The 65774-nt window shown below is 40.8% G+C and overlaps 3 protein-coding genes across 5 annotated transcripts; 1 reads left to right on the top strand and 2 right to left on the bottom strand.

Moving 5' to 3' along the window:
- The first annotated feature begins 795 nt into the window (after positions 1–795).
- Positions 796–28564, top strand: BACH1 (BTB domain and CNC homolog 1). Of its 3 annotated transcripts, none has more exons than XM_039557209.1 (5): positions 796–920; positions 12610–12907; positions 15729–17120; positions 18881–19087; positions 25253–28564. In XM_039557209.1, exons 2-5 carry the CDS (start codon positions 12668–12670, stop codon positions 25712–25714), a joined length of 2301 nt encoding a protein of 766 aa, XP_039413143.1. In that variant the 5' UTR covers positions 796–920; positions 12610–12667; the 3' UTR covers positions 25715–28564. The 3 variants fall into 3 exon arrangements, with proteins under 3 accessions (XP_039413143.1, XP_039413148.1, XP_010394099.1); XM_039557214.1 differs by having other exon boundaries at positions 796–987; XM_010395797.4 differs by lacking the exon at positions 796–920 and adding an exon at positions 1169–1412.
- A 7883-nt stretch (positions 28565–36447) lies between these two features.
- Positions 36448–60164, bottom strand: PAXBP1 (PAX3 and PAX7 binding protein 1). The gene is made up of 18 exons (XM_039557197.1): positions 59636–60164; positions 58736–58864; positions 56969–57145; positions 55661–55882; positions 54998–55101; positions 54398–54618; positions 53265–53454; positions 49110–49233; positions 46941–47040; positions 46349–46464; positions 43735–43934; positions 42168–42312; positions 41895–42016; positions 41246–41322; positions 40918–40984; positions 39273–39419; positions 38729–38883; positions 36448–37526 (listed from the first exon to the last, which is right to left on the bottom strand). Exons 1-18 carry the CDS (start codon positions 60090–60092, stop codon positions 37409–37411), a joined length of 2871 nt encoding a protein of 956 aa, XP_039413131.1. The 5' UTR covers positions 60093–60164; the 3' UTR covers positions 36448–37408.
- A 272-nt stretch (positions 60165–60436) lies between these two features.
- Positions 60437–63753, bottom strand: C1H21orf62 (chromosome 1 C21orf62 homolog). Its single transcript, XM_039557178.1, has one exon. It carries the CDS (start codon positions 63738–63740, stop codon positions 63072–63074), a length of 669 nt encoding a protein of 222 aa, XP_039413112.1. The 5' UTR covers positions 63741–63753; the 3' UTR covers positions 60437–63071.
- Positions 63754–65774: the final 2021 nt, after the last annotated feature.

The raw sequence follows: 65774 nt of genomic DNA, 5'->3' as shown, positions 1-65774 counted from the left end.
TTCTACATTCACAGATCTTTCTGCCAAGCCTACATACCTTACCAAACTTTCATCCTCCCCAACAACTAGTAACTAAAAATAATTAAATTCTGCCGTCTTAAGAAGGTGAAAGGCCACTAGCGAACAGACATTTAGGAGAATCTGTATTAGCCTCTACCAAAACTGAAAGCCTACTGTAAAAACAGCTGGAGAAAGTTATGTGACACTTAAATACAGCGTAAAACAGTGTGCGTCACTCTATGAGGCATAAAACCAATCATTCAAAGGCACACTAAATTGTTAAACTGGGTTAGAATATCTTAACAATGAAATTCCCATCAGCACTCTTGGCAGTGCATCATTTGGTGTCATTAACGTTTTACTCAGGAGCTTCTGGAGGAGGCTGCCTTCGCTGGTACCCTTGGATAAACAGGTACGTGGCCATCTGGGAGGGAGAGAAGGGAAAGGAGAGAGGGAAGGAGGAGAGGGAAAGGAGAGAATGAGAGAGGAAAGGAAGAGAGGGAAAGAAGAGAGGAAAGGAGAGCAGGAAGAAGGGAAGAAAGCAGGAAGAAGGGAAGAAAGCAGGAAGAAGGGACGAACGCAGGAAAGCAAGGCCAGGGCGCGGGCGGCCGCCAGGACGCGGCTCTGCCGGGGCGCTGCAAGCTGCCCGTGCGCCGGCGGAGCCGCGCATGCGCAGCGCGCGGCGGTGTGGGCGGCCGCGCGTCGGCGGCAAGCGCCGCGTCCAATCAGCGCGCGGGGTGTGCGCGCGGGGGGCGGGCGGCGCTGCGGGCAGTCACCTGACGGCGCGCGCCGCAGTCGGGCCGCAGCCGGAGCCGGGAGCGGCCGGGCCCGGGCGGCGCGCACGGGGGTGAGAAGGGACGGGGTGAGGCGGCGGCGCTGCTGCTGCCGCCGCCCTCCGGCCCACGGCGGTGGGCACCGAGGTAAAGCCGAGCCTCACCGGCCGCCGGCGGGAGTGTGAGCGTGCCCGGTGAAGCGTTGGCGGCGGGGGTACGGAGGCAGGACCCTTCGGGCGGAGGGCGCGGCGAGGCGGGGGTCGCGGCGCGTTCACAGGGGTGGTGTCTGGGATGCGGCCTTTTTCACCCCGCAGCGCGCATTCCGTGACGCGGCCCGGCCCGTGCAGGGTCGGGGGTCCCGCCCGCGGGGGCGCCGGGGCGGTGGCGGAGGCCCCCGTCAGCGCCGGCACCGGCGGCGGCTTTCCCTCGGCAGTGCCGTGCTGCGGGCAGTGCCCCCCTTCCGCCGAGACCGCTGCTTACTCAGTGTCTCGCCCCCGGTTTGCTCGGGTGCCCTTGTGCCCCGCTGACACAGGCGTGACTGTCCCACCTCGCGTTCCCCGGTACTGTGCGAAAGGGCCAGCTCAGCCCCGCTGGGAAGCCGGCGGGAACCCCGCTCTGCCGGAATGAGACGTGAAGCTGGTATGTTTCCCTTTGGGGGGAGCCGGGGAAGGTCTGTCTTAGACTGTAAACAACGAAATACAAATCCTGTCCGTCCTGTTCTGTGTGGTGAGATCCTTGGCATGTTTTGGGGCATGGTGAAAATTTAGTAATCACAAAAGAACAGATACCCAGTTTAGCATGACAGTAATCGCAAAATCATCTACAACTCAGTCTTCCAAATGCTTATTGAATTTAAAAAGATGAGAGAAAGTGTTCTAGCAGTGAAGATAACTGTAGATAGAGTAAATTTTGACAGACACATTAATTTGAGGCACTTGAGGAAGGCAGTTTCTCTGTGTGAAAAACATCTGGCTGCAGTAATGGAATAATTGCAATCCAGAAGCACTGTAAATTAAGGTGATGTGGCACTCAGAATGCTATAGCATATAGAATCAGTTCTTTAATCTGGCGTAAATCACACAGCAAAGAAAAGGAAGGACTATAGTCTTGTCAACATGATGAGTCTGAATTAAACTGTCTAAGGTAAACCACGAAATACGATTTGTAATATGAGTTTAACTTTAAAGGTTACTTAAATAGCATAATTACTCTTGGATGCCCTAACACTTGTGAGTAAGCCTTTGTGTATGTTAGCAAGCAGTAAGGCCCAAAATAGGTGGATTTGCAGAGAAAAACAGTTGTCACTGAAAACTGAATACCCACTGTGTTTTTCAGAAGGTCTTCCTTTGACCTGGCTTAGTAAATCTGAAAAAAAGCGAAATTCCTTAGTATTTGAAATTCTTGAGAACTTCTAGAGTGTGTTTTCCAATTTACTCTAAAAAAGAACCTACTCTTGTTGGCTGGTGCATCTTGTGAAGTGAACAAAAGCATACTAAGTGGGGTGTTAGAGAAGTTTGCTTCACTAGCACACTCCTGATTTTAACCAAAATGCTAAAGTGGAGCTTTTAACTTTCATTAGCTGTATCTTTGAGTTGATAAGCTAAAACGTGGAAGATCTTAGTGTGTTAAATGTTGACTTTTTTAATAGGTTCTAAAATTCTTATGCAAAAGATATTTTGAGCACTAATAAACTTGTTATGGTAAAAATGGTCTAGTATTAAAACCCATACCCTTTACCTGATCATTTGGATCAGGTGGGCACTCTTGTTAGGTGTAGAATAGACAGGTCTTTGCACATGAGTTCTCTAAGTCCCAAATAACTCTGCCCTGTGGTTTAGGGAAACATAACTCAACAAGCCTCCTTGTCATGTCATCCCCACCTTGCAAGTTTGATAATCAAAGTGTTCCTATAAACACTTTATGGGTTTTCTTTTAATCATAGTCCTGTCTCCCTCCCTGCACTGGGCATGCTGGTGTGGGGGCAGGGAAGAGTGGTGGATCAGTCAGAGGGTTCACATTTGTGTCTGAATGCTGGCATTTTAATTGTCCTGTAGAATTCAACCTCTGAAAGTTTCATGGGGGAGGTTTTGGGAGTAGGAACTGTGGTATTCATAATGTGAATGCTGTTTATATGTAGTCCTTAGTTAAACCAGAGGAAGCGCGTTAGTTGATGCAAGTGTGGGTAGGAGCAAAACCTTGAGTGAGCCAAAATTAGGTGCTGAACCAATCATTAAGTTGTGTAGATTCAGCCTAGTGTGACCACAGTGGGGATAATGTGTGAGGATCCACCTGCAGCCTTCCCTGCGCCCACCTCTAGTTCAGAGGTAAGCAATCTGGAGAGGGGACTAAAAGTAATGGAAAGGATTACTTTGCTGTATTGAATCATAGGGTGCATCACAAGTCACTCTGTTTCCAGCAGTATGCAGTGTTTTTCAGTTAAGGCCCTCTTAAGGGTGAAAGAAAGTTTTGTTCTTGTTAAGTATGAAGGGAAAGTGTAGTATTTTGTATAAATGTGAGTTAGAAAGTCAGAATAAGGCTCAACTGACCAAACAGGTACTGAAACTTTAAAAAGGGGAAAGTGCTGTGAAGGGTAAATTGACTTTAGAAGCATTGGTGAAATACAAATAAATTGAGTTTAATCATTAAGCATACATGGGAGAGGTGTAACCTAGGATATCAGTAACTCAATGTCTTTAAATGAGAGCCTGTGTCTTAAAGAATATTCAATTAATCTTTAGAGTTGTGTTGAGATATTTTGTTTGTGAATGACTTTATTTGAGCTGTCAACATAATGGTTGTAGGTGTTTGGATTCCAGTCTTGGCACATTGACAAGTACTTTGATAAGTAAATATATGGCACTTGCTCTTCCTCCTCATGCTACTTCTAAGGTCATCAAATCACAGAATCCTAGAGTGGTTTGGATTGGAAGGGACCTTAACGATCATCCAGATCCCACCCACTGCCATGGGCAGGGACACCTTCCACTAGACCAGGTTGATCCAAGCCCCATCCAGCCTGGCTTTGAACACTTCCAGGGATAGGACAGCCACAGCTCTGGGCAACCTGTGCCAGGGCCTCACCACCCTCACAGGGAAGAATTTTTCTAATAGCTAATCCTGTCCTCTGCCAATTTGAAGCCATTCCCCCTTGTCCTGTCCCTCCAGGCCCTTGTCCAAAGTCCCTCTCCAGCTCTCTTAGAGCCCCTTTAGGCACTGGCAGGGCTCTAAGGTCTCCCTGGAGCCTTCTCTTCTCCAGGCTGAACACCCCCAACTCTCCCAGCCTGTCTCCAGAGCAGGGGGCTCCAGCCCTCAGAGCATCTTTGTGTTCTTCTCTGGACTCATTCCAGAAGATCCATGTCCTTGTGATGTTGGGGTCCCCAGAGCTGGAGATCAGCACTTTATTTGGTACCATCCCAAAAATGTTTATTTACAGGTCAGCTAGTAAGATCACTTCTTTTGACATCATATGTCAGATAGGAAATCGTCTTCAGTTTCAGGATGGGAAAACTGAGACAGCTTGATGTGATTTGATGGAGACCTTTGCTAGTGCTGCTATCTGAAGCCTGGTCTAATGCATTTTTAAATTTAGTTTATTTTTATATAGGTATTGTTAGTTCTGATAAACCTGTGCTGTTCGGTTTTCACAGAAATGTTTCTGAAGTTCTTTCTGATTTATGTCTAAAATATTTGCAGATTTCTTTCTGTTTCACATACTGTGAAGAACAGTTGTGGACTCAAATCCAAGTTAAACAGATAATACCAGAAATGAGATTCTAAATATAATTTCCAACAAGTATTTTCTTTGACTTGGCAGTATAGCTGCTTCACAGTTATTTCAGGTTGTTTCTTGTGTCCTTCTAAGTTAAAGTACATTAAATGGTTAATTTAGTATTTATCATAAATGTTTTGACATATATACATGTAAATGGATTGTGATAGTCATTCAGCCAAGTTATTCATGTGGTTTGTTTAACTGTAGCAGTGAGTAGAATATGTAGCTCTAAGTACAAAGGTGTTTGTCCTTTTAGCAAAGGCAGGCATTGACAGTAGATTTTAGTTGTGCATGCTTTACTTATCCTAAGTGAGTATTTTATTATCTAACCTAGTTCTTATTTAAGAAAAATATAAAACCAGTTTTTACTTCTATTTTTGGGGTGTTGTGTTTGTGGTTATTTTTGTTGTTGTTAGGTGCGTTGAGGTTTTGGGGTTTTTTTAAGATCTTTAGAAAGTCTGTGCACTGTTGTCTTTCCAGAGTAATTCTCTTTGAATACCAGCACAACTGAAGGGCTGTAAGTGATGGAATTTTTCAGGGAAGTCTCTGAAATCCCTTCAGACCTATTTCATTTTTTAGCAGTGAAACATACCAAATCCCACAACATGATTTTTATCCCTGATCCAAAAATTAAACAATTAGTGTAATCTAAAATAATGGTAAACTGCAGAGTAATTTGGGGTTTTTTTGGCTTTGATATGGACTTTGTGTCATCCTCTGAGGGAAACTTTTCAAACTTCTGTTCTGTGGAAAATTTCTATGGTTACATGGTATCAATCTCTTTTTTCCTTTTAAAATCATGGCTTCTGGAGGGTTGTGACTACTAACGTTCTCAGTAATCCCCCATGCTCTCCTTCCCATGTCCCAAGTTCTCATATAGTTTGCAAATACTGAGAAAAAAGTGTGTATTCAGTCTTAAAAACTGGAAAACAAATTAAGACTCTTAGCAGAGACTTAAGACTTGCCAGACTTCCCATGATTCTTTTTTATACTCACTTGTGACTTGACAAGAGTCCAAATGCAGTGTTAAGAATTATGCTACAAAAATACAAACTAGTAATTTTTAAAATTTTCATTTCTGTAATTTTGAAGAATATCATCCAGGTGTTGGACTGATAAAAAATACAATTTAGAATTATGACTCTGCTAATAACTGAAGATTGAATGTACTTTTTTCTAATGGAAAAAGCATTGTTCTTCAGCAGCAAAGCTTGCTTTTTTGCTTTTTTATCACTTTTTTCTTTTGCAGTCTTTTTCAAGGTGAAGCAATGAACATGCACACTAAAATGCTTGTTCATTCTTTGTCAGCATAATGTGAATCAGCAGCTATTAACCACCGTAGGCATTCATCTGTAATATAACTATTTCCTTAAAAGGAGAGATAGCTGGGGGCAAGGACAGAGAGAGAAAACTGTAGGAAAAAAGCCTTTGCAGTGTGTTTTGAATGAACTGTGTCTTATCTAAACTGTCTTGTTTTAGCAGTGGTAGATGATAGTTGTCCCTTTGGACTTCACATCTGTGGATGACAGAAATTTTTTTATAGGCTAAAGTAAATGTAAATGTGAACCCTAAGAGAACTGATGGAGATGACTGGCCTGTTAGAACTTACTCAACAGATCAGCATAATAGTCAGGAGTAGCACCAAGAGTTTGTTTTCTCCAGGCTATATTTTTGAGAGTCTACAATTTTATTTTTTCCAACTGTTGAGAATTTGAAGTGTTCCAAGAATATGTTAGAAGCATGGTGCTAACTGAACAGACCCTTATTGTGTGCTAGATGATAAATTAATCTTGCTAGTTTTATGATTTTGGTGATCACAACTGAATTTACCTGTGAGTGCCCAAGTTCAAGCAGCTTAGAGAGCAGTGTCAAGGTGTGTCCTGCCTGGGTTCTGCAGCTACCAAGGGGAGTTTTGCTCTCTCCTCTCTTATTTCAGAACTCCACCAGTGTACAAGTGACACTGTGATTGCTAGAGAGGATTGATAGCCAGAGTGGTATTGCTGGATGCTTGTTCAATAAGGAAAGATTAAGGAACAGGGTTTTGTTTACATTTTTAGCAATTCAAGTAACTTCTAGGTGGATCATGTACAAGAATTATATGGTAGGTGCAGATCAGAAAAAAGCCAAACACGTGTAAACTGCGTTGATTTGGATGGTAGGGCTGCATAATTTATATCTGAGTCTAGGAGTAAAAGGTTAGCTCTTCTTTATGGGAATATCTGAATTGGATTTATTCACCGATGGAAAATAAGAGGCTTTTGCTCTTTAAAAGAAAGCACTGAGCTCATAGGATTGTTAACTCCTGTAGCTCAAGTGTTTTTGCTTGGCTCTTGCTAGAACTGTGGCTTAGTGGAGCTTAAAACAGAAGGACCGCAGGTCAATTTTTGCTAGTTTATTGCCCCAGTTCCTCTTAGGTGTGTTACAATGGATGGTAACAAGGTAGATTCCTGTGTTTTATTTGGCACTGAGTCTTTGAGACATTTGTTAGTTTTGGACCCTAGATTGGATTGAATCTGGGTGCCTTTGGATGAGTCCTTTCTTCTTCCATGTTCAGCTGGTGATAAGGAAATTCCTGGTCACAGAGGCACAGTGAGGTCCTGCTGGACAAGAGTAGCTGCTCTGAAAGGCTTACTGGAGGGCCTGGTCCTCAGCTCCTGTCCAGGAGGAGAGGGAGAGCATCAAATGATTTACGTATCAAAACCTTCTCCATTCTACTCTGCTCTTCAGTCTGTTTTTTCCTGGATTTGAAAAACCTGTAGTTTGGAGGGGGGAAAAGGATTTGGAAGACAAACTTTGATATGTAGGGATGGATGCTGCCTCTGGATTTGGTGTTCCAGTTGTATCTTGGTGACCATTAGATACTGGAATTTCATTGTCCAGGTCCTTGGATTTAGCACCAAGAGTTAAGATTGTAAAATGTTATCAGCTATGTTTTTCCTGAAAATACAAGTCTTCAAAGTAGTAAAGGTATGGCTGTCATTGATTTCCATGGGTTTTTGTGCTCTGATTTAATATTTTTAATGACACTTGAAACATTCAGACTCAGAATGTTCAAAAAGCATTTTGGTAAACATGTACACAAATGTGTGTGCTTTTGTCAGCTTCAGTGACAACCTGATGCTTTTTAGCTTCCTTCAACTCTTATGGACACGTTTGTCCACAGAGGTTGAGCGCACTTTTCATGTGCTGGTGCTGAGCTTGGGTGAAAGTTTGTCTACCTTGTGTGAGATTTTTGTGTGGATGAGGAATACATCACACTATTGTGAGTTCTACTCTGGAACTCTGTTCCTGCTCTTGTACTCTACCTGCACTGGGTATATTCTTCAACAGTATTACCTGTTTTACTACTGTTTTTCTTCTGTAACTTAGCAACAAGAGTTCCTTATGGCTTTACCTGGTTTCAGCCATCATGATTCTCATCTTTGGAATACTTCTTTTTTTAGGTATCAGTGGGGAGACTTTATGGTTTACCTGAGGATATGCACTAAGTGACTCTTTAAAGCAGAGATTGTGGTGGGAGGAAGTAAAGGATTTTATATCTACCTTTATTCTCCAGTCAGCTAGTAAAGAGCAGTAATTGTTACCAGTTGTAAGCAATCAGATGAGCAAACCTGCAGCCTAATTTTAAACTACCTCACACTCACTATACCTCACAATTACCTTCCTGTAATAATGTAATGAATGACTTTGAATGCATGAGAAAAATGAGCCTTGGATGAGATATGGATTTTACAATGAGTCCTGATAGGCATCTTGCTTTGGTCTCTATACTGTGTACCTAAACATGTATTTTTTTTTTTAATGTGGTTGCAGTACTGATTTTCATTAAGATAGGTATTTATATGTTTTTTGGAAATAAATATGTATATGTATAGTCATTTGGATGTAAAGATGTCTAAATTTACTGAAGATATGGTAATTTTGCAGGTAACTGTTGGGCACAGTTTTCATAATTGTATGGTAGTAAGGAGAAAAAAATTGAGTTACTTTTCTTTGATAAGGCAGAATAAAGTTTTATAGCTGGTACTTAGGAGGAAATGCTTTTGTCGTTATGCAAAAAATTGTTTATCTCAAGATCACTGATAAAGAATGAAAACTTCATAGTCGCAGGCTTGGTTGTGTTCTTAAAGCAGAATTTGATTGATTGTGCTTCAAGTGTTCACATAGGTTTTATACTAGCATGTGTGTATGCTTATGTTCACTTCTTTTAATTTTCAATCTCAAGAGTATGAGGTTACTAGGTGTGCAGGGTTTCAGGTGAGAGGAATTTGAGGAATGCTCACAGTACTGGTTTTCTTCCACTAACTGAGGGTTTGTAGTAAGTGAGCTTTCACGTTGTTATTTCTTTCACCCTTCCAACCTGTATTGTAAAACTATCTTAAGTTTTGGAAGATCTTTCTGGACTCTCCATATTTTTGATGGTAATGTCTGTAACAAATATCTTAAAGAATATTCTTGCATGGTTTTTTTTCTTAGTATCTTTTGCGTTCAGTCACATGGTTGTTGACACCTCCTTTGTGAGCAGTGATTTCGACATACAGTCATCTGCTGACTTGTGGAATACTTTTCCGAGTTATCTGTGCTTACTTTCAGTTTTCCTTGATTGAAGGTTACTTTAAAAATACAAATAGCATGATAGGAGTTTTACGCTGCTTTCCAAGGATATGATTTGTTATTGTTGTTTGTAGTGTCACTTTTCCTTTTTAATACCTGGTTGTTGATGTTAATAATGTTTCTGAGAGTGGAAAAAAAACCCTGATAAATTATATTTGTAGAAAATTGAATTATGTAAAATGGACAGAAAAGCCTAGAAGGCCTATTCTTGACAGTTGCAGCACAAACTTGTAAGTTTTATAAAACTTCTTTAAAAAGCATCATTGAATTGTTTTCTCTGCTTCATACCTTTTCCCCTTTTTGTCTACCATTCATAAATAAAACTAATTTTTAAATTCTGTGTGCTCTAGAAGAACAGTTACAGTAGAAGAGAAATTAAACAGTTTACAGAAGAGATGTACTTTTTCTCTTTGCTATGACAGTAAGTGTTCTTGTTGTGGATGTGTGTATAACAAATCTAGTTATAGAGAAGTTATGTTGTACTCACACTGCTGTGGAAAATCTGGTTGGCTGTTGTGACAGGTACTATCATAAATGTGGTACTGTGCTTTTATTACACAACTGGAAAACAGAATTTAGACCTTCACAAGTGTGACCTCTGTTAGTTCTTAAGTGTAACAGCTTTTTACAGTGGTTACATTTTCTCTTTCCCATTTGATGCTTTTGTTTTCACCAGCATTTTCAGTTTTCTGGTGCTTTACCTTTGGATTTCTTTTTATTGTATTTGATAGTACCTAGATTTTACAAAGACTGAGAGGAATTTAGTGTAGGGGTGGCGTTTTTTTGGTTTTGTAGGGGTTTTTTAAAGGTTCTCTTAAAGCATGAAATGCTTATAAAATGCAGCATTTTATATTATGGATACCTCAAAAAACCTGTCATCCTGTTTAAATATAGCAAGGGCATAACTTGGCTGATGAAGTTCTCACAGTTAGGAAGCACAACATTCTGTCAGAGTAAAGTGTTAAATTGAGTTATGCTCAAACTAAGTATTTAATTCACTTCTCAAGAAACAGGAGGTAGTGTTTCAGTGTTGAAAACTGTTTTATTTTTTTTGGCAGCTGCAACATTGGGAGCTTGCTCTCAATACTTCAAGTAGTCCGCAAGCTGTTTTGAAAGCATGGTGTGGCCTCACAGAGATAAGTGAGAAGGAGCGTTAACTCTTCTCTGCATTCATGTCCGTATCTATAAAAGTAGAAATAAACTAGTGTTCGTTTTAGCCTTCTGTGCTATGGAAGTGTAATGAACTGGACATTGGAGTTGATTATTTTATCAGGAAAAACCCAAAAGCAGCATATATGATACGTGTGTTGTCTATCTGAGGGTTCTTTCTTCAAAGAAGATAGAAAAAAGAGCACTGTAAGGCTTGTCTTAAAACCCTCATGAGTTTTGTCTAAGTGTTCACCCAGAATATGTCCTCGCCTATAATACTTCCTTGTGCTTCCCCACCACTGTGGATTCAGTCTTCAGTTTTTCCATTTTGTCCTCTGTTCCTTTTTGGTGTTTTGGGTTTTTTTTACCTTGTAACAAATATAGAGTTATACTTTATTAAACTCTGTGTGCTGTAAGATATGAGCAATATAAGTTAGGCTATAGAGCAGTCCAGTTAGGAATATACAATTTATATTGCACTGGTTGCTTCTCTTAAGCTCTTATAATAAAAATAGAATTTCATGAATAGCAGTTCCATGAGGAATTTTTTTATTCCCATGTAAATTCATTGGAAATTAAATATTTCCTAAGTTAATGAATCTATAGTTTCATTATTAGGTATGTGAAAACATTTGAACTGTTTCCTTCCAAAAATAGGCCCTTTAGAGTTAATAGTGCATGGTATATAGCACTTTTCTTTACCACTTCTTAGAGGGGAAAACTCACGTTTGTGGAACTTTTGGGATTTTCCCCTCAAAACTTTTACTTTCACCATACATTCGTACATTTTGTTGGTGAAGTTAAGCATACAGTGTTCCATAAGGGAGTGGGAAGGGCAGGTAATGCTGATGTGCTCTGCACTTTACTGGGGTCCAGACTGGTACTGTGCTGCTGTTGCCACTGGAAATGGGGATCTTTTTCTTCCCTCTTTCTATTCAAAAGTTCACTCAAAATGCCTGTGTGCTATGCAGATAGCTTGAGCAGTGAGTAACCAGGAGCACAGCTGGCAGCGTGGTTGCTTTTTCCACAGTGTGTTTAAATATGGCCATGCCCTCTGCCCTCCCCATGTTGTGAAAGTTTCCCCACATCTGAAACCTGAGGATTTGCACTGGCTACAGTTTTGTTATTGTTGGGAGCTGGCAGATGGTAACCACCTCTGTTGAGCAATAGAACGATGAGGTAGTCCCATGTCAGCTGAAGTGAGTCTCCACAGCTGTGCTCAGTTACAGGAATTCTGGGGTAACTAGTCAAGTGTAATCTGAATGCTTGGTTTGTTACCATATTTTCTTTGCAGGATAGTTCCAAATCTGACTTAAGTGGTTTCTTGATTAAGCAAGGGCACTTCTTAGTAATCTCTTTTCTTCCTTTTAATTGGAAGAAGGGCTCAATTGAAAGTGAAATAAAGTGTAAAGATCAGACTTGGAAATACTTCGAAACTTTGCACTCTCTACCAGAGCTGCCTTCTCCCTAGCCCTTCCTTTTTTTTGCAAATTTAGGAATCTTCAGAACTGTTTGATATGAGTTACATATTTCAAGGTTTTAAATATTGTATAACTTTTACTGTTGTTAATTATCCAATGGATACTGTCATTTGAGAACTTTGTCAGAAAAGAGATGGTATTCCATTGCTGGGTGATCTGAATCATAGTGATCCATTGGGAAAGCAAACTTGTAACAAGTATGACAAAACAAATAGTCGTGAACAGAAAAGGGGGGGGGAAAAAGGTTGCACTAAGGTGGGAAGAGAATTCAAATTTAAAAACAAAACACCAACCTACTAGAGAGAAAATCAGGGTATTTTACCAATGCCTGATTCAGTTAGCAGACAAAATACTTTTGAAAGAAGACAGAACATATATATTTTAGTCTGCACTAGGTGAATCAGTAAACAGAAGTAGCTCACATAGTATTTCGGTGAATTTTAGTTTAATGCATCTGTTTTATTTCTCTTCACATTTTCATAGTGTTGGAGTTAGACTATACCAATTACTAAGATTGAAAGTTTAGATAATTTCTAGATGTTACAGTAAATTTATGACTCTGAATCACTTGCTGAGGAAAGAACTGTTCTTTATTGCTGAAGTCACTTTTTTGGTCTGTGAGACTACAAAAGCAGTGTTAAGATGTACATATCAAGGTCTGGGTACTTTAAATGGTCACAAGCATGTTTTTATTTGAAGTACCAATTTGAAGAAGAATTAGACCAGGGCAGTGCATGTTTGACATGCTCATGTTTTAGTACCGATAGGTTCCTGTTGGACATGACTTTCAGGTGTACAACTTGTTTCTTTGCTCCCCCAGGTCTGAAGCACAGAAGCATGCTTTCCACTGAGCCTCACACTACCACCTGTGATACAGAATGTCTCTAAGTGAGAACAACAGTGTGGTGTTTGCCTATGAATCGTCAGTACACAGTACCAATGTACTCCTCAGCCTAGATGATCAGCGAAAGCAAGATATCCTTTGTGATGTTACAATTTTAGTGGAAGATCAGCGATTTCGGGCTCACAAAGCTGTGCTTGCAGCTTGCAGCAGTTACTTCCTTTCAAGAATTGTGGGCCAGGTGGACGCTGATCTTATCATCACTTTACCGGAAGAGGTGAGTGTCACTCCCTTCTGCATTTTACCTGCCAGTGCTTCTAATCTGCTTTGTTCAATTCTCTTTTATGGTAGGTTGGGGTTTAACTGATGAGTTAAAGTAGGGCGTTTAAGGGCTGAAGGGAAGGAATTTCCAAGTTGTAAAACTGCTGTTGGTTGAGGTAAAGGCTAGACAGATCAGAGTGTTTATCACAGGCTGCAAATAAGTGAGTGCTGTCATGGGAAATATATAGGGGAGATCTTTTCAATTAAATACATATTTTTAAATTATGCACCTATTTTAAAGGATATTTTTGTCAAAAACAGGTCTTCAGTGGTAAAGAGATACTGCACATCTGGTTCTTTTATATGACAAGAACATTTTTCAAGTAATAAATAAAGCTTAAAATGGTAATACCTTTGAATTAGTTTCATTAAGATTTGGATTTGTATGTTTGAGTAATACAACTGTGCATATTTTCCTTGCTGCTTACTGTTATTTACAATTTCCTTTGGCTCAGTTTTCCATCCTTTTTACACACTAATCATTAGCAGCTTGAGGTTTTTTTTACTGTGTTTTATTACTGTTAGGACTGAGAAAATGTATTGCAATCACTTGTTGTCTTTTTATACCCCTAAAATACATATTCTTAGCTTTCATTTAAAGGCATTCAGTGGGAACGAGCCAGAACCTGACATGTATTGGAAAAAAAATATATTATTACATATCTGGAGCATCCAATACGTTTAATTATACTAGTTAATATTTAGTTAAGTTATAAGAGGTATGAGGCATGAATCCATTAAATAAACCAGAGTTGGAAGGAACCAGAGTTTGTACAGAAAATGGAAGAACATAATGGTGGTATTTACTACAAGGTAGACTTAAGAGGACACAATGTATTTAAGTATTACTGATGTAAGAACTGAATCTGCTAAAGCAACTAGCAAAAATGCTGACAGTGAATCTCATCTTCTAATTATTTGATCTGATCACTTACCTGGTAAAAGCATTTTACGACAGCAACTTGAGCTTCTCTTCTGGGAAATGCTGAAGATTTTGAAACAAGTCAGTTTGTGTAGCTGTATATCTAAGATTAGAGACAAACACTGATCACATGGTTTGATGTGTGATTTTTTTTTTTTTTTAAACCTTTTTAATCATCCAAAATACTTGAAGTGTAAATTGAAAGACACCAGCCCACAATCTGGGATACCAAAAATATTTTTTAAATTGAAGTACTTCATATATTTCATATTGTACAGATTGTCATCTTGGTGTAGGGTTTGTTGTTTTTTCTGCCACTGTTTTTATTCTTTGACTTTCATCCCAAATAAAAATAAAATAAATTACTACTACAAGAGTTGCTTTTCTAGGTCAGTCAGACTAAGCGTCTAGGGTTCTCTTTTGTTTGAGCATAGCTAGCTAGGAATGGGTAAGAGAAAGTGAAAGAGGTAGAGTGTTTGTCCCCTCTTGATCCTTGCAGTTTTTGCAGTCTTTCTCCCTTAAATAGAAGGACGGTAGAGTTTTAAAATACCGTTATATTTTTTTCTTTCAGTGTCATTTATGAATGCTACTTATTTGTAAATCCACTTTAACGTTTTATTAACTACACTAAGTCTGAAGACTTCTTAACATCTTATGGATAAACTGTCTTTTACATTCTACTTCCCCACATTATAAAGGATGACTTAATGTGGTGGTGTAATCATTAGTCTCTCCAGAGCATATTTCAAATGCTATTTTAAGAAATCTTTAGGTAGGTCGTAAGAGTTTACCAACAGTTTTGAAGAATGGTCTCTGTGCAAATCTCATCAACTTCCTTTCCTGTGTTGTGATCTTTAAAAAGAATGCACCAAGCAACTACTAAAAAACCAAAGTAAACAAACCCTTAGCTGATTCTTAAATTGAATTGCATGAATAGTTTATTATTTTGCTGGCAGAAGGATTCAGTGTAGTTAATGCATTGATACAGTGCTTTATTTAGCATAAAATACTGTTCATTTTAGTAAAGGCAGGAAGCAGAGTGTGGACTTTAGTTTGAGTACTAGTAGTGGACATACTGCTTTATTCTTCATTTGCCAAGAAAAGGCTAAAGAAAGTGTCATGTAGTTGGTAATATGGGGATCTGTTCGTGCCTTTGTACTTGATTCCCTAGACACTTTTTCATGTGTAGAAGATCTTGTGCAGTTTCTAATGATACAGTTTTGATTTATCTCTGGATTCCATGAGAGGCAACTGTTTTGAAGACATACATGTTCAGTTAAAATTACTTACTCTAAAGGGCCTTTAAACTGAGCATTCTGTTTGGTGTACAGTTTCTGGGTGCATTTCTTCTGATCTATGGGAGGAAGAAGGGTGGCTATAGTAGTAAGCAAGCTTATGTGGTCAAACTCCATTTTTTCAAGCATTTTTTACATCAGTGGTGCATAAGACTAAGTGATTAACGCTAATTGCTCTTCAAAAACTACAATTAAATACCAGCAGCATACTCTAGAGTAATTCGTATACAACTTGCTTTGAGAGATATCTTTGTGAGGATGGAATCCCGTTACTGGTTTTCAGCATACAGCAGTATTTTTTGCTTTTAGTACTGCATTGCCAGAACATTTTATTAGGAGTTTGATCACAGTAAAGAAAACTGTCACAAAAAATGTAGGATAAAATTCTATCAGAAGAATTGTTTCAGAATGAGTTTGACCAGGTTTTCGCTATAGAACAAATCTGCTGCTTTTGTCCTGTACTCTGTCCTGCTGGCAGGACAGGTAAATTTGTGTGTTTCTCTACATAAACCCAAGTTGACTGTACTAATGGTTGGTTTGCTTGTTTGTTTTTGTAATAGGTAACACTTAAAGGATTTAGTCCTTTGCTTCAGTTTGCATATACAGCAAAACTTGTTTTAAATAAAGACAATGTGTCCGAAGTTTGCAAATGTGCAGAATTTTTGGGAGTACGCAACATTGAAGAGTCCTGCTTTCAGTTTCTCAAATTCAGATTTTTGGACTTTAAGTTGGATCAGCAGGAATGTCCTCGGAAGAAATGTTGCACACAGCATTGTCAGAAAACAAACCCTAAAACTGGCAATGCGGATGATGGAGACCTAGAAATAAATGATGAAGTAGAAGCACTTCTAGAAAAGGAATATAGTCAAATTCCTGACACAAAGCCCTGTAAAGATGAAGAAAATGCTAAATCATCGCCTGCTCTCCAAGATAATGCCAATCAAAACTGCGATCCTGTACATTTAGAAAGGGGTAGTATTTCCAGCTTATCTTCCCAATGCCCAAAGTATAGAAAATTCCAGAAGGCTTTTGGAAATGACAAAGTTCATACTTCAGAGTCCAATTCCAGTATTAAAGACATTCAGGTACCACCATTTGCAGCTTCTCTTGAGAAGGAAATACCTGATAATGATGGCATACAAAAAGCTCAGGAGTGTGTGCCTATGCAGCTGGTCTCAAACTGTGAAGAGACTCAGGTAGAAATGGAAGAAGGGGAAGAAGGCATTCAGAAAAAAGAAGAGTCGAAGAGAGATTCTGTAGCTCCGAGTGTGTCGTGTCCTGTGGAGAAAATGGATCTTGCTGCTTTTCCCCAAAATTCTGCTGCACCTCATGGACTCAATTCTGTGTCTATTTTACATAGTTGTGAGCAATATGGTAACTTGAATTTCAATAGTATGCAAAACAACACGGTCTTAGCTGGAAAAACTGTGTCAGGTACTGGAGGTGGAAATGACAAAACTGAAAGCCAAGGTAACCCATCTTCAAAGGTGGATTTGTGCATTAGGGAAGCCGCTAACATCACCTCAGCTGGAGATCGAAGCAGTGTGGAGAGAGAGATAGCAGAACAGCTAGCACAGGGGTTCTGGAGTGATATTCACAGCACAGATGCCTGTCAAATACATTTACCACCTGCAGTTTCTAAAGAGTACTTGGAGCCGGTGTATTCGGGGAAAAAATCAGAGTGTCCATGGCTGGGGATCAGGATCAGTGAAAGCCCTGAACCTGGTTCTCAGCGAACTTTTACAATGCTGAATTCTGTCAACTGCCCCTTTATAAGCAACCTTAGTACTGAAGGATGCTCCAACACCTCTGAAATAAGCAGTGGAGATTATGTTCAGGGTCAGCAACAAGAACCGTGTCCCTATAACTATGTGATAAGTTTGGGAGAGGATTCGGAGACTGACACTGAGGGAGACAGTGAATCCTGTTCAGCAAGAGAGCAAGAATGTGAGGTAAGAACATGCTGATGTATCCTTTGCTTCCTGGTCTCTTAAGGCCATCTTAAAAAATCTAATTGAGTCTTGCGTGTTTTGTTGTTTTGGGGGTTTATTTTCTGCGGCTGCTTGTTTTAAAAAGTCTGGAACTGAAACTTTAAATAACCATTCAGAGGTTTATATGGAAGGTCACTGTTAATTCAGGGAGACTGAATTGAAGTATAAAAGCATTTTTGGTCAGACGTTGAAGTGTTAGATGCTTACATATTAGATCTTTTAAGATTTTGTCTGGACCAACTTTATCAGAAAAGGTTGTGAGTGTTAAGGCATGAAGGTTCTTTCTTAGGTATTTTTTTTCTTTCATCTGCTTCAGTTAGCTTTAAGAAAACTCTAAACTCCTTGGAACTTTTGTTTAATAGAAACTTACAAATTTTCTTGTTTTTATTCTGAGCTGTGGGGTGAAGATGGGAGAGAAATGATGCTTCAGATTTAATGTGAAGTGAAAATTAAGTTTTCAAGCTGGTTTCAGTAGCTGTGTATTTAAGACTTTAACAATATCACCTTCTCCAACACTAAGGTTATTTTTGTTTCTCCAACTTCAGCAATTATTTGACACTTCCTTTCTTTGGTAGTGGTTTAGGCAGATACCATACAAGTGTAGTCTAATCCTAAAAGATTTTGTGATATACCTGGAACAATTTCTGTCTCAGTTCTTAAAATCATAGAATTGCAGTTGTAACTCTGCATGATGGATCATTCAATGTTACAAAAATTCGATTATTCTTACAGCGCTAGGGTTTTTTTCTTTTCAAGATGCAGGGCCTTACTGAGACTGAACATAAGTGGAACCGGCCATCAATACAAAAAGCTGGAATGCCGAACAAAAGGCCAGGATTGGTTAAATACATTCCTCATATTTGTGACAGAGAAGTAGATGTTATCATTGCTGAGGACAGTACTCTGATTTTTTTATTATTATTTTTTGCCTGTTTGTCACCAGTAGTTGCCAATCAGAGAAAAGATGTCTCTATGTGCTTTTTAACCTAAATTCAGATCTTTAACCACAGCAAGGTAACATATTCTGGTACTTAATATACTCAAATGTAAGGATTAAAATAAAGTATCTTTAGTTGGATACTCAAAAAACATGGTGATTATTTTATAAAGGTAAATATGTTTTTCAGTATTAGCCAATACTTCGTGATCTCAAATGCTTTTGTAGCTCAGGTATACAACAGTAGCAAGAGCCTGGTCCCCTCTTTTCTCCAAAACGAAGAAATACAAGACAAATATTGTAACTTCTGTATTTTAAGGAATTGCCTGTTTCAGATGAACTTTTCCTGCAGGAAAAAAAAATCATAGGTGTAAAAATGTATGCAGGATGCAGTCTTAATTGCAGCTTTGGGAGAACTTCAGACTGTGTTAATGAGTCTTGACACCTGTTTTGTGCCTCACCGAACTGTAACTTACTTTCTTGGAGTGTATCACCTGAATATTTTCCGCATGCACGAGTAGCTTTCATCCTACTCTGAATATGGTTGTGAGGGTCTAGTGTAAATATGCAAATACTCTATTGCACCTGTGCTTGAACCTCCTGTAGTTGAAACCCCCTGGATTTTATCCCATCATCTGATGGCTATGTTAGTTTTCTCTTGTCTCTGAGATGTAGGAAGAAGGATGGGTTGTATGGTAAAGAATCCTTAAAATGGAAACTTGACTTGTTGGTGTTTGTGTATATCAGTTCCACCTTGGATTTACAACTGTATCTCACATTCTAGGTAAAACTGCCCTTTAATGCACAAAGGATTATCTCACTTTCCAGAAATGACTTCCAGTCATTTCTGAAAATGCATAAATTAACTCCTGAACAATTGGACTGTATTCATGATATCCGAAGACGAAGTAAAAATAGAATTGCAGCACAGCGATGTCGCAAGAGAAAACTTGACTGCATACAAAATCTTGAATCTGAAATTGAAAAACTGGTATGTATAAATATTCATTGCTGTTGTAATGTCTTTCTCTAAACACCTTGACTGGCTATCTGGCAGTAGTTTGAGACTGAGGTGATTTACTACTTTTTTCACTCAAGCTTAGAAAACTTTATCAGTATTGTATAACTTCTTGATAGCAGTTCTAGATTTTTCTGAGCCTTGCTCTAAGTACACACACCTTTCCTTCAGTGGACTTGTTTCCATTCAAATAAAACATGCATCACAGCATAATTTTTGGTGAATGATGTTTCTGAAACCCATAAGCTCTGAATTGAATTGTACAGAATGATTCGCAGACTGTTATCATACACTGTTTTCTGCCTCTTCCCCTTTCCTGCTTTGAGATTTTGTTCTTCAGCTCATGGTATTGCTCATGATCAAGTTTGCAGTTACGCAATTGTTAGTTGTGTAAGTACTGTTCTTGGAATGTGTCAACATGGGCTGGCAAACTGTTTCCTGAGTCTTGAGTGTTAAAAGTGAGACCCTTGCAGAAAGGCGGAACATACAGAAGAACTTGCGAAGTTGCTTGCCTTTTTAGCAGTTGTATCAAGATTGTAGCTGAGGAATTGATGCATCCAGATTGCTCTGCAGCCATCTGTTAATATATTTTCTCCTCCTTAAGAAGGCAATAAAAAGATGAATATGTAACTTAGAGAAATGTAGGAAATCTGAGGTTAGGATTATCCAAAAATAGCAATGGCAAGGAGATAATTGAGTGACTTTTCAGAAAAACAAGTCTTTGTTTGACACTCTCATCTCAGTTTCATAGTCAGTCATACCATGTGCATGAAATAGTTCAGTCGCTTAGGATTACTGTACTCTTATTCTTGTTTGTGGAGCATTTTAGGCTTGGTGTACCTGAATTTGGTATCTGCATCAGCTGGAACATAGCAGTCATGTTCCATTTTTTTTACTTCAAAGTGCAAAAGGAAAATAAAATTAGAGCCAAGTGCCATGAACTGGAAACTTATTTTCCTGTGATCATCATCTTTCACTGCATCTACTCCTGCTTCTGCAATGAGGAGGTAGGCTTTGAAGGAGGGCTTGCAGTGCTATACAGCTCTGATGAGCTGACAGAGCAGGTTGTGCTCAATGAAGAAGGTGCCCTTTGAGGGAGGGTAATCAGGTGATTGTATTAATAATATCCTTACTGAAGAGAGAAGTTGCATTTCTGCCATTTCAGAACTTTTTGCCTGGTTTTGTCATCATGTTGTCATTTCTCTTATGTAACTGTCAATATTTTGCAATACTTGGGCAGGGAATTAAAGGCTGATCTGCAAGATTAGACATGTGGTTGTTTAAGAGACTAATAATTATAATATTCTTTCTTCTGTGGACCTGTACTGGAACAGACTGAAGGTCTGCTGTTTGACAGGTAACACTCAGCAAGATCTAGATAATGAGTGTTGAGTCTTGAGACTTGTGAGGTGAGGTCTGTGTTATATGAATCATCTCCTAGGCACACACACGTTCCAGTCGCATATTTTTTTTCAACTGTGCTGATAAATTTCTTCAGAAATTCCTGAAAAGACCCTGTTTGGAGCTGTTGAGCATGTCTGACAGCCAGGGATCATCAGATTTGTGTAAGTTGTACACAAATATAGAAACATTAAGATCTGTCTAGGCATGATTTCCAGGTGGGTGGAAGAAGAAAGATGTCTGTGAAGGGCTGTGTGTGGTACATCCAGGTTGCTTCATGCATGATGGTTCCTGCCTTGTTCCTGTTACTCTGGGTCAGTTGTGTCTCAGACCTGTAAGTCATTGATCTTCTCATGGTATCATCTGTAACACGGTTTTGAGAGGGAATAGAACGGTGTAGCTATAGTTGGACAACTCTTGACAAGTAGATAATACTCTGTACTACCTGTCAGGTGATACTTTCTGGTGGAATTCCTCATCCAGTTTCCAGTATGTGCAGCATGTTGTCTTGTATTAGTTTCTATTTGGTGTTGCTTCAATTTTTTTCTCTCTCAGAAGATACTTGTGGTGTGTTTCTTGGAAAAGTCCTATATTTGGAACAGACTCACCCCTGCCTGACTAGAGGCTGGAAACTGGCAGCTGGCAAATAGCTTTGCAGATGAGGACCTTGGGGTCTGGGCAGACAGCAGGCTGAGCATGGGTCAGCAACATGTCCAGGCTGAAAAAAAGGCCATCAGATGTGTCCTGGACAGTGTTAACAGGAGCACAGCCAGTTGTTGGAGGGCAGTGGTTGTTACCCAATTTTGGCACATGTAACACTGAATCTTTTGCTGAGTTTTTACCTCTCCCAGTTCCAGGAGCACATTGATAGAAAGGAGGAAGGTTGGATGAAGGCCATTGGGATGGTCAGGCCTGAAGTACTTCTGTGGTGACAGGCAGAAGAAACAGGGCTTCTACCTGGAAAAGGGATGGGGAAACCTAATGGCTACCTGCCCATATCTGTGGGGCAGTCCTTGAGGTTATATAGCCCTTGGTAGTGGAAGATCTTCAACTTCCTGGGGGGAGTACTTGACAGCAAGAGAACAAGAGACATTGTCATTACAAGGAGGGATTTCATCTGAGTATAAGGAAACTTTTTCTTCTAGTGGGGACAGGCAGGCAGTGGAGCAGTTCATCCAAAAAGGCTGTGCATGCCCTGTCTTTGAGGGGTTTGTGGCATGACTGAGCAAAGCCCTGAGTGGCCTGATCGTACCTGATTTCTGACTTTGTATTGAGCAGGAGGTCAGACTACAGACCTGCTGAGGTACCTCCCCTCCCAAGTGATTCTGTAAAATTGGAAATAGTATGTTAAGTTCTACTTCTGTTAAAGAAAGATACTGTTCAGTGCTGAATCTGTTACCTGAGAGAGTTACCTTTGATCATATCTCTTGATCTTTGGTACTGATAAAGTAATATTTTTACCCCCACATATAGCCTTTGCTTATTGACCTTTTAGGCGAATCTGGGTGTTCTTGTTGGTCACTAATGTTCTGGATTTGAGAATACACAAGGGCTACTTAGAGATGCTGACTTATTAGAAACAGCTCTTTCAGAGAACAAGGAATGTGTATATTCACATTCCTTGTACTTTCTCCTGTACAATGGGATCACTGTGCCTGAGCAGGAAGGTGGAACCAGGTGACCCACTGTGGTCCCTTCCAACCCGACCCATCCTGTGATTCTCCTTTCGAAACTTTTAAAATGAGAGTACTTGTGCGGGGGAGCAGAGTAGAGGACAACTGGTCTCAAGAAGCACTGCTTTGCGGAAGATTCTGTAGCTGAGGAGGAGGATGTGTCCGTGATCCAAGAAAAATGTAATTGAGATCTTGTTATATATATTATAGCAGGGTGAGGTGTGTGAACTAAGTACATACATTACCAGAAGATTCTAAAGAGCTCTCAGTTTATTATGACCTCAAAACTAACTGACATTACTTTGTAGTATTAGTATAATGCTGCTAAAATAAAATAATAATATTTAAATATATTAACCTGTCAACAACTTCAGAAGGGGGGGTGAGGAATTTACACTGGAGTAACTATTTCTGAATGTTCATTTTTGTTTTAAACAGCAGTCCAGATAATTTCATCAGTCCACAATACACACCTGAGTGCCTCTACATACACAAAAGGTACTTAAAGTGATTTTAGATTAGGTGATTTGCCTAACAGAATGGAAAAGATTATTCTGATAAGTATTGAAAAACACCTGGATAACAATGCAGGCATCAGTAACAGCCAGCAAGGCTTCATGAGGGGAAAGTCCTGCTTGTCAAACCTGATTTCCTTGTATAACAGGGTAACCCACCCAGCTCGTCTAGGAAAGCCAGTATGTGTACTCCTCTTGGACTTCACCAAAGCTTTTGACAGGCTCTCCCAGGATCCTTCTGAGCACAGCTGGATAAACACATCACGTGGAGGGAGAGCAACTGGCTCATGGGTCAGGAACAAATGGCGACAAGTGCCTGGGGTGACATCAGGCTGGCACTGGCCCCTGGTGGGGTTCTGCAGGGCTCCATCCTTGGCCCTGCGCTCCTCACTGTCTTCATTAAAAACCTGGGCACAGGACTCAATGGAATGCTCCATAAGTTTGCCAATGACACTAAATTGGGAGGAGTTGTCAACTCCCTCGAGGGCAGAGAGGCCCTGCAGAGAGACCTGGACAAATTGGAGTCTTGGACAATCATCAACCGTGTGAAGTTTAACAGGGGCAAGTGCCAGATCCTGCACTGGGATGGGGCAACCCTGGCTGTGTGTATGGACTGGGGAATGAGAGGCTGGAGAGCAGCTGTAGAAAAGGACCTGGGGCTCCTGGTCCATGGCCAGTTGAACGTAGTCAGCAGTGCCCTGGCAGCCAGGAGGGACATCCATGTCGTGGTGGGCATCAGGCACAGCATCGCCAGCTGGGCAAGGGAGGGGATTGTCCTGCTCTGCTCTGCACTGGGGCAGCCTCATCTTGAATATTGTGTGTGGTTTCGGACACCACAATTTAAAAATGACATTAAGCCATTGGAGAGCATCCAAAGAAGGGTCATGAGGATGGGGAAGGGTCTGAAGGGAAAGCCGTATGAGGGGTGACTGTGAGCATTTGGTCTGTTCAGCCTGGAGTAAAGGAAACTGAGGGGAGACTTCACTGAGGTCTTCAACATCCTCAGGAGGGGCAGGTGCCTATTTCTTCTCTCTGTGATCAGTGACAGGACTTGAGGAAACAGCATGAAGTCGAGTCATGGGAGGTTTAGGTTTGATATTAGGAAAAGCCTCTTCCCCCAGAGAGTGGTTGGACGCTAGAACAGGCTCCCCAGAGCAGTGGTCACAGCCCTGACAGAGCTCAAGAAGCATTTGGACAATGTTCTCAGGCACAGGGTGTGACTCTTGAGGTGTCCTGTGCAGGCCCAGGAGTTGGACTCAGTGACCCTGATGAGTCCTTTCCGGTGTGATATATTTTATGATTAACAGCTGCTCCCAGTATGCTGACAAGTAGAAATCTATTCGCAAAGTCCTCTTTCTACTAATTTTAGACAAAAAGAACTGGCAACAACTGCTCTTCTTGCCAAATCCTGCCTAAACATAATCAGTTCTTCCAAAAAGAAGTTGTAGAGGTGCAAGTACGTATGAGGTTTCTCTGCAGAAGGGGATGTGAGGAGGAGTGAAAATAATAAAACTTTCCAGGAGTGAATTGACATAACAGTAGTTGTAACAATGGTCCCTGTGATTGAAACTTGAAAACTATTTAAAGCTTTTTGTGTCTTCAAAACTGTATCCTCTTTTAATTGATTACAGAATTTAAAATGTATGTGTTGCAACATGTTTGGGTTCTTTGTCCTTTTCATTCAACTTCTTCATGATGGTCTTGCTTGTTCCCTGTCCTTCTTTGCCATTTCCTCATTTTTCTTTATTCAAAAAGTTGCTGGTTTCCATGATTAGACTTCTCAGTTATCAGTGTCTTTTGATCTTCAGCCAGTTGTATCAGAAGCCTCAGAAAAATTCACAATTTGAAGCAAAAAAAAAAAAAAGCTTGATTTAATAAAGGCTATATTTCTCTATGTGATGTTCATTAGTGAGTTGCCATCCTGTTTGTTGCCATGTGCTTGGACAATCCTGCTACAGTGTCTCTAGGTTGTCAGTTCTTCTGCACATCTTTATTTACCTTTCTTAGATTTTCTATCTAATTTAGAAACTATACTTAACTCCATTGTTTGTCCTACAGTGGACTTGGCACTTCTTGCCAATGGAAGTTATTTTCACTTAGCGGAATAGTATCAAGAATTAAAATGTGATGTTCGATTTTCAGCATTTCAGCTTTAAAATACAGATCTCTGCGAAGACTGCTTAATGTTTTGTTGACTCATTGATAATAGTTTGTGTGTTACCCTGTAGAACTAGTGTTTCAGGAATATTTACAGTAAGTGCAACTATGTTCCATTTGTTCAACTACAAATTACTCCTTTGCCAGCATGAGTTTGGAAAAAGCTGTATATCTGAAAAACCATATCAAATAGTTGAGTTGATGATGCTTCCAGAGAGATTAGGATTGGCCTTTTGATATGTTTGATTGTGTTGCTGTGTGCTTTCTTCATGCCAAATTACTTCTGTTTCAGCAGACCAGAGTATTTAAAGTCCTGTTTTAGCTTTGATAGGAGCTGAAACCATAGTTTTTAAGTTAAAATATAGACTAAAATACTGGTTTTGTTTTTGCAGCAAAATGAGAAAGAAAACTTGCTGAAGGAAAGAAACCACATTTTATCAACTCTGGGTGAGACAAAGCAGAATCTGACTGGACTTTGCCAGCAGGTGTGTAAGGAAGCAGCCTTGAGTCAAGAGCAAATACAAATACTTGCAAAATATTCTTCTTCAGATTGCCCACTCTCATTTTTGTTCCCGAAAAGAGAACAAACAGCTGCATCTGATAGTGAGCTTGTGTTACCAGCATCTGTAGAATCAGCAAATGGTCTTTCAGGTGTAACACCTACAGCTGAGCAGAGTTCCTGTTATCAGTGTGTCAAAAGTGTGTGTGAGGCCACGTATGATCAAGTACAAGAATTGCATCCAGTTTCTGCCAGAACATTGGAGCAAACGTCGCTTGTGGAGCAGTGCGGACAGAGCAGTGGCATCACAGACTTCTGCCAGCAAATGACTGACAAATGCACTACAGATGAGTGAATCTCTCCTTCCCATTGCCAGCCTCTCAAACATTGCAGCTAGAAGTGGGATTGAGCATTATTGGAAAGTAACTTACTAAGTGAGAGAAAAGATAGAAGTTTAATCTTTTGAAACTACATTGACAATTACGTGGTCACTGTTATTACTTGGCAACCTTTGGGTTTGCTCTGTGTAGTTCCAGAACATAATTTGTATGTATCATCCTTGGAGCTTTTTCTGTGTGGTGATGCCAAGGAGGGTTCAGGAAAGCTGTTGGAAAGTATAAACTGAATGCACAGGTGCTTATTTGTGAGGAAGTTTTGTTCATGTATAGAGCAGCCTGTACTCTGATTTATGCCGCAGTACTTAATGCCACTCTGCATTTTAAGGAAAGCCTCCTGACAGTTGTTTATACATAATGACTTCTATACCTGGAATTCTTCTAAGACTTCTTTTTTCCTGGTAGACAAACCTTAAGAAGCAAATACAGCTCTGTAAATGTTCATTTTGTAGATGGGCTAAATAACATGACAGGATGAGGAGATTCTGGCAAGTGCACTCTGGAATAGCTCCTTGCTTCCTGCTGTTCCCCTCCCTGTCCCAGAGAAGACTTTTACTGAATTAAAGTAGTAGGCTACTACTAGTAGTAGCAGAATTGATTAGTAGTATGCTTTTATTAAATAAGGGCTTTTGTCTTGTCTCTCTAGTACAGAATTAAAAGAACTGGAGCAGCAGAGATGCTGCCACATACTGCTCTCTTCTCTAAATTTAGTAGGAGGAATAACAACATACTGTGGAAGGCAGACATCTGAAACTGGTGCAGTTCTTGGATGAGTGTGCATTGGATCCTCTGGTATCTGAATCCCATGGGCTTATTAAAATTCACTGCTGTATTGTGACTTACTGTCCTAGCACCTTCAAGCTTGCTGCTTGTTCGTGGCAAGTTGGAATCAAAGTATTGTGAAAGTCAAAGGACAGATTTTTTTTTTTTTTTTTTTTAAGGTATTCAGGCACCACATTTTTTTCTTTCAGTGCCTAACTGCCTAAAGTAAGTTACGAGTATATTTGTTCTCTGATGACTGGGACCAGTAAAGTTCTATTTCAGAATCTTAGTCTTCAGGATACTTTATGGCTAAACCTGTAGTACATTTTCAATGGCTTGTGCTATTAGCATAGATACATAAAAAGTTTGTTGAAGAAATGAGCTGGAGATATTTCCTTTATTACTTTGCAAAGGAGAAATTCAGCTACTGAATTTCTAGATTTTTACATAGCAGTGGATGCATATTGTATACCAATGATGCTTTGTTATTTAGATGTTATTCTCACACCAGAACTAAGTATCGAACCTCACCACAGAAAACTTCGGGTTTGCTGGTTTACAAAACATGAAGAATCTTGTACAAGCCAGTGGAATTCTTCATTTCCTACCTCAGAATGTATATTAGCTTTTTGTGTCTTTGTGTGCATGTACAGTAGGCAGCAACTAAGCAAAGGCCCTTGTAAATATTGCTTTGCAGTTTTATCTTGCAGTGAGACTAAACTTGTTCTTGGCAAGGCTCTTTTTTTTTTTTTCCTCTCCCCACCATCCATAGGTAACATAGCATTAATAAATACAGTAAGCCACATATTCAAAACAAAAATTTAAAAATTGACAGATTTCAACAGGACTTCTCATAACCAGCATGTAATACAAATGACTACACTACCTCACCTCTATGGGATTGAAAGTTGATTCAAATCTCTAGTGAATCCTTGGATTTTCATCATATATCATTACTTTTTTAAGGGAAAAAATATGCTGATGGAGCATAGCTTGTATAAATCACAATGCTTGCAGTAATTGAAATACAGAAATAAATACTACATGGCAGACATCATGATAATTGAATTGAACTTCTTTTAAATTACTGTCATTGAGATATGTTGATCCTGTATAGGTATTACTTTATGAAGCTCTCCGGGCTTTTTCTCCAGTTTCTGTAGATTCCTGGTTAATTTAATCCTGTCTCCCTCCCAGGCTGCCACCCTGAGCAGCATTTTGCTCTTATGTCTCCATTTTATTTAAAAAGCAAACCATCAAGAAACAATCAAAAACAAAATTGAAAGCCCCAAACCTCTACTGTTCCTAACTACCATCACTTTAAAAGCTGGTGATATTCTGAAATGACATGGACAGTGGCATTAAAGCATTGTCCTAATAGTGCACATACTTGGAAATGGAATTCCTTGGGTTAAATCCTCGTTATAATGAGGTGGAGCATCTTTGTAGGGAATGGCTGTCTGGGAGCTTATCCAGTGGCCCAAAGCCCTGACACACTTGGCTGCAGATGTTGGAAAACAAGGTCAGTGATGACCAAGTGTGAGGTTGGAATATCCCTAAAAAGTTGTGCTCCACTGCTGCAGTCTGGGCATCAGCCACAACCTGAATTCCACGTAGCTGATGGTGGAGGGATTCCAGGGTGGGAATCATGGCAGTTATTGACCTATGATAAATGTAATCATGTTTTTAAACCTGATATGAACTTGATGAAGTTTGAGGGTAGGTTTTTGCCTGACCAGCTGCATCTAAATAATTTTTAAAATATTTATTTAATACCATAGACCTACAAGTTGCATGTTGACTTCTGTAGCCTATATCATCAACTTGCAAATGTTAAGAATGAATGACAATTTTATGATACAGAATTCTCAGGAAAATGTTTTTGGAGTTTGGTTTTATTTTTTTTCTTCCAGTAAAGAAATACTCGATTTTGAAATTGTAAAATACTTTGTTAAAGCATGTTTTAAAATACTTTGGACAGACTATCCTAAAGCCATAAGGGTATGATGGCATACAGATTGTAAAATAAACAGATAATTACAACAGTTGATTTTGTATTTTTCATAATTCAGTATTTTCTAAGACAACAATAAAAACCACTATCCTTTCTACAAAGGCTTTTCTATTTTGTGTAAGTCTTCTACTGGTGCATTATTCATTTACGTAGTACTGCTCAAACAGTTCTGAAAGCAGCAGCAAAGTAGTCTCTATATAGTTTATAAGCTTAATAGGCCCAAACCACTAGCTTAGCATTCTTCAGACAAAGCTGCAATCTCCTAATAAGCCAGAGAGGTAATTGTACCGAAGTTGGTTATCTGCTAAACTACTCATGATATTTCCTCAGTAGTGTGTATTTTGTTCTATTTATTTTCTTTTTTAATTGCATATTCTTAAATATATTAATATTCTTCTCAACCTACTGAAGATTAAATTTGCCATGTGGAAGACCTGCTGTTTCACATAAATGGCAGAGTCAAGATAGTCAGAATTTAAAATAAAAACCCTAAAAATGGTTAACAAATAAGTAATGAGTAAGAATAATATTGCAATACAAGTAAATTGAGTATATTTTGTTAACTTGAGAAATAACATTTAAGTCTTTCTTGATACATTATATGATAGTCTAGTAAGAATTCAGTATGATATTTTAACAAGGTTTCCTAATCTTTTACAATCTACTATTTCATATTTACTGTGAAAGAGGAGGAGATGGATGGGAGAGACTTGGGAAGAAACAAGACACTAGTAGTCAAAATAGCACCCCAGAATGTGTATATATTCAACTTCATTAACTTGCTGAAGGCCATAAGTCTCAAGCTTTCAGGTGAACTGGCATGATTTTGTTTAAAAGTATTTGGTAATGAGAGATACTCAGAAATTCTAAGTCCTATTGCAATTTTATTTCACAGCCCACTGCTAATAAATCAGAAGATACATTTCATGTCCACCTGGCAACATTTGGGACTTTTTCAGGTAATGATCTAGGAAATAAGAAAGATTTTCAGTGAACAGCCTATTGGTTCTGAGTTTTCAACCTTCAAATCTGAGTAGGTCCCAAAATTGAGGCTATACAGGAGGCCCCATGAGAACAAATTGTTACTGGCTTCTAGCTCTCCTGAGCAGCCTGTTGACTTCAACCAGCACAGGGGCTATGTGCTTTCCTTCACAAGGAAAGATACTACCATTCACTTTTTGGAGGGCATATGCAAAATTTAAATTCAATCTTCAAAACTAAATAGGGCACAGGATTACTGCCACAAAAAAGTCCCAGGAAAGAAAGGTTTTGTTGCTGCTTACCTTGCCTGGGCAGCCTACCATCTAAACAAAAAAACACTGGGGCAAGGTGCTCTCCTTTCCCAGGAAGGCTGTTTCACCCTGTTTCTCTCTCCTACAAATTTGGATACCACTGCTCAATCAAATGCATCCAGGGAATGATCCCACACAAGAGGTTCCAGGACAGAAGCAGTTGCTGGGCTTTATCTCTGTGAGGCAGCCTGTCATCTGCAACTGCCACACTGGGACACAGTGCCTTCCTTCCTGGGTTAAAGCACTGTCATCTCTTTCCAGGAGCTTACAGCCAAAATTTGCCTATGACTCCAGTATTGAATTTGTCCTAGGACTGATCTAAGAGAGAAAGGGGCCAGGACAGAATGGTCTTCACTGGGTAGACAACCATTTGCAGGGTGAGCTTGTTTATATTTCCAAGGAAAGGTAATGTGATTCACATTCAGGACACTAGCTCTGCCAAATGGATCCACGCTGCAAAGGCAAGAAAGGTGTTGCTGGTCTTTACCTCCCCTGGCTAAGTTACTGTCTCCTACTGAAACACATGGTATCTGTGCATTCCTTCCCATGTAAAAGAACTGTTGTTCTCTTTCAGGATACCTCCTGCAATTTTGAATACAAATTTTGCTTGCACAAAAAACCTTTTAGGACAGAAGGTACTTGCTGGCCTTTACCTCCCCTTGGAAGCTTGTGATCTGCACCAGCGACACTGGCAGTATGTTCTTTATTTCCAAAGGAATGGTACTGTCACTCACGTCCTGGACCCCACTTGGGAAACTTCAGGCTAAGCTCAAAAATTGAGTATGTCCAAAGATTGCTCCAACACAACAGGTGCCAGGCTGGAAAGCTGTTGCTGGCCTTCACGTCCAGTGGGCAGCCTGTGATCAGCACTTAAAAACACTGGATCTCCAGGTTTTCCTTCCCATGCAACAGTAGGTTTACCAGCCATAAGAGGAAGGTAAATGCTGCTAGAGCGTGATGTGAACTAAAGGTTGCAAATGGAATCTGACAGCTAGACAAACTTTTCTGTCCTGGCACATTGCTTTTTGCCACAACTGACAATTTCAGCTTGGGATCTGCACACGGTGTTTGCTTACGGAGAATCAGAACACAGTTACCACTTTTGCAACTACACTGCCGCCATCGTGTGGAGCTGAGCAACCGTGACGGGGGAAGGTAAAAGACACCACGAGCTTTTTGCTGTTGCACTGTTAGTGCAGGAGCAGTCAGTAAACTGGTCAGGATCTTGGCTCTGTAAGAGGGAGAGAATGGGAAGGTACATAGAGAAGGAAACTGAATAGCACCAGGGTGTGCACAGGCTGCAAGTGGAAGGTGATGCCCAGCCCTGTCTTTTTTTCTAGGGCCTTATTTTGGGGGATTTTGGAGATTTCAAATTGGCAGGTGGACTCACCAGACTGTAGGAGTATGTGACCCTGCATACAGCTGGCAAGAACAGTGCAAAGCCCCAGTGTTTGTGGTGCACTGACAGGCAGTGAGGAGAAGGGGCAGTCCAATAATTGCTTCTTTGCTGGTACACTATTCTGTGTGAGCTGTAGCTGTTTAATTTCCTGTGTCCACAGCAGCTATCCCAAAAGCCCAATTATGTCCTTTTGTGTCCTTCAAATACCCTCTCCTGAGGTAATCTATGCCCAGGATGTCCAGGGCCTCTGGGCCAGTCACAATGGGGTTTTTCTGCCATTTGTTCCCAGTCAGGCTCTCTTCAGCTTCCAGCACAGTCATTTTTGGGAGCCCCCTGTCACCCCAGAAATACAGATGGATTCTGCCCCTACATATCTTGATGACATCAGGGTACATTGTGCACCAGTGTCAATTAAAGCCTTATATCTGTGCCAGGCCATCAGATCCACACAGTCCAACTGATCCAATTGTCCCTTTCCTCCACCTGGCAGGAGACAGGGTCCCTTTAGTTCTGGTCATGGTACTCACTGCTCACTTCTTGTAAACATGAACTGGAAGTCCCTTCAAGAGGATCAGAAGTAACATCAGCCCTCCTATTCTGTCTGAGGATTTGCCCACAGGAAACCAGAAAGGCATTTATGCTTGAGGCATTTCCTGCAGTGGTTGTTCTTCCCAGCAGCTCATATACCTGTGCTGCCAGGTCAAATGTGGGTTTTCCATCCCACTTCTTCATGTCCTCTCCATAGTCATGCAGTTAAAATGACATGTTACTTGTGGTGTGCACCCTCTCTCTCAAGCAGGAGGTTCCTCTGCTCCCAATAGCAGAGACTCTACTGGTGGGGTGTGGGACACCTCTTCTTTTAATTACTGGTAGTCCTCTTTAAATCGCTGCAGGTCCCTGGGCAGTCTTTCCATGGACAAGACACAGGCCCAGGGGGAGGGGGGTGGAAAAAGTACTTCATATAGCTGAAGTCTGATAACTATTCTTTGTTCTTCTTCTTTCCATGACATCACTGCCAGTGACTTGGCATATGACACTGGCACATTCCGTGGGAACTTGTCTTGGGGTGACTTTATGATGTGTATCCCATATTGCTGCCCTATGCCCAGAAATTAATTTTTGTGCCTTTCTATGCCTCTAAACTGAGCCCAAGAGGGGGAAGGAAAAAACTGAGCAAAACTTTTTCAAAGCAGTTTGCAGCTTGTTCAAGGTCACACAGAGATAGTTTTTTTTTTCCAGCTGCGGCAGGGGAGGGAGGAGGCACCCGGCTTGCGGCTTTCCAGTCAGCTTTTGGCCAGTGGTTCAGCTTCTTTTTCTCCGGAGAGAGACTGAGAGTTGAATTTTTTTTTTTTTCTTCCCTGGAATTTCGGATTTTCTCCCTTTTCCACTGGACTGCTACAATATTAGAACACATCAGGAGGACTTTCCACCAAGCGCAGAGGGCCTGGCCCTGGCCCAAGCCCCAGCTCCGAGGAGACCAAAGGGAGGACTCTAACACTTTCCCAGGTTTTTCTCCACAGCGAGAGATTTTATTATTTAGCATTATTTTACTTTTCCCGTGTGTTTGTTAAATAAATAGTTTTTATCTCCTTCACTTTCCTTCGAGGAAATTTTTTTTTTTTTCCCTGAACCTGGTGGGGGAGGGGTGGTTGTGCCTTCCCTCAGAGGATATATTTCTAAATTTGGCCAAACTGGAACAGAACTTCTGCCACACGGTTTGTACCTGGCTTTACAGGGAATTGCTCATCATTCAAATCCTTATAGATTATCTCCAACACAGCTCATTCTCTCCAAGATACTGGGTACCTTGCTCCATGGTGTTCCACTTGTCTCAGTGCACTACTCGATCACCCTTGAGAGAATGCCTTTCCCTCGTGCTTGACCTGAGAGTTTCTGTCCTCTTCCCAATCCCCTTGTCAATATTCACATCCCAGCACAGGAATCCCAGCTGCTTGGCTTCACTACCATCCAGTTCCATATCAAGGGCTGGGATATCCCAGCACTGGAGCAGCCAGGTCACCAGGGGCTCATCTAACTGGCAGCTGAAACCTTTTCACACATCTTACAGCTCACCTGGAGACATGGATCAGGTGATTTTCTCTGGCCCTGCCTCCTCCTCCTGTTCTGAGGGTGCTGATTTTTCATCGCTCACTAACTGAACTGATCTTGTCTTGCTAATGTTCTTTTATCCCATACCCATTTTCGGTTTTGTTTTTGTTTTGTGTCCGGGGTGGTCGCTGCTCCCCCTGCCAGCTCTGGGAGTATCAGGATGGGTGAGAGCCAGCCTGGAATTTCCTGCCAGAGTCGGGAGTGTTGGGGGACTGTTGTTTCCTTTTGGTGGGGCGATTCGTCTCCACAGCTGCGCAGCGGGACCCCTCTGAGGAGAGATACAGTTGCCATGTGGCTTTTGCCCGTTTTTTTTTCTTTTTCCTTTGGCATTGGGACTGGAGCTTGCTGGCTTGCTTCTCTGCTTCTCGGGAGCCCAGAGCCAGTGCGTGCTGGAACCTGGGAGGACCGTGTCCCCTGCCAGGGGCCACCCCCTCTGCGCAGCCCGAACCTGAGACCAGCCATCGCGGGTGAGCCACCCAGGAGAGCGACTGCCCACCCAGCCCCGCTGTTCTCTGCCGCTGCTTCAGGCCTTCCTGCTGTACTGTAACCCAACATCTGGACACCCCGCACCTTCAGGCAGCGTCCTGGAGTTGCTGTTACATTTTACTTGCCAGTTCTGGGTGTGCCCGCCTCTGCCGTTTTCAGCTGGCTGCTTCCAAGGATTCCTACTGTAGTCCACTCCGCTTCCCGAGTGGCCCTGAGACCGGCTGCCCCCCGTGAGTTTGCAAAGGGAGCCCCTTCTCTCTCTCTCCTGCCGCCATTAACCGTGTGGAGAGAGGCGGCTGGGCTCGCGCCACAGCGCCCCCTGCAGGCGCGGGGAACCAGCGCACCAGCGCCCCCTGCCGGCTGTGAGGGGAACTGCACCGAGGGGGAAAGGGCCCGACAGCCGAGAGAGGCTGGCACTGGGCTCCTGGTTCTGTTTGTGGTTGCTGCTGGTGTTGATTGTTTGCCTTGTTATATTTATACCTATATATATTCTAGTAAAGAACTGTTATTGCTTTTCTCATATCTTTGCCTAAAATCCCCTTAATTTCAAAGTTATAATAAGTCAGAGGGAAGGGGATCATATTTTCCATTCCAAGGGAGGTTCCCGCCTTCCTCAGCAGACACCTGTCTTTCAAACCAAGACAACAGGGGTGACTGCTTCCAGCGTGGGTTGTTCACCAGATTCAGCTGCAGGTGGTGTGGCCACGGTGCCTGTTGCTCTGTTTCCTCCTCCTCCCCGAGGGTGCTCTCTACTGACCACCAATGTCCAATAAAGACTAGCCAGGGCCCAACACACTGCAGTAAGCTACTCACCTCTGGAGTTGCCATAGCATACTCCTTGCAAATATTCTGTCACTTTATCAGGGTCCTGGAGTTGTTCAGGGGTGAACTCCCAAACCACTGGAGCAGAGAATTTCTCAAAAAATTGGCCAATTTTCTTGTACATTCCATGCCGCTCATGACTATTCCCCCTCACGACACGTCTCTGAATGGCCGCCTTGGAAATCTCTGCTCTGCCTCCAAACATGACTCTAAACAGTGTGGAGCGCACTGAGACATAGCAGACATCGCAACAAGAACGTGCTTTCCTTAACATCCAAAGGCAATTCAAAATTCTGAAAAGCTGTTGCAACAGGCCCAAAGGAGGAAAAGGGGGGAAAAAGGGGGAAAATCATCCTTCCCCCATTCCCCCCACAGACTGGGTACAAGTATTAATGGACTCCCAAAGGTAGTGCTGAAGTAAGGGCAGCAGGAGAGCAGCACAGAATACACATCCCAAAGTACCCTCATTGCCCTTGATGTTATCATGTCATAAACTCATATCCACAGTACAGCAACAGAGCAATGCCGATCCCTGTCCCTGCTCTGTAAAAGGTCACCCTGAGGAGCACATACAGGAATACATCCAGGGTTAGGCACCATACCCACGTGAACGGACCAAGCAACATTGTGACCAGTGGCTCTGGACCTAATACAGCAAATGCTGAAATCAAGTTTGTTTCCAACCCATTCTTTTGTGGGTTGTGCCCTCATTGTGCCTCACATAACTGGGAACCAAGTATGGCTCTCCTGGTTTAGGAATTGGTAAGGAATTGGTCATTAGTACCTTGGTTTAGGTAGTTCCAGATTTACTGCTCCCACTGAAACCACTCTGAACTGTGAGCCACTTGCTCACTTCTCCCCCTTCCTCTTCCTCCTCCTCCCCAAGGCAGGAGAACTGGGAGCACAAAAGATAAAGATCATGGGCTGAGATAGGAACAATTTACTGGAAAACAGCATTGAGAGAAAAAAAAATAATAGTCACAGCAGCAGTATCAATAACAGAGAACTGTGACCGCTCCCTCAGCTCCACTTGACACTTACCTGTCACTCCCAGCCCTTGTCCAACTTCCCTCTCCAGCTCTCTCACAGGCTCCCTTCAGGTCCTCTGCAAGATACTGAAATCAGTAACATTTTTAGCACTGAAAGATCAAATCTGTCACTATTAAATCATACAGCTACAACAGTATTTCAAATATCTAAACTATGATTTATGTATATGAATTCCAGTGTTTATCATACTGTGTTCACTCCAGAAATCCAGCTTTGAAAGATGATTTCTGACATATTGGAATAGTCAACCAGAGCCAGCACCCACATAATTTCCTTCACTCCCTTCCTAAAGGAACAAAGCTTACCAAGTTGTACTGCAACAACTCCTTGACAGATGAGTTTATTAAGCAATTTTTAAAAGCAGGTATTTCTGAGTGTGCTCTATCAATCCCAACTGTTCAAAAAAAACAACTATCCAGTGTCCCAAGGAAGTGTGCATGTTACAAATGGTATGTTTTTAATATAGTCATTTATACCACATGACATAAGCATCAATATTATTCAGTATGCAAATTAATTGCTACAGTTCCCCTAAAAAAAGTTGGGCACACATGGAGAGTAGCTCTTAACCCAAGGCTATGACAGCTGTCCACCTGCCTTGAACCCCAAGATCAAGTCACTAGTGTTCTGATGTATATCAACAGATTTTGGAAGTGGTTTTTCACTTACACTTAAATTAAATGCCTTGGGTTTTTTAAGACTAGACTCAGTTGATATTTAGTGGGAAGTGTAACATTTGAATATTTACCACAATATAAATACTTCAAAGGTTTTTTTCACCTTCATTTTGCTCCATATCTTTAGCAACACTAACCTGAAGAAACAGGTTCCATGAATGACATTACAAAACAAAATCAAAAAAACAAAGCAAACAAAAAAACCAAACTCAAACTCCCCCAACCCTGACACAACTTAAGCAACTTAGAAAAGGAAGGAGGGTCCAGAATTCAGAGGTAAACCATTACTCCTACAAAATGAAAGGTGTTTGGAGCTTAGGAAGTGCCACCATCTACACATGCACAATAATAACAAATTCTCAGTGTTTGCCTGTATCAAAAAAAAAAAAACCTTCAGCATTGATTCAGATCTTCCTTTTGAAGAACAGTCTTAAGAGTTCCATATTCTGAATGCAAATCTCTTTTTAGCTACTCCACTTGGAGTGCAGCACAGCTGCTTTTAAAAGGTCAGGATCCACTTCAGTGTGTCCCTACTCTTCAACTCATGTGACTTTTCACATATTTGAATGTTTTACCAGCTCTTTTGACCAATAATACGATCATTTTATTGTCAAAATAAGTATTTTTTAGCAAATGAAAAGCTCATTGCAACAGTACAACATCTCTATATCCAGTGTGAAAGCAACATGGTGGTATAAATATATGCATACATTGTATTACACAGAATATATTATACACATTCCAGTTAACCATGGAACAATTAACAGGAGTAGATGATAACTGATCATGGGCACAGAGTATTTTTATAAACAAGATTTTGAGAAACATGAGGGAAAATCTGGTTTCTGGAAAGATGACAACCTTGGGATTCCATTTTTGTTTTTAATGAAGTTAATGATTTTTATTTTTAAGGATGCTGTATATAAGAATGCACTTTGTATTAAAACAAAGATCAATACTTTACAGCTTAAGAAACTTTACATATGTACATAAATTACACATCAGGAATGGTTTTAAAGCTCAAAATGAGTTGTGGGAAAAGTCTATTTTCCTTCTATTAGAATCTTGAACTCTTTTACATTGTGATCATTTGCGACAGTAATGGCATGATCCAGGGCTCGGATACTTGCTAGAAGCTTTATGATCTGCTTGATGTGCTCCCTAAAAAAGAGGCAGGAGAAGTCAATACAGAAACAGAACCATCAATTACATTGATTAATTTTCCAACAGAAGACTACATTATGGAGCCATATATTTCATATTCCTGCTACAGATTTATTATATTTGCTTAAAGAGGGTAATGGTAGATTTGTTAAATGCTGGGAAAAAGCAGGACAGAAGACAGAAATCAAATCAGAACCTGTTATGAAAACAAGGATAACTGGATGTTTTTCTTCCAATAAAAACTTTTACCAAGTTATCATTTCATCTGGTAATTTAGAAACACACCACCAAAAGAAAACAGTTCTTAAGAAACTTAAATAAACTTAAATCCCGAACTATTACACTGAAACACAGGACTGTGCCAAGACTGGAAGACTGTTCATTCCTGTGCTGTTGCTGTTCCCATAGCACGTCAGTTACTTGGCCAGCAGTAACATATCTAATCCAAACTTTTAATTAAGCTGACCGTTGGATTCAAGTAAAATGACTGGGATCTCAGTTAAAACAGGTTCATCTAGTTGGTTGTGTAAATAGTCAGAACTTTTGAACTGTATACAAAATAGAGTTTGCAATTTAGAAGCCACTATACAGGAATCAGCAACAGACTCACAAGATGAAACAGTCCAAACATGGTAGCTACAAAATTTGGCAGAATCATAGAATGCTTTGGGTTGGGAGGTACCTTAAAGCTTATCTCATTTCAACCCCCTGCCATGCACAGGGACACTTTCCAGTAGACCAGGTTGCTCAGAGCTCCATCCAACCTGGCCCTGAGCATTTCTAGGGATGGGAAGCTTCTCTGGGCAACCTGTGCCAAGGCCTCACCACCTTCACAGCCAGAACTCCTCCCCAGTATCTAACCTAAATATCTTCTCTTTCAGGTTTAAAGCCGCTCTCCCTTGTCCTGACAGTATCTTCTCATATAAAAAGTCCTTCTCCCTGCTTTTTATAAACCTCCTTAAGAATCCAGGACACATCGGAGTAGTGCAAAAAAATCAATGTTTCAGTATTTCCAGCAGTTACTGTTTTCAGACACCTTAAAAATATCCCCATCTACCACAATGTAACATTTCTAACGTGAATTCAAAGAAGTTTCCAAAGACACACAGCAGAATGGAGAGAGTTACCCATGTTTGCATGCATTGCCAAAATAAAACAAATCACAAGAACTGCAACTGCTTTAACTCAAAGTAAGTTACCTTGCATTTCTCTTCTCTACATCAGAGCAACCAATGCTGTTTCTGTAAATTGTATCAGCCAGGTGAACAAGGTATCTACAGAAGTTTTCTAGCTGAGAAATAGTCTTGTCTCCTGTTAGATTAGCAAACCACTGTTTAGGGAAGCAAGTAATTACCTAGGAAAAGCAGGAAAAAGGAAGTTAAACACAACATAACAAAAATTTTAAAAGCTATGTAACATGACTTGTGAAGTCTGCCTAGTAAGACTGCAGTCCCAAGACCGAACTGAGTGAAAAAATGAGAAAACTACAAAAAAACGCACACCAAAATCCAAGCAACAAAGCACTGAAACCCACAGTATACCTAATCAATCTACAGGCATGAGCCAGACAAGGTTCTTTCTTCAGTCTGTATACTAAAAAAAAAAAAAAAAAAAATCTACTTTTCACTGACAGTACAACTTTTGAGGTATCAAAGCCAAGATTTCATAGGCAACATCAAGTTTTAACTATATTTTCCTTTCGGCTGAAATCCATTACTTTAAACATTGTTTGATTTTACTTACACTTTGAGCTTTCTTAATGCTGTCCTCTCCATACTCTGAGTTTTGAAAAGCCATAAGAATATATCTATTTAGCAACCCATCTATGGACAGCTCCTGGAGAGTTTTGTTTGACAGGATTCCATACCACTGGAGAAAGTTTCCCAATAACTGAAAATACAACACAGGGAAAATAACTGTTCCAAAATGTACTGAAAACAGAGTTGATCAAACACATCGAACATTTAAAAATATTTACTACTTTAAAATGCTTTGCAAATCTATTCAGAATACAGCCTCCCTTGCTGCTGCAATTTAAACAGAAAATTCCAGAGAAGAGCTCTGTTTGTGTGATCATGGAGAGCAGTTGTTCGATCAACATCAGTCTCTACTTTTCTGTTTAGCTGGGAGTTAATTTTCTTCACAGTCTTTTATTGGAAATAAACTATGATAGCCATGGCTTTGAGCTCCTGCATTCCCCAAAGTAGTATATTTTATTCTGACAAGCACCAGGACAAAAAACCCAGGGTGAGTAAGCTACGTGACCCCATAACATTCCAGTTGAAATGATGGTGCTTCCACTTGACAACCTTTTCATCTACAAAACCAAAGACCCCTGACATCGAGCCCACTCTTTGACCAAACACCACCTTGCCAACTAGACCAGAATATGGAATGCCATGTCCATCTTTTCTTAAATGCCTCCAGGGATGTGACTCCACCACTTCTCTAGGCAGTCCATTCCCATGGTTCATTATCCTGTGAAAAAATTCTTCCTGATGTCCATCCCAAAGCTCTCCTGGCACAGCTTCAGGACATTTCCCCTCATCCTGTCGCTGGTTGCCTCGGAGCAGAGCCCATGTGGCCACACCCCACTGTTAGGCAGTGACAAGGTGTCCCCCCGCACCGCCTCCTCTTCTCCAGGCTAAACAACCCCAACTCCCTCAGCTGCTCCTCATAGGACTTACCCTCTAGACCCTTCCCCAGCTCCATTCCCATCTTTGGACATGCTCCAGCCTCTCAACATCCTTCCTGAATTGAGGGGCCCAGAGCTGGACACAACATTTGAGGTGTGGCCTCACCAGCACAGAGGGACAGTCACTGCCCTGGTCCTGCTGGACACACCATTGCTGGTACAGGCCAGGTGTCCTTGCCCTTCTTGCCCACCTGGCTTGCACTGACCTGCACCCCCAGGGCCCTTCCTGCCTAGAAGCTTTCCAGCCACTCAGCCCCCAGCCTGCAGCTCTGGGGCTACTGTCGACGAAGTATAGGGACCCAGCACTTGGCCTTGTTGACCCTCATCTCACTGGCCTCATCAATCCCAAGGTCCCTCTGCAGAGCCTTCTTGCCCTCCAGCAGATCAACACTCCTGCCCAACTTGGTGTCATCCACAAATTCACTGACGGTACACTTGATCCCCTCATGCAGATCATCAATAAGGATATAAAACAGGACTGGGCCCAAAACTGAGCCCTGGGGGACACCACTAGTGACCAAACACACCGTGAAGAGGGCACAGTATGTTATCAAAGACTAAGAATCGGGAATTAAGAGTTTTTGCAAATGAAGTTGAAGCAGATTCCATCTACCATTTTCCACAAATTTGAGGAGGATTTTATTGCTACACTGTCTTAGACCAAAGGTTTACCGGACGTATTTATTGACTTACCTTAACAGAAGACCAAAACTGACGTTGGAAAAACAAATATGGACCAGAGTTCTTGTTTTCTAAGATGCTGGAAAGTAAGAAATTTCTTTAATGAGCAACCAAGACCACACCTCTGTCTTGAATTTGCTGGCTTTTTCCTTCCAACACACAGTTCATTTCCATAAATATTCCCTTCCATCCTTCTTGCCTTTGCTAAATGCTCCTAGCAGGATAACAAAAGATCTGTATCCAGGCACTGAATCACACTGGGAAAAACCCCTGTTAACTATGGACAGAAGACAGTGACTTGCGAAGAAAGGTCTAACACCATAGCTGAAAGTAAACTTACTTTTTTGGATACAAGGGCATGAATACGTCATCATCTAGTGTTCTCCTCATTCTTAGCAACAATGCCTTTAAAAGCATCTGAAACAGATAATTTTTTTTAAATGTCCAATGTACTGCATAGTAGTTAAACACTCAGATACTGATTTTTAAAGCAACAAAGAACACTTGTGACCATAACTGTAAACATAGATTCAGATTTGAGCACACAAATAGTCTTAAAGAAGTCTGTAATAATTGACAGAGCTGAAATTTGACACTTTCAATTAAAACCTGAACTCCCAATACCAGTTCCTGCATTCAAAGAAGGCAAGTAAAACAATCCAATTTCCAGGCAAAACATTTGAAAAGGCTGCAAAGATCTAAAAAAGAAAAGCCTGAGTATTTGTAGCCAATCCTTACAATGAAACTGGAGACCAACAAGTCTTAATACATCTGGTGTACTTTTTACCTCTAGTATCTATTTTGGGGAGGCTCCATTGAGTTTCTTCTTCTAATTTATCACCATACTTTACTCCCCACAATCAGGCTGCAGAGCATCAAATAATTTAAAAATACTTTTTCTTGCTGTATTTCCCAACATAAGGTATTAAAAATATATTCAAATTCCTTAACTTATGCAACATATGCATGGAAAAAACCCAACAACTTACTTGTGTATTTTTGTTTTCTGCATTCACCACTGAGGGATATCCATCTATTAGTTTCTGTACAATTGCTACCATTCTAGATGTCTGTGTGGTCGAAAAGGGATCCCAGATATTTTCAGAAATTACTGTAAGAGATTGAAGAATTACTCCACTTTACAAATACTCAAATACAGGTACTGAGACATTCATGCAATTATTTACGAAACAGTAAAATCTGAAAGCACAAACAAGCATCAAACTCCACAACCCCTTTCCTCCCATTTTCTAAGCCTATACCTGTTAATTTAGGAAGAACAACTCTCTCTACAATGGTAGGCAATAGTGAAATATCAGCATCATCTTTCACCTGCTCCTGCTCTTCACAGCCATAAAACAGCAGCGACTCAAACCACAACATTGTTTCAAAATCTCGACACTTGCCCTAATAAAAAAAGCATTGGAGTTAGATTCCTAAACAAAGATTTGAAGTCAATACATAGAAGTATTATGTATGCAAGTACGATATACTCAGAAAAACAGCTTTAAAACATTCTGCCAAATGAACCAATTCATTCTACCAGCACAGTCAGTAGATGTAATGAAAAGCGACGATGGCTGAAGTAAGATTATTTTTTAGCAGTTGCCACAGATTTTAACTTCTACTTACACCTGAGCCAAACAAAAGCCTACAGATTAGGGTACCAAGTCAGAAGTACACCTCAATTGTGCTGCATTATAAAACCACGCCTTCTGGATTTAAAACCTCTCTTTAAGAGCACCTTGTAATTTTTCTAACTTAACAAAATGCTTACCAGCACCAGTAACAGAGAGTAGTGAATACAGTTAGACTTGACAATTATGTACCATGTCTCCAACTAACATGAGCTTTGTTTTGTCAACCTGAAAACTCAGAGAAATAGCATGGGGGAAGGGAGAATGCACAAAAACTGCTTTAAATTTAATGAGGGCATCTTTCTTAGATTTTTCCTGGTTTGATTAATGAAGTCAAACATCAAATTAATAAAATTACTTTAATACTCTGAACTTTCTCTGAAGAGGAGTCATGCACTCCTCTGCACTCAGAGAAGAGCTGACAGAAAATCCCCTCTGCAGATATTCTCTTAGTAGATAAGAAAAAAAAAAAAAAACACTTCTGAAAAAAGGAGGAAGAGAGGGAGTCAAAAGCCACCTGAACTGTTTGTCCTGGTGGCATCTCATGAAAGCATACGTACGCAGGCTGGACAACGAATGTGTGCCAGGGATACTGGGCTGCCACAGTGCTGTCCTGCTTTTCCCATGTTCTCTACCTAATAACTGGGCAATGAGTACTGTGAGGAAGACTTGGAAATGGCCAGCCAGAATTCTACAGGGTATGAAGGTGTAGGTGAGAAAAAGATACATAACCTAGAGACACAAGTTTAATTCCACATAAGAACAAGCTTCTAAGTTCCACTTCTGATGAAACAGCGTATCTAGAGTCACAATTTTCTCTGAAGTATTTTAAAGACTAAATGTATTTTCATAGAACCATACAATGGTTTGGCTTGGAAGGGACCTTAAAGATCACCTAGTTCCAACCCACTACCATGGGCAGCTGCAGACATGGTGTACACCACTCCCTGAGAAGGAACTGGCAATGTGCCAAATTGAACTACAGTCTGCTGGGAACACAGAGGATCAACCAGTCCAGGGCAGCCCCCAGAAAAGCTTTGCCTCAAGACAGATGCCCATGTGAAACTTCATCCCTAGAACACACCTTTAAGAGAAGCACACATCAAAGGTGCAATTTACTTTGCTCTGCGCAAGTGTGAAAGAACCACCATGTAGCAGCTAATGTAGAGGAGCTGCTTGCAGAGGAGCTTACCTCCAAAGGAGTCCAGGTAAGCAGCTGAAGTCTGATTAAAGGGTTAAACAACTTTGGTAAACAGAGGCCAATATAAGCATCCTTATAAGAAGCAAAGTACTTGGAGCGCCAAGCTTCAAACTGTGACTTAATGCAATCAATCGAGTAAAAGCTTTCCAAAACATCTTCAAAAACTTTGCCGGATTCTTTCAATATACGATCTGGCAGGGGAGAAAAGGAACAAGAAGTTAATCACCTACTCCCTGTAATGCCTCTTTCAAGACATTCTTTGATGCTCACTGCCATAAGCTGACTCCCACAAACAAAACCAAAAAAAACCCCATCACCTTTAAAAGTTCAGTTACTCCTGCCTCAAACACACAAAGCTATAAGAACAGGAGCACGTGAGTACTCTCCAATAGACTGTTTTATCACAGGTCTTACTTTAAACATTTCATGGAAGGATTTTAAGTAACCAGACATAGTTAGGATTGGTGATGTACTGGGCTGTATTCAGAGTGGATCTAACTTCAAAGCTGGCCTTGCTTTGCCTCGGAGTTTCAAACAGCTGATCTCCAGGCCCCTTCCAACCCAGATTATTCTACATCTTTGATTATCCAAGGGCAAAAACAGGAGGGCATCTCAAATAAACCGACTGAATTGGCAGTTTAGACAGGGTGGGTCCTGGCAGACACCATGCTACAGTGTTGCCCAGAACATGCCTCTTAGCCCTGGTCAGTGATTACAGTCCTCTAGCACCTTCTTTTCTATTTTTTTTTTTGTATTTACAGTACCAGTATTCTATGCAGTCCAGACCTTTTTCTCTCTATATAATTTTCCCTTCATCTTTTCTACTTCTCAGGGTTAGTTTCATTTTAATCAGTCATTATTTGCTGCAGCCATGGTTGTCAATATTTGGTTACACGAGTAACCCATACACAATGAACACAACTAGTACACACAGCAGGCAGGGACAGGTTGAGGGAACAGGGGATTACGTCATACAACCACACTTTTCATACTGGGATTAAGAAAAGACACTACATATAAAGTTAGTAGGTCCAAAGTGGAGTCCTCTGTTTCACTGCTGTTTCTGGACTAACATGAGAGCTACGAAGAATAGCAAAAAAGCTTTATAAATACTATACTTATTCAGAAACTGAACAAATTTCTACAAAATGCTTTTCCACACATAAACCGCCAAGTTACTAAGTGCAATTCAGCCCCATTGAGGTTTGAATCTATATAATTTAATTTAGCAAAGTTAATTATAGCACCTAACAACCCTGAACAGTTGCTCTGTTTATCCACAAGCTCTCCCTGTATGCAGTAAATCAGTGCAATCATAAAATTGCAGTAAATCAGACAGCAACTAAAGGTGTGGAAACTGTCTGCACTTCCAAAAGACCTAACAGCTAGACAGTTCATCTAATTCCTTTTCCAATCTGTTCATACTTCAGGTCTCCACAACCACCTACAGCAATGACTTTGCCATTACCTTGACTGTGAGAAGTGACCTCTTTATTTTAAACCTATCCTATCACTTAATTTCATGGTCCCTAGCTCTCATACTGTGAAAAGTCGATAGTTTTCCTACTTGAAGAGACCAAAACCATTCAATTCCTCCTCAAATACAACACAAGCAATTCTGTGTATGTGATCCTTGCTGCTCTCCTCTTCCTCACTTCTTCTAACTCGATTCTCTTTAATCAGAGCAAATGCTAATTGTACCACAAGATTTTTCCACAATATTTGCATTCAACATTGTTTTCTATCATTTGCAAACTTTGCCAGGCTGCAACAAGACTCTACAAAGTTTTTGTCATTGCACTTCTAGAAGCTTATTCACAACTCTACTAAATACTTGCCATGAGCCAAAAAAAGATTTTTAAAGCACTGAGGTTTTCAAAATTTCACAAGTAAGACAAACAGGTATTTCAAGAATGACAAACTATTTTACAAATTGGAAGGAAGACTTTCTGGCAGTCCAAAAGCTTACTGCTTGCCAGCACAAGCATGTTTGAATTAAATAAAAAGAACCTCACTAAGGATGGGCTATTCAGTCAGCTACAAGAAACACAACAGGTTGGTGATAGAGACTATTCTGGTCACAGTGATGATCCTGGAATCAAAAGTTCCTAAACTTCTCCCAAAATATGGTGAAATATATAAATAGGGCTGCATTTGGATCTTTTTTTTTTTTCCTGTTGAATATTTGGTATTTTGTTACATAAGAGAACTGGGATTATTCAACTGGGAGAAGAGGCTTCAGGGTAACTTAATTGTGGCCTTAGAGTACCTGAAGGGAATCTACAAGATGGAGAGGGACTATTTACAAGGGCTTGGAGTGAGAGGACAAGGGGGAATGGCTTCCCACTGACAGAGAACAGGGTTAGATCAGATACTGGGAAGAAGTTCTTCCCTGTGAAGGTGGTGAGGCCCTGGCACAGGTTACCCAGAGAAGCTGTGGCTGCCCCATCCCTGGAAGTGTTCAAGGCCAGGTTGGATGGGGTTTGGAGCAACCAGGTTTAGTGGAAGGTGTCCCTGCCCATGGCAGAGGGTTGGAACTGGGTGGTCCCTTCCAATCCAGACCATGCTGTGAGTCTCTGATAAAAGCTTGGGTAGCTTTTCTAACCTCGCTCCAAGTTAAAGTTTGTGATATCTGTTGAAGTTTCCTCGTCATCGCTGGAAAGGCCTTCAAGGTGATCTGCCATCTTCCCAGTTTGCTCTCTCGCTTGTCTACGGCGAGCTCTGGAAAGGAGCAGCAATATAAGCCAGCTGTCACCTGTAAAACCAGCTATACTAACGCAATAGAAACCAGCTGTTTTCCCCATCTATACAATGAATACACCCACTTAGGCTTGTCCTTTTAGTTCTAGGAAAGTCAAGCAGAAAAGAACTTTTGCTGTGCCACCACCTCAAGCATTCCACTATGCTGCTGCCTCAAACAATGAAAAGAAACAAAACCAGCAGAGACCATATAGATATGTAATGTATTTACTAAGCTTTCTTCTAGCGATTTTAAATCAGTATCATGGAATATTTTTTACACTTGCATGATAAGCTGGGATAAATAAGAACACCTCTGCCCACTACCAGCTGTAGTGTTTTCTTCCCTTTGCAGGGAAGAATCAAACATTGCCACTCATGTTAGCATGTCACACAGGAAAGTTTTATCTTGCAAGCAGACAAAGACTCCTAAAGGGACCAGATATCTCATTCTCTACCTTCTAGCCTCTCTTTCTGCAGTTCGACGCTTGACTTGTTCTTGATAGATCACTCTGTCTCGCCCAAAAGAATCAAGATTTGGTGCCATCAGTGCTTTATCTGTAAAATTACATCAATGAAAATTAAAATGCTTATTTATGGTTTATAAATGTGATGTAGGCAGTTTCGTAAGAGCCTTTTACCCACTTTTAAAACTAAGAGTACTTTGAAATAGAAAGTCAAAGTTTAAAGAAACAAAACAAAACAACAAAAAACCCCCCAAAACAAACCAAGCAAAAAAAACCCCCCATCAACATCCCCCAGAAGCTTGAATTCACCAAGTGTAGAGGTTAAAACAGAAAGCAGTGGAGTTTGGAAAAATTTCCACTTAAATGTCAAATAGTTGTCACCATACTTCACTCTTATCCCTCTCACAACAGTGCCAAACTACATAAAAGTCAACAGTTTTAACAGAAATAGCTTAAATGGAATGTCCAAGAAAAGAGTGCTCCTTACATAAACACATTCACCACATAATTTTTGAGAAGAAAACTAACAAAAAAGAAAGCAGACAAGAGTGACTGGAGCAAGAATATATAATATTTCAGAGTTCTAGTCACAGTGCTTCTAGGTTTATATGCTTTAGATTGCTTAAAGTTTAAAACATATCAAAATCTACAGAAAGATAAGCCATCTTCCCTCCTCTTTTCAAGCTCTGATTATCTTTGTTCCTGGCTATAGAAAACAACACAGCTAAAATAACAGATAGCAGACAGGAGTGTTTCCAGTTCCTCCTTTCCAGGTAAATTTTAAACAGTAGACTGAATGCTAGCCACTGCTCAAGTCCACCCATTAAAGTATAAACATAAACACTTAAACAACAGCCTATCCAAACTTCAGGAATAAATTTACATGTTCTGACAAAATCTATTTACAAATTCATCATTTAAACTATTAATTATGATCTATGTCAGTATTCCAGCTCAATACCTGAACTACTGAGAGCCATCTCTAAATTTCCAGATACTAAATAAGATCTTTCTGTAAAACCCAACCTCAGCAATGAGAACTACTGCCATCCCATCATTAAATTTCAGTATAAAAGAATCCATTCTAAGCTTCTTTCAGGAAAGAGGTTTCTAATATATTAGGTTTCTAGTTCTCACAACAGCATTTTCCTGATAAAACTGCAAGGCCATGTGATGCCTAGAACTCCAAACACAGTCCTAAAAAGACTATGTATGCTAACCACTCTATAAAGGAACGACCAACACTGACACTCTGACATCCTAACACTTTATCATCTTCAGTGAGTTCTAGCTAATGGTATTTAACAAGATTTCATCTCTGGCAACCGTGGCAGAACAGGGAAATGGCACTGATTATAGGATTTTACATCAGCAACAGGACAGAAAGCCATTTTTAAAAATGGGAAGCTCTCTGAAGCATAAAGAGGATTCCTATTAATAGGGTATTTCATCCATTCATTTAATACACTGAATAAAACCTCCTCCAAGAAACATGTATTTCCATCCAAGTCAACATTTATGCTTTTGTGGAGTTTTACATACTGAAGAGTAGCCACCACAAGAAACCTCCTCAGTGAGAATCCCCCCATCCACAAATTCAAAGTAAGCAGGAATTTTAACTGGCTATTCTTAAACTGTACTTCATATAGGATCACTGTACTAGTCTGATTAGCCTTCCAGTTCTTTAATTTACCAGTTAAGCATCTGAAATTAAATACTTGTGCTGGCTACAAAACAGAACATTAGACGGAAGTCTAGCCCAGTGCTTTGTGGCTTTATACAGTTAACTGTACATGTTAAATGATGTTTATATAGATTCAGGAAGGTTAAAATAAATTTTTAAGAAGTCCTGATGTAAGAAGAAAATGGGGAGTCACATGCTACCACTACTCCCACTGCCACCATGCATACATTTTTAGTGCTAGGAAAGAGAAAATACAGTTAAGAGAAACAGAAAGGAAAGATGAAGTCAGAGTTAGAGCGGTTTGGAGTTTAAAACAAAACAGATTAGAGAACTTCCATCTAAGCTTGCTTCTACTCATCTCAAGAGTAAGAATAAACTTTAAGACAGTCATACATTAAACATTTACATTTCAATTAAGTCATACTAAGTAAACAAGGTTGTTTAATGAATAATAAAAACCTTCAAGATGGACTGACTTGAATGGCTTGAAAACTCCGAAGATTCATCTTTAATATCATCTTGTCGTCTTTGGACAAGGCGGGAAGCTCGCTGTTTGTACAGCTGGTGCATTGCAGATTCAAGTTCGTTAATCAGAGGCACCTGTAAAAATACAACACACCACGTAATACCCGGATCCTGAGCTGCTCAGCTTCTGGGGTCCCAGCCTATTCCGGAGCAAAACGCTGCCACTGTGCTCCCAGCAGCATGAACTCCTGCCTTTTACTTGTTTGTATCATTTGCACCAGGAGATAGTTCAAGGTGTGGGGAAAATGCATACATTTAATGTTGGCAACTTCCAATCAGAGCACGAGCACTCTGAAAGCAGCTTCCGTGGCTTGAATGAGTCTACACAGCCAGACATCCATTTCAGAGTGCGAAATAGTCTTTCCAGTACTCTTGCTTTCCCTACCAAGTGTGTTACATGTGTGTAAAAGTCTGCAATTCTCCGACATCAATTATTTCTTCTCTATCTTTAAATAAGAATGTAGAAGAATTCTATACTTCAGTGAGAAAATAACCTGACTGTACTCAGAGAAAAAACCACCCATCAATCTAACCTACTGAAGCCAGTAGCTATTGTTTTGCTCTAACTCTGATTAGCACATGCTGAAATATTATTACTGAAATGAAATCAAACCCTGCATAAGGGTGTTATGCCAACAGGTAATTCAAATCAAATACTCCTCTAGATTATCACTAAAATTAAAACAGTATCATTCGTGCAAGTTATGCATTAAGTATAACCTTGAATAATTCAGGTAGGTCAAGTCAGACCTGTCACTTTTTTTTCTTTAATGAACTATTTTAGTAGCATCTCTAACAAAAATAGATATTATGACAGCTGGGAATTTCCTGACATTAAATAGCATTAAACTGTTCACTTTTTTATTTTGTCATTTCCTGGGACAAGTTAAAATTAGATCATTATAAATATTCAAAGGCAAACCAGAAGTTTTCACAATCTCTTAATTTGGAAAGGCAAGTCCTTTTGGTATGAACACTTAAGCCATGTCCTCCTTACCTCTGAGACGTATGCTTACTCCACAGTCTTCCAGCCTTTTATATTTCATTGCTGCCTACCATCCAGGATTACATTTTTTTCAAAACAAAAGATAAAATCAGAAACTGTTTCCTGATGTGTTTTAGAAGGTGACTCAGCAGCTATTAAAGAACCTCCTTCAGTAAAATCTGACTCTAGTTTACAGCTACAGGGCCATTTCAGCTCACTGAGACTGACACACACATCAGAGGAGAAAAAGGTGTTAGCTTTGTGGGATAAACTGGGCTCCAGGGATTAAAATGAAAGCAGCTCTGCACCAACTCAAAATACGCACACCTTTCTTTTGGAGAAAAGAGTAGAGAGAAAGACAAGGAGGGAATAAACTTCCAAGTGCCAGAAGTTTATATTTGGAATTGAAGACAGTTTTGAAAACAGAAATAATAAAAAATACTAATTTTACTACAGTTTACCATAGAAAATATAGCTTCTTCTCTTAAACATGTAGAGGAAATTCTAACATTGAACGGTCAAATGAAAATTTTTCAAAGCATTCCTAGCAGTTTTTTCTGTAATTTTCTCAGGATTAAAAAAGAAACCTAGTGATATATTCAGACATATGAATCCACTCAAAATACTTCCCATTTAGAATACAAGAGACTTAGAAGCCCTTATTCTTCTATAATCAGTACTGTGGTTAATGAGTGGCTGACAATTTCACTGACTACTACAAAGTTACAGACCTCATTCCCTGTTTTGTTTAGTGAGTACCTTAAATTCAGCATTTTCAAGGGGATTTTTTGTTCACTTTCCCTGTACACAGTGGAAAAGCAGAAAGGTCTCTAAACATTTAGATCACAAGGATAATTCTGACACACAGAGCATGTTTTGGTAATTCGTTTTTGCAGGTAAAGTAACAGTTCATCTATTTGTGCTGTCGAACGTATGCCCAGAACAATTCAATATTTCTGTATCCACTGTACGTTGCAATATTCAAAATGTAAAAATGCCATTGCGACGAGCCAGCCTTCTCAGAAAGCATGATTTTGACAGTAATTACTTCTGAAGGAAGTCATGCAATCATCTTCCATTCTATTGGTTTTCTTATTTATGGGGGAAAAAAAGGTATCATACAGGATTTGACTTTTCTAGTGCTGTTTTCTAACATCTGCATAATAGCTGTCTTCTTATACTCTCTGCTGACCCTTAAGAATGGGCAAAGTGATATTAACATTCAGAATCTCTTCAAAATATTGTATTTAAAGATACGTTTTCATATATGTATGTATAGATATACGTATATACACATACGGTATTATTATTACGCACATATATATGCACATATCCTTAAGTATATTATAATAACTACATATATTATTATAAATAATAATAACAACACTTTAAATATGAAGCAGTCAGGGCCACAGGTTGTACAAAAAAGCTGAAGGTAATTTATCTCTACACTCAAAAGATTGGAACAATCTACTGTCCTATTGCATTTAATTTAAATAAAAACTGATACTGATTTTCTCACTTGATTTTGTCCCCTTCCAATATCTCCTCTTTAGAAAACTTTTCAGTGTCCTGTGGGCTACTGGTTCTGAATTTGATGGTACTTTTGTCATGCTGCAAGCACTGAATTCCAAACCACATTATCTGGCCAAACAGTATCAAAATACATGAAATGCTCCTGTTAGATTGACCACGTCACCTGCTGCTTTCGCAATGCATTTTACATACAAGTACAGCAGCAGCCTCCACCTGAAACCAGCAAAACTTGTGAATGCCCCTAAGAAGCCTGAGATGATAAAAGTCACATCTTAAAAATATTTGAGTAAGACACCTTATGCTATCAAGGAGAACCTCCAGACATGGATTATAGTTATCACAAAAGTAATTTAACAAAAGGTCTTCAGAAAGCAAACACTGAATAGAGACACAGATATTTAACCTGACTTCTGAAATACATATTTATCTCAAAGTAGTAATATAAAAACTTATCTTTAGTAGGAATTCAGCCATCTGGGTAATGACCACTGCCAGAGCTGCCTAGGAAAGTTATTAACCTTCAACAGCTAATGCTAATACAGACTCAGGAATATGGCTTCTTAAGTGAACAATCAGTTGCAACTAATTAGTTACTAATCAGTCAGCTGGGTGAATTAACTGTCCCACACTTCCTGGGTTTGCTTATGACAGTTACTCTTTGCTTTTACAGGACGAAGACTGGACTCTCCCAATACCACTAATAGTGGACAATTAATGTCTAACCCATCAGCACCCAGAATGCTTTTCTATTCCTCTCCCACACCTAATGGGCTAGGCAAGCAGTAGTTTAAACTACTCAATTATTCTGACAAGATATTAAGAAATTACTACACTACTACTGTATTCAAGTCAGAAGACAATGAAGAAATAGCCTATATACTGCTCACTGAATTCTACAGCTCCTGTGTGTGCCTAATATGTATATGTACATATACATGTATAGATATATATATATTCAGGAGCTCCTATTATATTTACAACAAAGTAAGTAATCAAAGCATAGTGCATAATGTAAGAAAAAAGACTAAGTTTTTGACTTAGAGGTACATAAAAGTATCACACTACATGAAATAAATAATATTTTTAAGTGTGGGTGTCTTCAAACAGCTTTGCTAGTTTTAAAACTTCTCTCCTTCAGACTCCAGAGCAGTACCAAGAAACATCTGGCAGGAGGAAGTTTATAATAACACAGAAAATACAAGTCTCTGTTATTGTGTACAGAAAGCACTCCAGGAAGTAGCAATGTCATAATTCAGCCCTTATTTTTGCTAACCTGATATCCAACCCACGTAAAAAGGAGTATCTGAGTGAAGCTGAAATGCCAGAGTATCTATCAAATCCTGAAGAAACAAAATCTGCAAGTTTTTAGGCAATCTAAAGTCAGTGAGCTGGGAAGAGAGATTGCTGATAATCAGCTTAGCATGATAAAAAGTTCTTTTCAATCCTCAAATAACCAAACCTTTTGAAGAATATGCTCTCAAATGACTTTTTTCGAAAACAGAGGGAGATGTGGTGTTTGGCATGTAATAAGAGACCTTTTTTTTTTTTTTTTTTTTTAAAGAGATGAATGTTTTTGCATCCTTACCTTTTCACTGAAACACTCAAGCAAGTCTTGGACATACCCTCGCATTTCTTGCAAAAACTTATACCGTTCACCAATACCCCCAGAAGACCCTTCTAATCTTTCAATTGCCTTGGTAGAGTCCTCTTGGCTTTGCTGATGTTTCTCATATTGCTGCCGATTAGCTTTGTGCATTTCTTTCATAGAATCCAACCTGAAGGGCAATGGATAAATAGTAAATTTACATCCAAAAGTCTGTCTATTTCAGACCATTGAGACATCAAACAGACAGTACAGTGCAAGTACTGAGCTTATATATGGGAAATTCTGCAAAGACATTCTCAACCTTTTATTTGTCACCTTCTCCCCTCTCTTCATGAACAGCAAGGCTAATGATTGAAACTCATTTACTAGACTGTGCTGTAGTGCATTGCATTGGCCACTCCTACAAACTTTTACAGGAGCTGATAGCACAGAATGGTGTGAGGCTGTCCCTAAGGAAAAGCTGGCTGGACAGATTGGGGGTGGATGGGAACTACAGCTTACACAAAGCATTCTTCTTCCTCTACTAACTTGAGTCACTGTCAAAGGCTGCAACACTACAAGGGGAATACAAACCAATTTCGAAGACATGTAAAGTGCAAGCTGTTCATTATATATGATTTCTCACTGCAATTGCATTGTTCATTCCATACCTTTTGCATACCTGACAAGCAGATTACAGTGTTTACGCAAAAAAAAAAAAAACCCTGTATACGTTAAAAATTAAATTCTTTATCTACTGAAGGGGAAATCTCTCATTCACAGTTTAAAGGAATGCAGCTTGATAAGCTAAACACCTCACTGGCCTTTCATTTCTTCACTATAAGACTGTGCAGTGTCCAGAAGATGCAACTCAGACCTGTCTTCAACAAGATCAATGGCCTCATTTTTAAAGTTTCATTTCCAGAGAAGCAATCCAAGGAGATTTTCGAACAAAGTGTCAATGTCATCTTCACTTTGAGCTTTTTTGTTTGCCTTTTTTTTTTTTAATGGATGTGCCAGTCAGTACTTTTCCAGCGATGAAACTCTGTGTTTGCTCACCGAGACTAAAAGACACCTGAGGAACAGAAACCTAGGGGACAGATCTTTAAGTCTAAAAAGATGGTCTGTCCTACCTGTCTTTAAGCTGTTTCTTTACCAAATCAATAGTAACAGGAGTCATCTCATTACTGGGAGTTTTGAAAGGAACTGTATTATCTGTTTTTTGAGACTTGGTTTCCGATGATCCATACGCAGCATAGGTGTATGGAATGCCATACGATGAACCATAAGACAGTGTCTGGTAAGTGTTCTGGTAGTACACATTATTCACTTCCGCAGGCTGACTTGGCTGAACCTAGGGGCAGACAAAATACAATTGTACTATATTAGGCTTTAAAGAAAGGAGAAACTTATTTTTCTTACGTGTGAAAAATGTAAGCAGATACAGTTACAAAGTGCAATTACCAAGTGGGTTTAAGCATCCAACATCTAAGGTAGAAGAAACAAATGCCCTCAAGAAGGTAAATGGAAAAATCCTCTTAAATGGACAAGTGGACAAATTCTTAGTATCATTATCATTCTGAATACTTACACTATATCTCTTTAAAGAGCATCAGAATGTACAGACTTAATTTCTCAGATGAAACAGCCTTCTGTAAACTACTCAAGTTTGTAAAGGATTTAGCCAATACTTGCAGAAACAAATCAAAAAGAGTGCACGATTATGTACATGCCTGGGGTATGTTGATTCCTTTTCGTATCTGCTCTTGCTCCCACCTACTGAGTTCTTCATCTTGTTCCCCCGCCACTAGAGCTTCATCATCGCTTCCCTCAATACCTTCATACAAGTAAGAAAAAGAAGATAATGCATTCATAAGGGCCATGAATACAAAAACCTGAAGCCATGCCTCAGTGAGAACATCTCAGAGCATCTTCCTTTCCTCTTCATGAGGAATTAAGGACACTGGCCTGTGAATTATTAGCACAGGTGTTCCACTTGAAAGATCCAATGGGTAAATTTGCAATTCACTGCTGGTAAAACCCTCTAATGTTAAAAATCTATGTGTCTTACTAATTCTCCTTTTCCAAAAGGTTATTTTACCTGCTTGCCAGCAAGAAGAGTTCTATATCAAATGTTTTACTTTTCACAACTATATGCTTCCTAAAAACAGAGTACAGGAAAAACAAGAACTGATCCTTAGCGTAAGTTTCTATCACAGCCAGCAGTGTGCACAGGAATATAGTTTTGTGCTCAAAATTTTACAAGCACATTCCTCAGAAACACAATACACCTCCAGATTGTTTGAAAAAGTGTTGTTTAAAAATGCTGAATGGCAGCACCTGCAGTGAAAACAGTGTGAATATTTATCAGATGACATTCCAAAAAAAGGGTTTACCTATTTCCTCAGCAATCTTTTGCCTTTGGGATTTTTCCTTCACTGTAAAAACTATCCTCCTCTTCTCGTCATCATCATCATCATCACTGGCATCATTTTCATCTTCTCGAACAAGGCGGCTTTTACCTGGTTCACTGTCAACAGGGGTAAAGTCTCCAAGCTCACGAGCCATTTGACGTTTTTTCCTAGCGGCATGAATAAAAGCAGCATCTGGAATTTCTCCTAGAGACAGATGTGTGCACTGTTAAACGACCACTGCAACAAAAGAGGTGTTACAATTTCTTATTGCTCAACTCTGTCACCCTACCAAATCATCTCTGCACACAGGAAAAAAAAAAAACATGAGAGGAAACAAATCCATACTCAGAAAACTTTTGCAAGCACCTTAGACGCTAAACATGTCAACTTTCTGAACAGAAACCCTCAAATTTGGGATCATCACAGAAAGTCTGGCTCTGCTTCCAGCAGCTCATGTCATAGGAGCAGAAGCCTGATGTTCCTATGGGAAATATTCCTAAAGAAGAGGAAGCCCTTTACAGGAGCTGACTATTGCAAAGGGAGGAAGAAAATGAGGTGCATGACTGCGTCACTTCCTATCCCAATACTGCTCCCAGCTCTTCTTATTTTGGGGGAATAAAAAGCATCAACCACTTCAACAGACGATTACTGCTCTGAGATCAAGAGGACACCAAATCAGACACAATTAATATACAGAAGATTGTACAATCAAGGGGAAACATGAAAAGCAGACCTAATTAAAAACTCTAAAATCTACAGCACAAAACTAACTCAACTTACCTAAGTCATATAAATCAATGTGTGGACCCAGGACAGCCATCTGGTATTTGGGGAGCAGACTACTACAGTTAGCAAACTAGTTTCAAAAATATTTCTCAGAGTGATTTCCTTGGCCTCAGGGCCTGACTAGAACCTCAGTATACAAAACAGGATAGGAAAATATTTCAGATACCTTGCAGACCATAACTGAAACATTTGAATTAAAGAATAGATTTTAACTGAAAGCAGTTAAATCTCATGTGAAGTCACCTATTCCAAATCTAGATTTTCTTATAGTTTGTCATCTACTTGAGAGATAAATTCCTGCTTCTGACATCAGGATGAAGCACTCTGTAGCAAAACATTTTCTCTCACAAGGCTAGTAAAACTCAACAACTTTAGAAAATAGTTTCTTGAATTCTCAGATGCTAAATCGTTGGAAACTATTTCCTAATCTCTCACACACATTAGTCTGCTGTAAACATTGGCTAAATAATTTGGTAACTTATCAGATATATTATAAAAACCAACCTGGGCGAAGAACATTCAGTGATGACAGAGCACTTGAAAAAGCACCACCAGCTTTTGGTTTTTCTTCTTCCTTCTCACTTTCAACTTCCATTTCTTCTTCACCATGCTCACTGTTTGCAGTCCCATCTTCTTGGCCTATATCCTTATTCTGTCCTGTCTTTTCTAGTGGTGCTTCAACTGGCAAGACAGCAAAGTCCATGTTTTACTCCTTTTATAAAGATCACTCAGATGTATTTTTTTTTTAAGATATAAGAACCAAAAGTGAAAATCAAATGAAAATGTTAAATAATAATTTTATTGTTTGAGATCTAGGAAAATACACTTTCTTAACTGTGATTAAGTCATAGACATCCTCTCAAAATAAAATGTGACAAGGCAAGCCCCGCCAACCACTAAACATTCTCCACATTGTTAAGCATTAAGAAAGTGGAGGAACTCAACCTTGTGCAACCTTGTCAAAGTCTCTTACATAGGCAACGAGAAAGCAGTGCCTGTGTTACACCAAATCTTTCCACAAGAACCGACTGATTTCAAAAAAACATTTCATTTTCCTCTTGGGCTACACCCTGCATTAGGTGGGCAACATACATTTTATTACATATTATTTGTACTTGCTGCCTGTGTCTGTATGTTAAACCCAGCTAGCCAAGCCAAGCTGCACATATCTGAGGTTCTAGACTCAAGCACTTGTTCAGAGAATCCAGGCTACTCTCTCAGTAGTAGCCTTGAAGTCTTTGTACTATAGCCATATCAATTAGGGAGAGCAAAACAAACTGAAAATAAGCCCACACAGCCATGTGCAAAATGCAATGTTTTAAGGATCTTTGTGACAGAAGCAAGAATCCAGGTTTTCACAGAGGACCTGAACATTAGCGACAGAAATGGTAATTTCTGGTTTTGCTCGTGCCCCACACCACTGCATAGGCAATTTAAGGATTCTCATATGGAAGAATCTGTGGGTTTTCTAAATGCAGACAAAACCTTTAAAAATAATTTATTTAAATTTTAAAAGGGTATTTCCTGCATGGCACCATGTTCAACCCCCATTTGCCTCTCTAGATCATTGCAATCATAGATCATAAGTCTCCCAACTCGTGCTCATAGCATTACATAATCTATGTAAAAACGTAAGTGGAAAAGGAGTCACTGCACTTTACCAACGAGCTTCCCAAAAACCAATGGTACAAAGAAATTGAAGTCCCAGGCTCTATTCCAAGCTCTCAAGGACTGTACATTGTTAAAGAGATCCTTTTGCTCCAACACTTTCAGTCTGCTGTCTTAATCAAATCTACCCTAAGGTCCAAGTCCTGAAACAGGCAGCTGTTGAACAATTAACTTAACAACAAAGACCACCACTCTGCTCACCCCAACAATCCTCCTTTTCAAAGAAAATGCATTACAAGGACACATCCTGTCAGACAAGCACAGGTACATATTCAAACTAATGTTAATTCCTTCCTAATTCAATAAGCAACTCATCTGTCATAAATACAGCTGCAATTCAGAATACTGATGTCTACTGACAACCACCTAACAGAGCTGAGAAGTTTCATCCTTCTATGTTAATTTCTACATGAGAATCAAAGAGCTCTCCACCAACTGCAGAACAGCATTCATAAGGCTCAAGTAACACATTTCATCTGCGCACTACCTCAGCTGTAAATGTGAAATCTTCTAGAAGACTAACAATTCATCTTGAAAACAAGAAATGAAATTACAGTACTTCATCTTTTCCACTACAAAAGTTACTATTAGTTTTGCAGTTACCATCTGTTGGAGAATTGGCCTCTGTTCTAATTTTTGATTTTTCAAGATCTTCTTTGTATTCTTTCTTCAATTGTTTTACAATCTTTTTGCTGTAACTTGATTTCTTCACTTTGAAAACTTCTTCAGTTTCTTTAAAAGAGAAATTGGATAACATTACATTAGCTCTGTCAAGCATACTTATTTAGTAAATCTCTTAACTTTGTACCTAGAACTTCACAAATGCCATTAACAAACATTGTGGGGTTCTTTCCCAGTCTAAAATGAAATTCTATGCTTTCAGTATTTCCATCAAGATTTCAAATCACGAATCTTAGAAACCAAGTTCCAGTGATTTCAAAATAATTTCTTCTAAGACGACTCAAAACTACACAAACTGTTCAGACAACAGGCAGTGAGTCCGAGGTGACCCGTGAACACCAGCCACATCAGATTAAAACAAACTCGACACAAAGCCACGGGATAGATGCTCCTCAGCCAACACTGATGGTTCCAGGGGATGGCTACGGGCTGCACCTACTCCTGCACAAACCTGCGGGCCACCCAGGTGCAGTGAACGCAAGACAGGTGATGCACCAGCAACACAGAGCAGAGGCAGTCTAGCGCCCTACATCACAGCTAAGCCCGCTGGGAGCATGCTGGCCCCGCAGGAGCCAGGTCGGACTGGGGAAGGGGCTCCCTACCCGCGCATCCCTGGCTGCCCGTACCATGCCCTCAGGGCTCGCCCCCTCTTGTGTGATCCCACATCACCCCACGGCACACGGGGCAACCCGATTGCCTGAAAAAATAAGCACGGATCCCGGCTCTTTAGGAGGGCCGGGGGCGCGCAGGCGGCGGGAGGGAAGCCCAGTGCAGGCTGAGCAGCTCCGGGTCCCTTCCGCAAGAAGCGACCACTCGCCTCACCCTCCTCCTCGTCCTGGAAGCTGAGCAGGCTGGCCCTCGGCACCTCTTTGTTCTCCCGCGGCCGCTTCTTCTCCTTGGGGCGCCCGGCCGCCGGTAGCCCATTGCCCTGCTGGGGCTGCGGCGGCGGCGGGGGGCGCAGGACAGCGGGCGCTGGCAGAGCCCCCAGGCCTGCTCGGTCGCCTCCCATCAAGCCCAGCCCCAAGCCGAGAGCCGCGCCGTAGCTCGCGGCGCAGGCGAAGGCCGCGGGGCTGCCGGGCAGGGCGAGGGGCACGCAGCCGGCGGGCAGAGGCAGGAGCCCGGCGCCCGACGCCAGCGGCATGGAGGCCTCGCTGGGCCCTTCCCCCGCCACCCCGGCCGCCGGCGCCGGCTCCTGAGGCGGCTCCTCGTCGCGCTCCTCATCCTCTTCCTCCGAGTCGTTCCGCTTTCGCACGTTCACCCTCCGCGCCTTGCGGAACATCCCGCCCGGCACCGACCGGCAGCCCCGCCAGGCCCCGGTGCCGCCCGCTCCGGCCGCCCCGCGCCGCGGCCCAGGCCCGGCCCCGCGAGCATGGCACCGCCGCCCGCAGCGCCCCCTGCCGCCGCCTCGGCCACCGGCGGACGGAGGGCGCGCCACTGCGCCTGCGCGGCGGGGAGCGCGCGGAGCGGGGACTCGAGCGGCCCGCCCCGCCCCCGCTGCTCCTTCACGGCCGCCGCCATCTTGTGTCGGGAGAGCAGCGTGACACGGGCGGGAAAGGTGGGTGGGAGGGGCGATGATGTAAGTATAACGTGAGTTATATTAAACAAAAGGTTCGTCATACGAGATGAGTTTGTTATGCAAAATTAGTTTTATTATACCAGGCGTAGGCACGTTTTGGAGACGTTGCTCTGGAAAAACTCTGTGAGCTTCTAATGCAGTACTTCCATAGGGCAAAGCCATATAAAATAGAACTGGGAGAATCAGGTTCTTGGTATCCGCTGGAGCAGAATAGGGGCGTTGGAAAGATCACTGCAATATCGGTGCTGTGGATTTCTGTAGTTGAGGATTTTTTGCTCTTCCCAGGAAAAAAGCCCTGCAGTACTTACTTGGGCACTGGAGTAAAAGGTCTTTTGCACCAGCCTTATTCAGAACACTACAGGGGCAAAAGTAACTGGAACTTTAATTTGCTCTGATAGAAAGCCCATGGATTTTTTAACCTCGTTTATTCCCAACAAGGCCAGAATACATACATCCTCAGCTACTGCTGCATGTGTGAATTTTTGGACACTGCTGTCATGGCAATGGGGAATTACTGTGATTTAAGCACATTTTTTACCAGAGGGCAGCAGATCTTTGCTGAGGAGAAAGCATTGGTAACATTCAGAAATCAATATATTTGTGTGTACCAGCCCTTTTTTTTTTTTTAAACACAACACTATCCTGTGCAGGATTGGTGAGTTGCTAGTTTGTGAAGGCAAGGTTATTTCTCTTGCACAGACAGCTGGAGAAGGGGGTTCCTGGGCAGGTGACATGAATTATGTGTCTGTAATACACAGTCATGAGAGGTATCACTAGAAATATTTGGAATTTGGGGGAAAAGGCTTATGGTTTGTTGCCAAGGTGCTGACAAAGGAAACTACGTCTGGAGTTTGGTACCCAGATTGCAAACACTGGTGTGCTTAAATCTATTTGCAATTGCAAATAGACCCCATTAATTCCATAGTTAGTACATTGTTGATTTCAGTGGGAAAGCTCACAGTAATGGGGGGCGAGCATGTGTTTAAGTCTTCTGAAAAATTAAGTTTTGCTTCCTAGCAGAACTGCTTCATCATTGATTACAGTTATATCAATATGACTATTTAAAATAGAAATAGTCTTTAACTTGTAGCAGTTGCACTGGTTCCTCAGAATCTTGATAGCCATTCCCCTAAGTGGACAGAGAATCCCAGAATCCCAGAATGGTTTGGGTTGGAAGGGCCCTTAAAGACCAGCCAGTTCCATCGCCCCCAGCCATGCACAGGGACACCTTCCACTAGATCAGGTTGCTCCAAGCTTCATCCAGCCTGGCATTGGACACTTCCAGGGATGGGGCAGCCACAGCTTCTCTTGGCAGAAGTTTTCTTATATTTTATCTCAGTTTCATGTAATCCATTGCTGGCAGTGCAAGGCTCTTACGACTTGCTATTTTAAAGCCTTTATTGTACTATATTGGTGGATCCAGTTTTAATCATATCTCACAGAATGCAAATCCTGTAGACAGGGGCAAGGAGCAGCCTTTGAGCTATTTTAATAGTCTTTGGTGTATGTTTTTCAGGGAATGACAACCTTTCTTATGCAACACATCTGAAAACTGCCCGAAGCCTCGCCTCCTTTGTCAGATGAGAGTCATTGGATTGAGTATTTCTACTTTCTCACAGGGGAGAACATGAGCAGTTTGTCATTTTCATAAAAGTTGGGAGTTCCTGCATTTGGGGAAATTGCAGGTGTCAGCACATCCATCATGCAGGTGGCAGCCTTTCCCTGGAAAAATATGGATCAAATGAAGTGGTCCATTGGAGAGTCATCAAGATGGGTAAGGGCTGGCACATGTGACTGTGAGAAAAGTGTGACGGAACTGGGCATGCTCAGCCTGGAGAAGGGAAGGCTGAGGCTCATACATGCAAAAAAGTTTGCCAGTGAGGACAGGCAAGGCAGTGGAGCAGGTGGCCTGGTGAGGTTGTGCAGGCTCCATCCTTGCGAGCTTTCAGGACCCAGCTGCTGAGCTGCCTGGTCTGATCCCAGAAGCAGTCATGCTGTCAGCAGGGGATTGCACTGAAGATGACACTGAGATTGGCCCAGTGTTAGTAACACCAAAATCGTGAGTTCAATCCTCATATAGGCCATTCACTTAAGAGTTAGACTTGATGATCCTTGTGGGTCCCTTCCAACCCAGAATATCATGTGATCTGGAAATAAAGATTATGTGTGAGATAAGGAAGAAAGGACAGATGCAGGGAAATACCTGCCTTCACAGAGGGAAGTCCAATACCTCTGTTTCCTAAATCTCTGAGTGTAATGGGAGTAGTTCGCAGCTTGCAAAGCAACTGTGAATTTACCTGCTGAGCTGCCATCTAACCTGAGTGATTCTCTGGGGGGCTTGGGTTCTTCTGCAATGGGACCTACACGGTTATGCCTTCTTCTGTCCGAGGCACAACCTTAAAACAAAATTTATCTGCAGATTTCAATTCTCAGCTTAGACTATATAAACAAAAATATTCTAACAATGCTTTGGAAAACAGTTGTTTCATATTTACTTTGTTCTGTAAGAAAGAGTTTGCTGAATTAATCTGATGAGTCTCTTACTTCAAACACTTCCTTGTAGAGTTCTCTCACAATCCCCTAACAGCTCCTCCTGGACAAACCAGACAGACTTAAAGGCATCCCATTCCTCTAACTCTTAGCAGGTTGCCATGCCTCTCACTACTGACTGTGTTAAATAACTCAGTAAATGAATGTTACAACGTAGCTCTCGTTATCTGAGGTTGAGAAAACATCAGAGTAAGGGAGGCTGGGAAAGTGCTTCATGATACTAGAGACGTTTTCCACACTGTATGACTTCAGCAATGAATAGCCATTGAAAAGGGAGGTATCCAGAAAAGAAATATGTGCAAGCATTTGCCTGTCTTTGTTGTGCACCTCAAGCAAGTCTTCTTTGTCATGGTTGTTGTTGCCGCAGATGGTTACGCTCTGCTCTGGAAATTGTCCCTTGACCTTGTTTACCCGGAGCTTTCGAAGTCCCCAAATGGCCAGATATTCCGTTGGGAGAGGAGTGGTGCCACAGAAGGACAGCTTCAAATCCCACAACCTTGTGAAGCTGAGGACCATCTCCAGCACAGAGGTGTCTGTGAACCAGATGGTCAGGTGGCTGTTGTAGGTAGTTTTTTCCATGGTAGAAGGCAGCACTGTTTTGCAGTTGCACATCAAGTTTGCCAGGCAGTAATCACAGTCACGGATAGCCACAGAACAGCTGCAGTTGCGAACTGTGTTTTCCTTAGTGAAAATTAGCGTGTGGTTCTTCTGACTTCTCACAAAACTGATGTGTATGCCAAGGAACCTGGCCAAAATGAGAGCCAGACAAATGGAGAAAGCAGGGTAGGCTATTGGCTTCATTAGCACTGGTGCCAAGCTGTCAAGTGTCTCCTCCTTTTACTGAATGATTTAGATCACTTGGCTTTACCTACTGAGGAAAAACAATTTCTTTATTATACTAAAGATCTCTCAATGGTTAATATTACTTTGCTTTTCCACTCATCATCTGTTGCATCTATTCAGAGCCATACTGCATGCAGTTCTGCATCAAGGGGAAAAGCACAACCACACTGATTTAGAAAACAGATTGTGACTAAAGTTTGGGATTCTCTTTTCGCTCTTCTTTTGCTCTAAATGGTTTCATCTGCTTATAAGACAGCTTGTACACTCTCTTGTCTATGCAGACAGCTCCTGAGCCTGGCCTGTGCAGAGGTAAGGACAGGACAAGGAGTTGTGCAGGACAATTCCTGCTTGTTTCTCCTTTCTGCTTTCTTTGCTTCCCACCAGACAGGGGTGACAAAGAACCCTGTTCTCTACTTCACTGAGTGAGGCAGTCTGAGAAGAGCTAGAGGCAATAGTTTTGTTTTACGCCAGAATTGCTAAGTAACCACTGTGATAACCTTTCCCTTAAACTGAGTGTGGGATATACTGGGAAAAGGGAGGGAGGGAGAGAGGGAGAGCAGTTAAGGGCGAAAGCATTGCTGGACACTGCGTATATCCTTCTGAGCTATGTGGAGTGCTGATAAATCCTGATTTTGATCCATGTGAAGCTACATCTGCTCCAGCCTTAGTCTGTAAGTTTTGAGGACCAGGGACCACCTCTCATTATGTCTTGGCACAGCAACTACTATAGGATAGATCCAGGCTTTTTCAGTTGCTCTGCCCCCACTTTATTTATCGTGGCAAAGCAAAATAGCAACTCCACACATACCTATGACAATGGAGCAAATTTCCATCCCAGCATGGGCCATGTCAAATGGTTGGGAGCATGTTTGGTGGGATTCTTGGATTCTCAGCTGCCAGCCCGTTGGTTTTCAGAGTGGAGTTGGATTTTACTAGGAGCATACGTGTTCTCCTGACATATTATTTGTTATATGATCGTACAGGCAATGAAGCAGAACGCAGTTTCTTAACACAAATTACAAGGAGGTTGGGAAGTTTGTCTAATTTGATGTAACTGTTTTGAAGCACCAAGAAGCATTAGAGACAAGTTTTGACCAAAGATGACAGGTTCTAGTGAAAGCAGCAGTAGGGCACATGCTGGACAGAATTTGGTCCTTATCATGTAACAAGATTGATTCACATCCAGAATGCTTGTCTCCAGCACTTCAGAAAACATGGCAATACACCTACAGTTTTGTAGACTTCTGTTATTAATATTGTTCCTGTTACTGTTTGTTTTCTTATCTCATTGCTGTTTCCAATAAACTGTTCTTATCTCAACCCATGAACATTGCCTTTTGTGCCTCCAGTTGGAGGTGGGGGGAAGGGATCGTGGGAGGCTTTTTTAGTGGGAGTACTAAATTAGAGAATACCATTCCCAAACCATGACAGAAGGATGCAGACATTTAAGTTTTTAAATCAAATATTTAATCTATGTTGTGGAACATACCAGAAATTCCAGTCCAACTGTTGGCTGATGTTTAACTCCAAAAGTCAGACTCACCCAAGCTGTAGCTGTTGTGGTATCGTTATTGCTAGTAATGTTTCCACTATCTAAGCATCTAATCATATTGAAAATCCTATTACTAGACCTCCACACTGCTTATTTTCTCAGTCCTGAACAGTGGCTAACAGTTGTGATAGACCAGAAATCTGTAATACCAACACAGCTTCACAACTAAATGAAATTATTTGGATTTTTCTGTGTTGGAGGTAGTATTTGCAAGAAATTCTAGACAAGGTTGACAACATGAGTTTGGTCTAAGTAAAAGAGATTCAAAGTCCCACCTGTGTCAAAAGGAGTGATACTGGTGATACTGCTTTTTCCACTTAACATTTGAGGACTTTTATATTCATAAAACATCAGACTAAAATACTTTGATGCATCCTCATTAGTTTTAACTCTTGTTTCCTTTATTTTTCTCAGTACCTGAAGAGTGGAGAACCTTTAAA

The sequence above is a fragment of the Corvus cornix genome, chromosome 1 (assembly GCF_000738735.6).
Source record: "Corvus cornix cornix isolate S_Up_H32 chromosome 1, ASM73873v5, whole genome shotgun sequence".
Lineage (NCBI taxonomy): Eukaryota > Metazoa > Chordata > Aves > Passeriformes > Corvidae > Corvus > Corvus cornix.
Note: the sequence above shows the minus strand (reverse complement) of the source record. Positions and strands in the feature narration are given on the sequence as shown.

Excerpts from the sequence above, each read along its gene's own strand:
- C1H21orf62 (XM_039557178.1), bottom strand. The coding sequence starts at position 63,740 with ATGAAGCCAATAGCCTACCCTGCTTTCTCCATTTGTCTGGCTCTCATT.
- PAXBP1 (XM_039557197.1), bottom strand. The coding sequence starts at position 60,092 with ATGTTCCGCAAGGCGCGGAGGGTGAACGTGCGAAAGCGGAACGACTCG. Across the intron at positions 58,865-59,635 it reads CTTCCAGGACGAGGAGGAGG|AAACTGAAGAAGTTTTCAAA; the intron begins GTGAGGCGAGTG and ends TCTCTTTTAAAG. Across the intron at positions 55,883-56,968 it reads ACTGAATGTTCTTCGCCCAG|GAGAAATTCCAGATGCTGCT; the intron begins GTTGGTTTTTAT and ends ATCTGTCTCTAG.
- BACH1 (XM_039557209.1), top strand. The coding sequence starts at position 12,668 with ATGTCTCTAAGTGAGAACAACAGTGTGGTGTTTGCCTATGAATCGTCA. Across the intron at positions 12,908-15,728 it reads TCATCACTTTACCGGAAGAG|GTAACACTTAAAGGATTTAG; the intron begins GTGAGTGTCACT and ends TTTTTGTAATAG. Across the intron at positions 17,121-18,880 it reads CAAGAGAGCAAGAATGTGAG|GTAAAACTGCCCTTTAATGC; the intron begins GTAAGAACATGC and ends CTCACATTCTAG.